Raw genomic sequence first — 72,089 nt, forward strand, 5'->3', positions numbered from 1 at the left:
CTTCAGACCAACAGGACACTACTTTAGCAGCCTTGGATGATACTATCACATTGGAATCAATGTGCATTCAGTCCGATTCTAACAGAAATGAAGATTTACACTCCCTGCCCTCTTGCTTGTGGACAGCTCATGATAATGATGTAGGATTTTTGACTTCAGCTATCCCTGTAAAAATAACTCTAAATCCTGGAGCAAAATTGCCGCGAGTACCACAATACTCTCTGATGGCTGAGGCTATTTCTGGTATAGCCCCTGTTATTTCTGCACTAGCACAGCAAGGGATAACAGTACCCACCACAAGCCCGTGTAATACTCCAATATTACCAGTAAAGAAACCTGGTAAACAAGCTTACAGATTTGTGCAAGATCTATGGGAAGTTAACAAAGCAGTTATGCCTGTCTTCCCAATTGTGCCAAACCCTGCCACTATTTTAAGTTGTATTCCACCTACAGCCAAATGTTTTACAGTAATAGATATTTCATCAGCCTTTTTCTCTATCCCAGTACATTCTGATAGTCAATATTTGTTTGCTTTTACCTACAAAGGGCAACAGTATACTTGGACCCGATTGCCTCAAAGGTATGTAGAATCTCCGACTTTATTTTCAAGGGAAATGCATAGGCAATTACAAGATTTACAGCTGCCGTCACATTCAGTACTAGTCCAATATGTGGACGATATCCTTATAGCCTCCCCAGACAGTAAAGCCTGTAAGGAAGATTCTCTTTTAGTGTTAAAACTTCTAGCTGCACATGGATTTAAAGTAAATAAATCAAAATTACAATATTGTCAAGATAAAGTACAGTATTTAGGACACATAACTGAAATGGGTTCTATTCGGATACTCCCAAACCGTATCAGTTCTATTCAAACTGCACCTCGTCCTGTAACCCAGAGGCAACTTAGAGGGTTCCTTGGTCTAGCAGGATACTGCAGACAGTGGGTGTCTAATTTTTCAGAAATTACCGCCCCTCTGTTGCAACTCTTGAAAAAGGACATTACAGACCCTCTACCCTGGACGTCACAGCATGATGAGGCTTTTCAGGCAATTAAAACAGCCCTGGTAAATCCTCCTGCCTTAGGGTTACCAGACTATTCTAAACCTTTCATTTTCTTTTGTTGCGAACGAAATATGACTGCTCTGGGTCTCTTAACCCAGCAACGCACTGGAGAATACCGACCAATTGCTTACTATACCATTCAATTCGATCCGGTTGCTTCTGGTTATCCAGCTTGCTTACGGGCTGTGGCTGCTGCTGCCGTCTTGGTAGATATGGCAGCTCCACTAACCCTGGGACATGACACTGTACTAGCAGTCCCGCATGCTGTTCAAGCCTTACTTTTGAAAACTAAAACACAATATCTTTTAAATGCATGTCTTACTAAGTATTTAATAAGTTTAATGGGAAATCCTGCTTTACAAATTAAACGCTGCCCACCACTAAACCCTGCCTCTTTAATACCAACCTCAGACGAGGGCGAACCACATGATTGTGTGCTAGTGGTTAACTCTGTTCTTTCTCCTCAGTTGAATTTATTTGATACTACCAACCTCAGACGAGGGCGAACCACATGATTGTGTGTTAGTAGTTAACTCTGTTCTCTCTCCTAGGTTGAATTTATTTGATATTACCAACCTCAGACAAGGGCGAACCACATGATTGTGTGTTAGTGGTTAACTCTGTTCTCTCTCCTCGGTTGAATTTATTTGATACTACCAACCTCAGACGAGGGCGAACCACATGATTGTGTGTTAGTAGTTAACTCGGTTCTTTCTCCTAGGTTGAATTTATTTGATAATACCAACCTCAGACGAGGGCGAACCACATGATTGTGTGTTCATAGTTAACTCTGTTCTTTCTCCTAGGTTGAATTTATTTGATAATACCAACCTCAGACGAGGGCGAACCACGATCATGTGTTAGTAGTTAACTCTGTTCTTTCTCCCAGGTTGAATTTATTTGATATTACCAACCTCAGACAAGGCCGAACCACATGATTGTGTGTTAGTAGCTAACTCTGTTCTTTCTCCGAGGTTGAATTTATTTGATATTACCAACCTCAGACAAGGCCGAACCACATGATTGTGTGTTAGTAGCTAACTCTGTTTTTTCTCCGAGGTTGAATTTATTTGATATTACCAACCTCAGACAAGGCCGAACCACATGATTGTGTGTTAGTAGTTAACTCTGTTCTTTCTCCTAGGTTGAATTTATTTGATATTACCAACCTCAGACAAGGCCGAACCACATGATTATGTGCTAGTGGTTAACTCTGTTCTTTCTCCTAGGTTGAATTTATTTGATACTCCTTTGCAAAATCCTGATTTAGTTCTTTTCGTTGATGGATCCTGTTTAAGAACAAACTCTGGAAAATTCCAAGCTGCTTGGTCAGTCTGCACACCGACTGAAGTATTGCAATCAGCATGATTACCAACTGGCGCCTCCGTGCAGGCCACGGAATTAGTTCATAGGTTCATAGGTTCATACTAGGCTATCTGCCCTGGGGCAATTATAAGCCTAGCCCGATTCTGTATGGCTTACGCCACCCCTTGATTTGAGTATACTGTGCCCTTTTTAAGGTTTAGTTTACTGTGCTTCTGTCTAATAGTGACATGGGAGTAATCCCTGGGACAAACCTACGATCCCCCATCCACCTATTGAGATTCTTCTTGAAGAGATTCAGTGAGGTGCTCTGCCTCACATGAACTGGAATTCTATTCCAGAGAGAAGGAAGCCTCTGGGTTATGAACCTGTCCCTCCAGCAAGTTCTATTTATTTCTGTGCTGAGGTTCAAGTCCCTTGAGCGTGTGGCTCTAAGGGATTTAGATTTACTGAGGTGGAGCATGTCCATTAATTCTGGATTTGACATAGCTTTGTATGTCAGGCATAGATCGCCTCAAAGTAGGCGGTATGCAACTGAGTAGAGCTGGAGTTTTTTTAACCGAGCAGCATATGGCATCTGTTTGAGACCCTTGATCCTCTTGGTGAGATACTTTTGGGGTCTTTCTAATAGCTGCAGGTGTCGGGTAAGGTACATCCCAAAAGGGGCATTGTATTCTATGATGGGCCTGATGAGGGATGAACAAAGGGGCACGATTACCTCTCTTGATCTAGATGTGAAACCCTTCATGATGAGGTGGGCTATGTAGAAGGTCTTTCTAACCACTTTGGCAATGTGGTTTTCAAAGGAGAGATTGCTATCAACTTGGTTCCCCAGGTCCCTAATAACTTTCTCTGTACTTAATGGGTTTCCGCCTATGTGGTAATTTGTGGGCACATTGTTTTTGCCAAAGGGTATGACTATACATTTTTTGGCATTTAGCTTTAAACCATGGCGCTGGCACCAGTTATCTGTCTCTGTGAGACCTTTTTGAAGGATGTTTGTGTCAGCTGGAGAGTTGATTATGGCACCCAGTTTGCAGTCGTCTGCGAACTTGGTGAGCCATAGTCATCCCACATTTGCCTGTACCTCGGAAAAGTATATACCGAACAAGAGTAGTCCCAGGACAGAACCCTGTGGGATGCCACTTGTGACCGGTTTCGAGTCTGACATGGCTCCAGCAACTCTCACTCTGTGGGTTCTGTCTTTGAGCCAGTTTGCGACCCATCTTGTGACATAGGGGTTTATATTTAAGCTGGATAGCTTATCTATGATGCCCGAGTGGTGTATTGTGTCAAATGCCTTTGCAAGGTCCAGATAGGCTGTGTGGACTACCTTCCCTTCATCTATAGCTTTGGTGACTGTTTCGAAGAAGTCAACCAAGTTCAAAAGGCAGGATCTGCCCTTGACAAAGCCGAATTGGGTAGGATCTAGTGTCTGTAGGTCCCCAATGTCTTTGTTTATGAGCTCCATGATGATACTCTTCATAGCCTTGCAGACTAAGCTAGTCAGGCTTATGGGGCGATAGTTTTCAGGGTTCATTGAGGCTCCACCTTTGTGGAGTGGGACCACTGTTGCTGTACGCCATTCTGTGGGCACATATCCTGTAGTGAGGCTGAGATTGTATAGCTGTTTTATTTGAGGGATTAGTTCCTCTTGGAGTTCATGTAGGACGCAAGCTGGGATGCCATCTGGTCCCATGGAAGCAGTGCTTTTTGCTTTGGAGAGGGCAGCCTTCACCTGAGCATCAGAGATGTTTGGGAGCAGCCCTCTGCCAGGATAGATACTTGCTCTTTTGGGGGGGAGGGGGTGGAGAAGTTTGCACTGAACCTGTCTGCCAGGATATTGGCGATGTCTGTGGGTTCAGTGTATTTTTTGTCATTTTAGAATCAACTCAGAACAAGTCTGGGAGTTGCATCCCAGGTTTCTAACATAACTAAAAAAAGCCTTATGATTGTCTTTGGTGTCCTGTGCAATTTTTCTCTCGAAGCTGGCCTTGGAGGATTTTATGAGGGATCGTAATTCTTTGCTAGTACTAATCAGAGATGCCTTCCCTATTAGGGATTTTGCTCTATCATGTAGTAGCTTCCTCCTTCTGTTGTACAGTTTATTTATGGCAGGGGTCCACCAGACTGGATGCCTGCCTTTGGATGATTGGGTCTTGGTTTTGTTTGGGATAGCATGATCCATGCATTCCTGGAGATGTCCGTAGAATGCGTTTATATAGGATTCTGCAGTTTGGGCCATAGTTTCCACTGGCCCTGGGGCCTTGAAGGATTCCACTTTGGTTTTGAGAAGTGAGAAGTTCACTTTTGAGAAGTTTTTCACTGTGGTTTTCTGGGCTGGGGGTGGGGTCAGGATGTGGACATCCAGTGAAATTAATTTATGGTCTGATCTTACCAATGAGGGATATACTTTTGGTGTGGAGCATAGAGTCCCCATGTTGGTAATGATCAGGTCTAGTATGTTGTCCCCTCTTGTGGGAGTGGTGACTAGTTGTTCCATAGCATTTGAGTTTATAATTTCCGGGAACCTTTGGGCTAAGGTGCTGGGGCTTGAGTAGTGCTCCCAGTCAATGTTTGGGTAGTTGAAGTTGCCCATTATAATGGTGTTCGGAGAGATCTTCATGTTCTCCAATGTTTTCAGGAAAGCTGAGTGGGATTCCTGACTTTGAGAGGGTGGTCTGTAGGATGCTATAAACTGAAAAGCAGTATTGCCCACTGTTAGTTGCACATGGATGGTCTCCGATACTTCGTGCAATGCCACTAACCTGGAGGTGTGGATATCCTTGATAAATATGGAAACTCCCCTCCTTTTGTGGTTTGGTCCGGGTTTTGGGGCCGAAAAGCATGATATGAGGTATAGCCTGGTAGTGCTGGGGTGCTCTCTGGAGCCTTGAAACAGGTTTCTGTCACTGCACAGATATCGATGTTCTCCATACTGAGGAGAGCTTCGAGTGCATGCATCTTGAGGTTAAGACTTCTGGCGTTTAGCAGCATTACCCTTAGTTTCTTGTTCCTTGTGCTGTCTATGGGGGTGGGTTTGACTTTTGAGCCTTGCCTAAAAAAGGCACTATGGGGGTGGCAAGAGCCTTTGCAAATATCCGAAAGCCCAGTGGTGACAGGTGCAAGCCGTCCCTAGCGAAGCAACATGGCTTGTCGAGCATGTCATCCCAGGCTGACAGACACTGGATCCCCTTTGAATGACACCAAAACTTTAGCCAGTTGTTAAAATCGATCATTTTGTCTTTGTACTGTGGCATCATTCTAGGTGAGGGTAAGATACTGCTCAAGGTCAGGGTCATACCAGCCTGGGCTGCATGATCAGAGAGCTCCTCTATGTCTCTTTTCATGTAGTCCAGGGAGGTACGTCTCAGGTCATTCACACCAGCATGTACAATGACTGAGTCATATTTGTATTTGCTTTGGAGTGACCTGAGTGCTTACGTTATGTGGCGGATCCTAGCACCCGACAGGCAGCTCACCATGACCTTCTCTTTATTCAGCCTAGTGAGCAGGACATCAGTGTGGCTGACAATAGAGTCACCTATTACAAGAGTATCAGGTGTGTTATTCAGCCTTAAGGGCTGTGGCTGCTTGGCACACTGACTCTGTGGGCTATGTGTTGTGCGTGTTTTGTTTTGAGGTAGCGTTTGCTTGGATATCTGCTTTGGAGGACGCTGTTGCTTAGGTAGATTTTTATTTAGAGCCTCCGAGTATGTTTTTGTGTATTTATGTGTTTGGTTCATTGATGTGGTGGCACTATGTGATACTGGAATTGTGTTGTGTGAGGTTACCTTCTCCTCTTGACTGGTTACACCAGTTTTGAGATGAGAGAGCTCAGCGTCCAGTTTGGCTAAATAGTTGCATCTCTCACATATATTTGAACCTGTTTGGAGGAGGAGAGGGTTGTCCGTGTACATGAGACAGTTGTAACATTGCCTCAAAATTCCCAGCTTCACCAGCGGACTGGAGAGGAAACCATTGACTGACCTTTGGACATGCTAGAGTAATATAGGGAAACTGAATTTAAGATGGACCAATAGAGGACAGGGTAATCATAGAGAGTATAAGAGTAAGTAGTGCTTATAGTTTAATAGTGCTAACTTGTAGGATTACTTAATTGGACCATTGAAGGGCCTTAGAATGAGAAAATGGTGTTTAAATTGAGAGATAGAGCAGTTCTAAGGGAAAAAGTGAAGAGCAGACTTTGTGGAGACAGGAATAGTTTAAACCCAATTAGGCGGCGTTGCCCGCTGTTGCGCTATGCACAAAAACGCGCAAAACCGAGCAAAAGACGGTTTTAAGAGAGGAAGATGAAGGAGTTTTGGAATTGACCCAAAATGGCCAATAAAACTACAGTTTCAAGTCAGTAACCACTCCCACAGGGGCAGGCAGGCTGCTCAATGTTTTTCACTGCCACTGATCAACAGAGAGACTTCCCTTTAGCCCAAGCAAAAAATGGCCTCACAGAAACTTACAAACAGTTCAAGAACAGCAAGCCTGTAACTGAACTTTTTTAAATCTCAGAAAAGTGGGAAAAAAGCAAGATTTTTTTTTGTTTTTTTTTTGTTTTTTTTGTATGTAAACTAGCTAAAACCAAGTCTGTTACTATTTATACCGATTCCTGTTATGCCCATGGTGTTGTTCATGATTTTGGTATATTATGGAAAGAATGTGGTTTCTTAACATCTTCTGGAACACCCGTTAAAAACCATTTTTATATGAATAATTTATTACAAGACTTATTGTTACCTTCTGAAATTGCTGTTGTTAAGTGTGCAGCCCATCAATCCAATGACACTTTCGAGAGTAAAGGCAATCATTTTGCTGACTGGGCTGCTAAACAGGCTGCTTTGTTACAAAATATTCAGGGTCACATTTTGCAGCCATTACAACCTATGAAAACTTTTGATGATACAGTACTAAAAGCTTTACAGAAGAGGTCTCAGTGTCAGAAAGAAAAACATGCCTGGCTCAAAATTGTTTTCAATGATCTGATTTGATTTGGCAATATCCAGATGGCAGGTTGGTCTGCCCCCTATCCATGCTAAATTCCCTCATTAAAGCTTATCATTTGCCAGCCCATGTTGGGGTATGTCAGAAAAATATGTATTAATGTGTGTATGCATAATGCTAATTAGAAACTAAATAAGTTAACACGTTTTTCATTCTATTTTATATGCACTGTTTTATATATGGTTGAGTTTCATATGAGACTGAAAAGATGCTTTTTGAAACTGCAGTGTGCTTTCTGAAACTTGCAAAGATGCCCTCTGACCTAGTAATTGCTAGCACAGCAATATTCATGTTTATGCCTTTTGGAAATGTACTTGAGAAGCAGGTGGTTATCTGCTAGGTCAGGACAAAATGAATGAACAATGCTATATCCTGTAAATGTAATGATTTTAAACAATCAGCTCTGTTCGAAGTATGAGAACATGTGCAGCTGCAGAAGTTTAGAGATAGTGTAGACAAAGGATTATTAGAGAAATGAACTACCCGCTTTGTGCTCGAATTAACCATAGTACCTTGAATGGTAACATTGCATGTATCTAGCCGGTGGTAGCCAAGGCCACGTTGTTTTCCTTAGGAAGTTTCTCACAAAAATTGATAAATCAGCAGAATATTGTGAAAGTAATTATTACTAAACGATGATGACAAAACTTGTGATTCACTACGTCAGCTTGGTAGGCAATGTCTTATTAGAAAGTGTATAAAAATGTAAGCATTTCCTGTTTCTAGTTAGACAAACTCTGTATTAGCATGTTTTTGTCTCCTTGCTGCAAGATTAAAGTGCCTTAACCTGAACCTACCGTGTTTTGATCATTTTTAAAGTAGATTTTTCCTTTTACAGTTTGGTCCTTCGAGCCGGAAACTACCTCTCACACTAGGCCCAGATCAGAATTGGGCCCGGTGGCATGTACCTGTACAGAGAAGTGGCCACATCGGCTCTTCTGCTTTGAAAGACCTCCGACTGAATTGTCGTTCGAAAGAGGCCAGCCACTGTTTCTGATCTGGGATTGGAGGACGAGTCAACATTCCGGTGGATCAACTCACGAAGGGTCAGGTAAGGAGGACTTTACCTTTTTCTGTTTTAGATCAGGGACTTGTTACAGTATTATTGTTTTGTCAGGGAGATTTGCATGTGCAGATCAGGGACAAAAAGATTGCTGTCTTGTCATAGATCAGGGAAACAGAATAGGTAGGCAGTTATTCTTGATAAACTGTGGAAAGGTGTAAATTGTGGTACTACGTGATAAAAAAGGGTTACATAACAATTTCTAAGGCAACATGGGAAATCAGTGCACAAAAAGCTCCCGAGACCTGCCCCTAACTAAAGACGCGAAATATATGCAATTACAGCGTGCCGATAACGTTAGGTATTATACAAAATGGGTTAATAAATACAAATTTGATGGTAATTTAGATAAACATTCACTTATTAAACTTGTTAGACAACTTAAAACAGATGTGAAAGGTCAGCTAAAAAAACAACGACAATTAGGAGTCCCTCAGGCACACAAGTGGATTGAGGAAGCAAACCGCAGGGAACAAAAAATTAAAAATTCAAAAGCAATGTTTTTAGACAAAGAAGACTATAACTTGGTAATAGCAACAGCCTCTCCGCCCCCTCTGCTTCCCTTACCAGAATATGAAGCGAGTGGACAAGCTGATCCACCTCTACTATACCCAGCTGTTCCTGCAAAACCAAAACCGTTTGTCAGAGATCCTATCGAGACCAGGTCTCGAACACGGAACTTAAGAGGGGATATTGAATTGTATGAAATAAATAAAAATTCACAAGCTGTAAGTGAAGAAGAGATATGTCCACTCATAGAAGTACCAAATACATAGGCAGGGCAGGCAGGACAGGATCCGACCCTTCTAGTATATAGACCGTGGACACTGGAAGACATCCGGAAAGCCACAGAGGGAATTCTCCATCCAAAAGTTAATTTTAGAAAATTCTTAGAAGACTTACAGGGCATGAGGTTAAGTTATCATTTGAATGGAGAGGAAATAGAGAAAGTAGTCAGACAAATTGTGGATCCAGATTGGCACATGATCAGTGGCAACTGGAATCCCCGTGACGCAGAGCTTAGACCACTCCCACATAGTAATGCAGAACTGGACAACAGAGTGAAAGGTCTGACAGACCGAATCTCTGAAAAATGGAAGCCTAGGGCTGATTGGACTTGCAATAATCAATGCATGCAACAAGAAGGTGAAACTGTTGATAGATATTATGCCAGACTATTAGAATGTTTTAATAACCATTGTGGTATGCAGGTACCTGAAGACCAAACACATGATTCCCCATATGAGCAGCAGCTAAAGAATGCATTTTTGAAAGGCAGTATTGCACTCATTAGCAGCTTTATTACAAACCACATGGTAGATCATCACACAAGTAGATTACAGTCATTACTTGAATATGCAAGACATGCCAAAAGGTATTTTAATAGTAAAAAGAAAAAGAAAACCCAAGTATTTGCAGTAGAAGATGGATCAGACATTTTTGTAGTACAAACTGGGAAGAAGGGTAAGAAAAATACCCAGGGAAATAAACAGTCTGATAAATGATCAGAAGACTTTGAAGAAAGAAAGAATAGGGGTGAATGTTTCAAATGCGGGAAAAAGGGACATTTGGCAAGGGATTGCAGGCTAAATAAGAAGGTAACCATGGAAGATAAGGAGGGTGAGGAATGACTATATGATAGTCAGGAATCACTGGATAGGAATAAACAAGAAAAGACAAATGTAAATGTGGTAGAAAGAGTAGAGAATGTGACAGAAGGCATAGAGGAGGTACATGAAATCACAGATAATGAAGAAAATGAAATTTTGGACTTGGCATTATTGAGCTTCAAGCTCTACTTAGCAGACACAAAACTGGAAATTACACTTCTGGTAGAAGGGAGGGAAGTTAAATTCCTGTGTGACTCAGAGACTTCACGGACCCTGATACATCCTTCCAAACTACCAGAAAATTCAGAATCACTTGATTACATATTAGTGAAAGCAGCTAATGGACAGCTGTATCGGAAGCCACTCTCCCACAACATAGCGATAACTGACCCAGTTTCAGGGATGACCCAGAAAAGCAAAATTGATGTTTCTGCAAAATGCCCAGTGAATCTCTTGGGTAGAGACCTAATGCAGATATTTGGCATAGCCATAGTTCCAACTATGCAGGGTATGGAAGCACAGCAACAAATGGATACTTTTGTAGTACGACTAGAGGGTGAAACATTTTATTGGTACAGCCAGGACTTAGTTACTACTGGTCCAGGGGCAGTAACCGAAGAACTGATGAACGTAGCCATCAGTAAATCCCCCTCCCTTGACACTGATAAACAGCATTTGTTGCATTGCACTCTATATTACTTTAACAGACCAGGACCTGATAAAAAATACGAGCAAGAACTGCTTAAAAATCATGCTAACAGATTAGTATTGTAAAATTTGTACTGGGACACAGAAGGAAACAGTGTAGTAAGCTGTTCATTGCCTCAGGAATTCCTAGCACTTTACAAATCTAATCGATTGCCACATGTAAGTTTAACTAAAGATAGAAATGTGAAGTGGGTAGACCTAGGAGAAAAAGTCACAAGATGGGAAAAGCAGACAGAGTTATAACTTTCTGAACAGGGAGTACAAAAGCAAAAACTAAATTGGATAACGAGACACACCCAGCTGTACACTCACAGGCAAGTGAGGATAGCTGAGTAGCGCTCTTACTAGAGAAAGAGGAAAAAGCCTTACTAGACATACCAGAGACTCTCTGGTCAACAGTGAAATCAGATGTAGGACTTATTCGTACAGCAGGACCAGTCACTATCACGCCAAAATCAGCATTTAGACCTCAAAAGAGACAGTATCCCTTGAGAAAGGATGCAGAAATAGGAATCAAACCTATAATAGCAGTCTTACTTAAGGGAAGGAGTCTTGATAGAATCTCCTGATTCACCATGTAATACACTCTTATTTCCTGTTAGGAAAGCAAATGGAGAATGGCGTATGGTCCAAGATTTACAAGCTGTAAATGACGCAGTTATACCCAGGGCACCTACGGTGCCAGATCCACACACTTTATTGAATGATTTAAAACCTCAACAAAAGTATTTTTCTGTGGTAGATATTAGTAATGCATTTTTCTCAATACCGATACACCCTGACAGCCAACATTGGTTTGCATTTACATTTCAGGGGAAACGGTATACATATACGAGACTACCACAGGGATATTGTGAAAGTCCAACAATATTCACACAAGAAATGGCAAGTAACCTGCCGGGATTTATCCCACCGAAAGGCAGTCAGATTTTACTTTATGTAGACAACATTCTGCTGGCAGCCCCCACCCAGCAAGAATGCAGAGAGGATACCATAGCATTATTACAATTTTTAGCCACTCAAGGACACAAGGTAAACAAAAACAAACTGCAACTTTGGAAAAAACAGGTCAAATACCTGGGATATGTAATATCCAAAGAAGGCAAAATATTAGATGAAGACAGAAAAACAGCAATATTACAAGCACCTAAACCAACTACCAAGAAGGAAATGATGTCCTTCCTAGGTACTACTAATTTTTGTCGGAGTTGGATTCCAAACTATGCCTTGGAATCCACTCCACTGACCAACTTGATATTTAAAAAGCCGATGGCAGCACAAGATTTATTACAGTGGACACCAGAAGCAGAATCAGCTTTCTGTAAGCTAAAACAACTGATAGCTTCTTCCTTAGTTTTAGGATTACCAAACTATCATAAACGATTTTTCCAAACTGTAGATTGTAAGCAAGGTTATATGACATCAGTGTTAATGCAACAGCATGGGGACAAACAATGCCCCATAGCTTATTATTCATCACAGCTAGACCCAGTGGTGTGATCCCTGCCCCACTGTGTACAAGCAGTAGTCGCAGCTGCAATGGCAGTGCAGGCTTCAGCCTCAGTAGTGTTGTTCCACCCTCTCACACTGAGAGTGCCTCATGCAGTCGCGATTATTTTACTGCAAGAAAAAGTAGCATATCTTTCTCCTGCTAGACATCTTTCCTGTATGACTATACTGTTAAGCCAACCTCATATGACAATTGAATGATGCACAACTTTGAATCCGTCAACCTTGCTCCCAACCCCTGCAGATGGCAAACCACACTGCTGCCTGCAGGAGATTGAGCAAAAAACACTACCTAGAAAAGATCTTACAGATGTTCCCTTGGATGATGCCGAGGTGACATACTATGTGGACGGCTCGTGCAGGAGGGGTTCTACTGGTCAGAATCTAGTGGGGTATGCAGTAGTTTCTGATATTGAGATTTTAGAAGCAAAGTCTTTACCACACAACTTATCTGCACAAGAGCAGAATTGATTGCTTTGACAAGGGCATGTACCTTGGCAAAAGGAAAACGAGTGAACATTTTTACTGACAGCCAGTATGCTTTTTCTACTGTACATGATTTTGCACAGCAGTGGAAAAATAGAGGAATGATAACATCTACTGGTAAACCAATTAATCATGCGCAATTTATTTTAGACTTGTTAGACTCTATTCAGTTACCTCAGAAAGTAGCTATTTGCAAATGTGTAGCTCATACCAAGCAACAGGATAGAATTTCAAAAGGTAATGCGAGGGCTGATACAGCTGCAAAACAAGCAGCTTCAGCTTCAGAAGCATTCCTTTTGAGTGAGGAATTACAACCATCTGAGATTTTAGACTTAGAAATGTTGAAAACAATGCTGACACTTACTACAAATGTAGAAAAACAGAAGTGGATAAAATGAGGAGCAATCCTTGAGAAGGGACTGTACATCTCCAAAGAAAAGAAACCAATCTTACAATCTAACTTGTTTAGATATGCAGCCTTGTTGAGCCATGGGCAGTGCCATGTCTCAACAGGGGGGATGGTACAGTTAGTGAATCGAGTGTTTACGACATATGGGTTTACAAACTACACAAAAAATTTTTGTGCAGCATGCCATGTTTGTAACAAGCATCATGCACAAGGGGCATTGAAACCTAAGCAAGGGAGTTTCCCTATACCACTGTATCCTTTCCATACTATTTGTATGGATTTTATAGAACTGAACAAATGCGAAAATAAGAAGTACTGCCTTGTCATTATAGATATGTTTTCTAAACGGGTGGAAGCTTTTCCAACTAAAAATCCAGATGCAGCTACTGTTGCAAAAGTCCTTGTTAAAGAAATTATTCCTAGATTTGGCATACCGGAAAAGATTTATAGTGACAATGGCACACACTTTGTAAATCAAACTATACAACAACTTAGTCATTATTTTGGGATATCGCTGAAGAACCATTGTGCATACCACCCCCAATCTGCAGGATTAGTAGAGAGGCATAATGGGGTGTTGAAGAATAAACTTAGAAAATTGATTAGTGAGACACAAAAGAACTGGGTGCACTGTTTACCTCTGGCACTGTTGAGCATGAGAACTGTTCCAAATGCAAAAGGGTTAACTCCTTTTGAAGTTCTGTTTGGGAGGGCTTATTATATACCTCAATGGAAACCTCTCATGCCTGCAGAGCAGGAGGCTGACAGCTCACTTGCAGGGTATATGAGATGATTTTTGAATCACAAACTTTGGCAGTTAAACTCTGTTTCAGATAAAGAACAAATGAAACCATCGGAAGCAGCAGTAACCGCAGGCACCTGGGTCTGGGTGAAGATAGTGAAGAGAAAAAACTGGAGTTCTCCGAAGTGGGAAGGACCATACCAGGTACTACTGTCGACACCCACTGCAGTCAAGATCACGGAGCGAGTGTCCTGAATTCATTTGACACACTGTAAACTGGTTAAGAACTTTGAACTGGACAAAAACCTTGTTATTGTTGTACAACGAGAACAAAATGACCAAGTATAGAGCAAATAGAGACACTGAACGATCTCAGAAAACTTGCATGATTATTCTGGTAACTATACTGATAACATTGTTCTTTTTGTTGTGGCTTTTCCTTTTTCTTGCCACAAAAGTTGAACTGATTAAATGTGATGAGCCGAACATAGACTGGCACCCAAACGTTAACACTTATCAGGCAATTACATGGGTGTATGCTGAGACTTTTAATGTTTCGAACTGCTGGATTTGCACAGCCATACCAACAGCATACGGGGGGTTATTAATGACTGCAGTCCCCCTAGGGGTCAATGAGACCTGGGAAAATTTGGCCTATGACACAGTAGCTATTAAAGCATATGATAAGGTAGCACTGTATTTGCCTGTGACACAAAAGGGAATTGTATGTTTCTATAAGAATGACACGATCCAAGTGGGTTGGAGCAAGTGTAATGTGACTGTACATTATAAATGTTATACCAAACCAAACAAAATGGGTGGATCTTGTAGTTCAAACTATGACTCATTTTTTGAGTCCATGCATAAGACTATTGACCAAGTGCAACGTAATCCTGTACTTTTTAAACAACTATCTGTAATAGGAAAATGTTTCATGCGGGGCAGCCATTTCATAACAAAGTGACTACTAAGGTAGAGGATTGTTATTTTGTGTGTGGTAAAAAAGCATATAAATGGTTACCTGAGAATTGGTCCGGCAGTTGTTTTTTGGGGTACCTGGTCCCGGCCATACGACACACTGCAGTCTTGCCTCAGGGAAATATTCGAAATACCCGAGATGTGGCCAAGAAAGCTGTCAGGAAGCCTGAAATTCCAGTGGGACAGATCAAGGCAGGCTGGAAAGACCATTATACTGTGGGTACCAAACTGACACACATGGACTTGAGTGATGCTGTTATATCGTGGGCAGGCATATTACCTGCATATGGTGCAGTGAAATCGATTTGGGAGCTGCAAACACTGTCCAAACTTCTCGAAGTAATGAGTAATGCAACTTTTTCTGCTCTTGAACTAATAACTGATGAACTGAATGCTATGAGAACTGTAGTGCTTCAGAACCGAATGGCTCTTGACTTCACCCTAGTGGCGAGGGGGGGTACGTGTGCTTTAATCAAAGAAGAGTGCTGTGCGTACATACCAGATCATCAGCATGAGATAAATGATCACCTTGAGGTGATACAGCAAGTGTCGGCCATGACAGAGCCAGGCCTAAACCCTCTGACGGACTTTTTCCAGAATTTGTTTGGGGGGTGGGGTTCCATCCTAATGAACATCTTGATTGCCATTTGTGTGGGATTGCTTCTAATAGGAGCTTGTATTTGTTGTGGTATCCCCTGCATGAAAAAGTTGATCAAAGAATTTATAGACATATCAGTTTCTGAGACTATGTATCAAAGTACTGAATTTGAAGAATTGTTAGAATGTGAAACACTTTCATAAGTTTAAACTGAATGACTTTCTTAACTGCAAATCCTGAATGGAAAAGGTTAGGAAACGAAGCAAACTGTTTATTCTTTTGAAAATAGAATTAAAAAGTATTAACAAGGGGGAAATGTCAGAAAAAATATGTATTAATGTGTGTATGATTAATGCTAATTAGAAACTAAATTAGTTAACATGTTTTTCATTCTATTTTATATGCATTGTTTTATATATGGTTGAGTTTCATATGAGACTGAAAAGATGCTTTTTGAAACTGCAGTGTGCTTTCTGAAACTTGCAAAGATGCCCTCTGACCTAGTAATTGCTAGCACAGCAATATTCATGTTTATGCCTTTTGGAAATGTACTTGAGAAGCAAGTGGTTATCTGCTAGGTTAGGAGAAAATGAATGAACAATGCTATATCCTGTAAATGTAATGATTTTAAACAATCAGCTGTGTTCGAAGTATGAGAACATGTGCAGCTGCAGAAGTTTAGAGATAGTGTAGACAAAGGATTGTTAGAGAAATTAACTACCCGCTTTGTGCTCGAATTAACCATAGTACCTTGAATGGTAACATTGCATGTATCTAACCGGTGGTAGCCAAGGCCACTTTGTTTTCCTTAGGAAGTTTCTCACAAAAATTGATAAATCAGCAGAATATTGTGAAAGTAATTATTACTAAACAATGATGACAAAACTTGTGATTCACTACATTAGCTTGGTAGGCAATGTCTTATTAGAAAGTGCATAAAAATGTAAGCATTTCCTGTTTCTAGTTAGACAAACTCTGTATTAGCATGTTTTTGTCTCCTTGCTGCAAGATTAAAGTGCCTTAACCTGAACCTACCGTGTTTTGATCATTTGTAAAGTAGATTTTTCCTTTTACAGGGTACAAGCTTTAATAAAACAAATCCAAAAGGATTGGTTTGCCCCAAAGATTTCTGTTTCTGTACAGCACTTTGTGAGCAAATGCTCTATTTGTTTACAATACAATATTTCCAAAGGCACATTGGCTCCCGTACAACCCTTACCAAAACCATTGAGACCATTTTGTGCTTTGCAATGGGATTTTATTGAATTACCACTTTGTGCACATTTTAAATATGTTTTAACTGTTTTTGATGTTTTTACTGGATGGTTAGAAGCATACCATTGTGCAAAAAATGATGCTATCTCAGTTGCTAAGAAACTTTGTTATGACTTTATACATTGATCTGGTGTTCTTTGTTATATATATTCAGACCGTGGAACACATTTTACAGCTCAATTAATTGACTCACTGTGTACTATGTTGGGTATCACTCTAAAATTTCACTGTCCATATAGACCACAGGCATCTGGAATTATAGAACGCATGAATCAAACACTGAAAACTAGACTAGCAAAAATTACTACTGAAACAGGCCTCACTTGGGTACAGGCCTTACCACTAGCTTTGCTCTCTATGAGAGCACAAGTACATCCTACTAAAGGTCTTTCTCCTCATGAAATTCTAATGGGCCGACCTATGCGAATGCCCATGATTCCACCACCACCCTTTTCTGAGTACAATGCCTTTGATCAAGATGTTATTGTATACTGCACTTCTCTTGTTTCTTTCTTACAGTGTTATCACCGCCAAGTAGCAGCTGCACAACATAACCCTGATCCTTTTACATCTTCCGAACTACAACTAGGCGATTGGGTGTACATCAAGTCTTTTTCCAGAAAAACAGCACTGCAACCTCGTTGGAAAGGGCCTTACCTGGTTCTATTGACAACCTCTTCAGCAGTACGATTACAAGGCTCACCAACCTGGATTCATATATCACACATTAAGAAAGTTGTCCCTTCCGAAGATCAAACACCTCTACCTTTCACGGCTCCAGAATCTCCACCTATCGCTTCCCGTACTCGAAGCCATACTGTTCCTGCACCTAACAATGTCTGACATTTCTTCAATCAGAACACTTCTCCATTCTCATACTGTACCACCGAGACCACCATTTCCACTGAGGTACTGTGCAACAATCTTGGTGGTTATTTTTGTTGTTCTTATATTTTTACTGTGGCCATTCCTATTTTCTGCTACAGTAATACCTCATGCCAAAAGAACTGCATGGCATCCACCATTCAATACCTACCAAGCCATAAAATATACTTATGCATCATCCCTTAATGTTTCCAATTGCTGGATCTGCACTGCCATTCCTACGGTTTATGGGGGATTGATGCTAAATATAGTTCCCTTAGGGATTAAAGAGACATGGACGAATCTGATCTATGACACATCAAGAGTTATTTCGAAACATAAAGTAGCATTATAGTTGTCTGTCCGTCAAAATGGAACTGAGTGTTTCCAGAAACTGGATAAAATCAGAGTAGGGTGGAGCCATTGCAAGAAAACGGTGGTATATAACTGCACTGCATGGGGTTGTGTAGATAGATTTCTCACCTATATCAAGAATTGTGAAAAACTCTATAGCTAACTTTTCCCAGAAAATAGAAACTGCCTACTGGAAAATATTTGAAGGGTGGCAGAATGCTGAGAATCACTTTAAACCTATCAATATCACCATCAAAGTAAAGAACTGTTATTTTGTGTGTGAAAGAAAAGCATATAAATGGCTACCAGGAAACTGGTCTGGCAGCTGTTTCCTGGGATACCTAGTTCCAGCTATCCGACATGTATCTACATTACCTAAGGGAAAAATTCGGAATGTTCGATAAGTCAAGAAGCCTGCCAGTCCGTAGGTAAAGTTGATGCTTCATGGATCCATCATCATGACCTAGCTCATGCTAGTACCAAAGGACTGTCCCATATGGACTTGGGTGATGATGTAATATCATGGGCTGGTATAATCCAATCATACAGAGCAATGAAATCAATTTGGGAACTGAGAAAGTTATCTAAACTGCTCAAAATCTTGAGCAATCCTACATTTTCTGCCCTAGAATTAGTAACTGATGAACTGACTGCTATGAGGGCTGTAGTACTCCAAAACCGTATGGCCCTTGATTTCACCCTAGCGGCGAAAGGAGGAACTTGCACTTTAATCCAGGAGGAGTGCTGTACTTTTATTCCTGACAATCAGCACGAAATTGAGAGTCACCTTGAACTGACTCAGAGAATTTCCAAACTTTCAGAGGCCAAAGATGCTGATAGCACAACATGGGCTTGGTTAACCAACCTGTTCTCGGGTTGGGGTGGTGGACTGTTGAAGCTGATCTTGTTAATTGCAGTATTAGCAATTGTTGCTTTCATTGTCTTATTTCTAATCAAAGCACTGATCTTGAAATTGATATCTTCAAAAACTGTGAAAAAAGTGCCTAAATGTTATATGCCTGTATCTATGACTGTAGATAATGAAATGAAAATGTCTCTCAATGATGAAAAGATTAGTAGCATGGTTATGCTAGATCTGTGGCAAATGTATGACAGGTTAAATGATGATGCTTACACGGCATCAAATGGGGGATTGTAGAATATGAACAGCCAAAGCATGTGTTTCAAGGGAATTGAGTATGTGACAGTTTGTATAAACTGAGATGTATTGAGTACTGTTAACTCTGAACTGTGAACAATGGAAAAATACTGAACAAGCTAGATTCTGCCTGAAGGCAGGAAATGTGCCTTTTATAGAAGTATATCCGATTTCCTCTTTTGCCTAGAGATATGATGATGTGAATTGTCTTATGTTTACAGGTAAACCTTTGATTGGTTAATTGCCCTGTGTAATAATCTAATTGGTCCAGTTTTACATTTTTGCACTGTCAGCAATATCGCCAGTATATAAGCTTGTTTATTTCTTTGTTCTGGGAGTCTCCCTGGTACTTTCCATGAGGCTCCCGCACGTGTGTACTGTAGTTAATAAAAGCCACTGAAAGAGAGAAAGAAATGTATCTGTCTTCATTTTTAACATACTGTGAAATGTTACAATGTGCACACCTCCAGACTAGTAGCCCCACATAATGCAGCTGAGATACTTCAGGTATAACTAACATTGGGTAAGATGGCAATCCAGGTCATAGCCTGCTATAGGTCCCAAACCATGCCCCTAAACTCTCACTCCATGTTCCTAAGCACCCTGGAATCTATCAAGGTCCAACTCAACACTCTCATACTAGGAGACTTCTACTACCCCTCCATCAACTAGAAAAACTACTCAAGCACCAATACACTGGGCCAACACTTCCTGGAAATCATTAATTCAAATGGCCTGGATCAGCTCATTCTGACCCCCACTAGAGGAAGCAACATCCTTGACTTGGTTATTACTAACATGGTTCTACACCAGTAGTCAATCCCTCCCTGGTCAGATCTGACCATAAACTAATCACCATTGTAATCCACATCTCACCCACACCCCCACACCCCGCAAAGGAAACCATCTTGAAAAACTTCTTCAAAGCTGACTTTGGGCTCCTAAAAACAGAGATGGCTAACTTCACAGCACCCATACTAATGGAAAATAGCTGTATGACTGCCAAATCATAAACCAATGCACTGTACAAACCTGTGCATAAATGCATGGAACTAGCCATACCCAAAAGAACCAAGACACTCTCCTCCAATAAAAGGAAGCCAATCTCATGGTCCCCTGCCATTAATAAACTCTACAACAGAAGGAAGAAACTCTTGCAGAAAAAGGTGAAGTCCCAAAACTGGAAAAACTCCCTTATTAGCCTTACAAAAAGTTGAGATCCCTCATCAAATCCTCTAAAGCCAGCTATGAAGACAGAATAGCAGCACACACTAAAAACAATCACAAAGCCTTCTATAGTTATATCAAGAACTCCATGGCAATACCCAGATTTACTCTGAACTATTGCACAATGGTACCTTCTATACTGAGCCAACAGATATTACTGGCTGACAGATTCAGTGCCAACTTTACCCCCCCCCCAAAAGACCAATCAAAATACCGGAAGAATGCCAGGCACCCAGCATTGCTGCAGTACAGGTTAAAGCTGCAATGTCCAAGGCCAAGAATACAGCTTCCATGGTACCTGATAATATCCCTGACTGTGTTCTACATCAACTACAAAGCTAACTGGCACCACATCTGTGTGCCCTGTTCAGTCACAGCCTCACCTCAGGCTTTGTCCCTACCGAATGGCACACTGCTACAGTCATCCCTCTCCATAAAGGAGGAGGAACTACAGACGCTGGGAACTATTGCCCCATTAGCTTGATGAGTCTGATATGTAAAGCCATGGAGCACATCATCATGGACCTGATTAACAAAGATATAGGAAATCTCCAAACCCTAGACCCCATGCAATTTGGCTTTGCAAAAGGGAGATCATGCCTGATCAACCTGGTTGACTTCTTTGAATAAGCCACCAGGGCTGTGGACGAAGGTAAGGCAGTGCATACAGCCTACCTTGCTCTGGCCACGGCCTTTGATACCATTTCTCACTCAGGAATTATTGATAAACTCACCAAATTAGGCATCAACCCCTATATCACTAGGTGGGTTGCAAACTGGCTCACAGATAGAGCACACACTGTGAAAGTAGTCATCTCCAAGTCAGACTGTAGACCAGTCATGAGTGGAATCCCACAGGGATCAGTCCTGGGTCCTCTCCTGTTCAGCATCTACTTCTCATAGGTCCAGGCCAACACAAAGGGACTCTGGCTGACCAAGTTCACAGACCACTGCAAGCTGTGAGCCATTATTAACTCCCCAAGTGATGCAGACATCCTACAGAGTGGTCTCACTGAGACCAATGACTGGTGTTGAAACCATTGCCTTAAGCTTAATGCCAAAAAATGTGTTATCATTCCCTTTGGTAAAAACTCAGTTCCCACTAATTGCCACATTGATGGGAGCCCACTGAACACTGAAGGGATTATAAGAGATCTGGGGATGCAGGTTGACAGCAAACTCTCCTTTAACCATCACATTGCCACTGTGGTCAGAAAGTCCTTCTGTGTGGCACATCTCATTACCAAGGGTTTTGCATCCAGGAAGAAAGAGGTCATCATTTCTCACTACTCTTCCCTCATTAGACCAATCATTAAGTATAATGTCCCATTTGAGATGTACCTCACTAGACACCTGCAACAGCTAGAGAGGCCACAGAAGTACCTCACAAAAAGGATCCCAGGCATTAAACACTTGTCCTACATGGACAGACTCAGAAGACTCCAGCTATTCTCTGTCTCATATCAACTACTTAGAGGGGATCTTTCTTGACTTATAAAGCCATGTCTGACTCAACTCTGTAAGAAATGCTACATCTAAAGAAATCCCAATCCCTCCACACTACATGCTCCGAAGACCTCAACCTCATTATCACAATCAACAGAACATGCTGGAGGGACAGGTTCTTCACCCAAAGAGTGCCCATGCTCTGGAATAGACTTCTCATACATGTCAAGCAGAGCACCTCACTGTCCCTCATCAAGAGAAATCTTGATGAGTAGATGGGTAATAGAAAGTTCACCTTGGGGATCACTCCAGTGGCTATACTTGATAGAGGCACTGGGAACTAATGTCGGGCACTTCTATGGGCTAGGCTTGTAAAGGCTTTAGGGCCATTAGCCTAGTACACATATATGAACCTATGAACAACAATTTCTTGAATTAAACATAAATGAAGACACTTCGGAAATCTATGTATGGGATGCATTAAAACTTACATATATGGAAGAACATTAACTTGGTACAAAAACAAAAAGAAGCAATGGGACAAGTAATTAACTGAACTTCAGAAGGACATAGATATTATTAAACTTAATATACAAAAAGAACATAGTCATTTAACTAGTGATTTTGCAATGAAGAATAAATAATATACTGAAATATTACATCATAATATAATGACAGAATTAAAAAAAAAATCAAACATATTTCTTATTCAATGAATACGAAGAATCAAAAGAAAATAGCAAATAGAACTAAGAAAGTGTCATCATCCCCTTTGGTAAAAACTCAGTTCCCATTGATTACCACATTGATGGGAGTCCACTATACACTGAAGGGATTATAAGAAATCTGGGGACGCAGGTTGACAGCAACCTCTCCTTCAACCATCACATTGCCACTGAGGTCAGAAAGTCCTTCTGTGTGGCACATCTCATTACCAAGGGTTTTGCATCCAGGAAGAAAGAGGTCATCATCTCTCACTACTCTTCCCTCATTTGACCAATCATTAAGTATAATGTCCCATTTGGGATGTACCTCACTAGACACCTGCAACAGCTGGAGAGGCCACAGAAGTACCTCATGAAGAGGATCCCAGGCATTAAACACTTGTCCTATATGGACAGACTCAGAAGACTCCAGCTAGTCTCTGTCTCATATCAACTACTTAGAGGTGATCTCTCTTGACTTACAAAGCCATGTCTGACCCAACTCTGTAAGAAATGCTACATCTAAAGAAATCCAAATCCCTCCACACTACATGCTCCAGAGACCTCAGCCTCATTACCACAATCAACAGAACATGCTGGAGGGACAGGTTCTTCACCCAAAGAGTGCCCATGCTCTGGAATAGACTTCCCATACATGTCAAGCAGAGCACCTCGCTGTCCCTCTTTGAGAGAAATCTTGATGAGTAGATGGGTAATAGAAAGTTCACCCCGGGGATAGAGGCACTGGGAACTAATGTCGGGCACTTCTATGGGCTAGGCTTGTAAAGGCTTCAGGGCCATTAGCCTAGTACACACCTATGAACAACAATTTCTTGAATTAAACATAAATGAAGACACTTCAGAAATCTATGTATGGAATGCATTAAAAACATACATATATGGAAGAACATTAACTTGGTACAAAAATAAAAAGAAGCAACAGGACAAGTAATTAACTGAATTTCAGAAGGACATGATATTATTAAACTTAATATACAAAAAGAACATAGTCAATTAACTATAGATTTTGCAATGAAGAATAAAGAATATACTGAAATATTACATCATAATATAATGACAGAATTAAAAAAATCAAACTTATTTCTTATTCAATGAATATGAAGAATCAAAAGAAAATAGCAAATAGAACTAAGAAATTTATTAAAATGAATCAAATAAAAGAAATATATAATTCCAACATTAATAACAAAGTCTCAGACTTAAACAGCATACTAAAAACACTTTAGACATTTTTTCAGGCATAACAGAACACTTATGCAAGTATTATATTGCAAAACTGTGTCATTTAGAGAGTTTAAGATGACAGCATGCAAGAGATTTTATGCTCTAGCAAATCCAAACCTTTTTCAGACATATAAGGAGTAGAGATGATAACATTAGGCTCATAATAAAACTTACTAAAATAAGAATGCATTATGCTCAAAAGGTCAGGTTTTCCACTGCCTACCTCTAGTAAATGACTGATAAGCATTTGGAAAATGGGAGTCACTTTTGCTTGGGGGATATGATTCTGCCACATGCAGGAGACTAGCTGTAAACAATACTAGTGAAGGGAGTGGGTTACAAAGCATAGGGGATAAGGGGAAGTTCCACAGAGAGAAGAACCATCTTAGAAGAATTAACCTGCTATCCAGTATATGACTCTTATTTTGTAATACATATCCACATTGTGGGAAATATCTTCAGTTTCCCGTAGAAAATAAATAGATTAGCCACAACATGTACAACACTACCTTTGGTCATAACATTAGGCAAGTCTTTAATACTTCAAAGGATTTAATTGTAGTTGAAATACTGAACATTGCAATGGAGATAAAATTATTGGAGGTGAGTTCTTTAGAAAAGTGAAGGAGCAAATTACATATAAATAAATGGAATTTGTGGGAACAGTATATATAGAATAGTTTTTGGAAGGAGGCTTCAGTTTTAAGTAAAGGCAGAAATTGAATAATTTATGTAATGGAGTGAATGATACCTGTCAAAAAGAAGGAAAACACAGTTGCAATGTATACTACATTAAAATAAAATAAGTTTTTTTTCCTTGCTATTAATGTATATATCTGTTTTTAAGGGATAATTTAATAAACTTGCTTAACAGATATTACATCAAAGGACTCTGTGGCAGTGTAAAAATCAGTGGGGCCAGTGGACAGTATAGTTTTACTCCTTTTAAGACAGTCAGTGGCTTCGAGAGAGATAAGAACTTACTCTATAAACAGCAGACGTTTTGATAAAGGTGTCATAAGGCTGGGACTAGGGAGGTCAGTAAAGTGAAACATTCACTGGCCCAAAACAAGTAAGGCCATCTAGCACAAAAGACTTCTCTGCATTCATAGACAAAAGGGCAAAGATCACCGGGATTTCTAGCTACCATCTAGCCAACGGGCTACCTTGTAATTATTATACCAGACTGTTCTCCATTTAATAAAATATACATTGCAAAAGATGCAAGCTTTTTATATACTTCTAGGCAGGCAGTCTTTCCTTGGGGCCTTGTTACATATATATCAATTTTTACTTCTAAAGTTATGGACAAAGCAAAATAAATTAGGAAAGAATTCCTAAATTAGGGGCATTTCTTAAATACTTGCACTGTAAACATGAAACTTCTCAAAATAATTTCCAGTTCTAAGAAGGATGGAGCAAAGTGTGAGAAAAACTATGTAACCTAACAGTCTAGACAGTTCAGTGGTATGCTTTGGTGTTCTTTAATCTATCAAAAAGGCAAACAATTCATCATCTTGAATAAGTGAATCTAAGATATGTTTCTTCTCCTCCAAAATATTAAACATATTAGCCTGGTTCCCTGAATGCAAAATCAAGATGTCAGCTAGGTTATGTTTTTCTGATTAACATAACTGTTGATATTGTTTTATACATATTTCTGAAATACTTTGACAATACCCATTTCCACTCAGAGTGAAAAGTGCAAGGGGAAGAAATGCCTCCCTTTAACTCTGCAATTCTTAGCTATCCTGGAACAGACATGAGGGATATCTCATCATATAGTAGACAGAGCCTGCCCAGAGTGATGTGAGTCCTTATCTTGGTAATAGTTTAAATTTTGGTTTTAATTTGTTGAACTTGCAGAGAAAAGGAAGGAGTCTTCTGAAAAAGAATGGTTGGAATTCAGGTTCCTATATTCATCATAGATTTGCACAAAGTTTAGTATTTCATTTTTTTCCAAGAATCAGTGTCAACTTAAGTGTATTTCAAGCCCAGAGTTGTTTACAATCCACGATCCTCCACACACATATTTTTAGGACCATGTATAAATGCACATGTTCTTTTGGATTCAGTTTTCTGACTGTTTTAGATGTATACTTTTCTAACTGATTTTTTTTTAATTATACTTGGCTGTTTTAAATATGTTCTTGAATATATTGCTTTGAATTGCATACATTGTTTAATAAAGCAAGATGTCTTTCAGTCTGTTTTTAATTTTTAGTCTTGAACAAGTTTCCAGCAAGACGTGAAATACAATTTACTAATCAGTAATAACAAAATAACCAATTTCAGAACATTTCAACTATAAAACACTATTTAAAGTACTTATAAAATGCCAATAGTCTCTAATCTTCAGTTACAGGCACTTTACTAACTCTGGCCACCTAACATTTCTGATTGTGATAAAAAGTGATGAGAAAACATATTTCAACTTGTTTTTCAGTAAATGTACTTCAGTCCTAGAAAACAACCTAATGACTAACTTGACTGAAGAAATCAGTTTCATCTATGGACAGCCCCTATACTCAACAATTTTAGCAATATTATTGAATATGTGTGCATGTCATAGGTCTGATTATGATAAAAATAATAACAATAGTAATTGCCACTATAACATATTTCAAGTTTGCTTAAGAAACACAAACACACAGCTTCTAAGGTAAAGTATGTTGGGGTACTTTACTATGGCAGCTGTATAATTGTGTTGGCTTAACAGAAGCACACAGCTGTCATAGTAAAGTATTCCAACATGCTCCACATAAGTGCACACTACTGAATGATAATAGAGTAAGTTATTTTCATTCACAGACAAAACTGTCACCCCCAACCATCAGTTACAGCTACTTTGCTAAGAAAATACACCTCAAGTGTCTGATTGTGATAAAATAATACGCACAATAATATATTTCAAGTTTATTTCATGCAAGTACAAAAGTCATAGCAAAGTAGTCCAACTTAACAACACATAAATGCATATCACACCTAGAGCATTATACCAAAATAAGTAGGTGATAAGACCATATGGTAATTTCATCCACAGACAACATCCGTATCAAAACCAGCAGTTATAGCCACTTTGTTAACTATGTAGACATCTTACTGTTATGAAGAAATAAATTACATGTGCTTCACTGGTAGCTTTTGATGAACTGCATGCAATTCTGTAAAAACAACCAGAATCATACCATAAGATTCAGCCATGTGCAATACAGGTTAAACAGAAGAGTATTCTTGATGAAGACCTAAGAGGAAATGTTAAGCACCAGACAATACATACAAAGTCAATAGCAGACAGTTTCTGCAGATGTTAAAGTCATCAGAATAGACAAAATAACACTAATGCAGAAGCTGCTGTTTGCAGATAAATCACTGCTTCATCCACAAATGCAGTACATGCTGCTTTTGAAGAGTAAATATATTGGCTTCATTAAAATAATTGATGACCTGATAATATTGCCATGACATTTCCTGAAGTAAATTGGCTATGGATCAGGGGAATGTCTGGCAAAATCCACTCACAGAATACCAAGCATTTACCTAAATGCAGAAGGCTTTCAGAATCTAGTCTTGTAGACGAGACTTGTTTATACAATATACAGTTGTTTTTCTTTTGGCTTTTCCCAGTTAGCAGCGGAACTCCGGTCTGCTAATGATTGGCAGTAGATTTTTTTGCAGGTGCCGAGGTGTCAGCTCGACGCCTACTCCCATTGTACACATGTCTTTTGAACGCCATTCGACCACGGGGAGGACATGCAGACTTCACACAGAAGGCACGCCAGCTGAAAATCGAACGGGAGAACCTGTTGCTATGAGGCGACAACGCTTCCACTGTACCACCGCAACTTTTATCATACAATATACAGTGATGACTGCATAATAGAGTCTGAATATCAAGCAGTTTTGAATACTTCAAATAACACAGACTACACTGATTTCAAAAAATATCAACCCCCTTTACAGTTACTAAATTCTGAATATCAAGCAGTTTTGAATACTTCAAATAACACAGACTGCACTGATCTGAAAAATATCAACCCCCCTTCACAGTTACTGGAGGTTGTAAAGAAGGTCCTGGAAAATATATCACAAAATGCAATATAGTTAGGCTACATTGCTCAATTTAGACTTTACAAAAAATCATTAATTATTTGGTGCAATAAATAAAACTATATATATATATATATATAGGTTAAACAGGTTATATATATACAGGTTAAACTGCAAAATATAGGGTGCTCTCTTCAAGTACTATAGAGTCAAAAGTTAAAGTATCTTGCATCTGTACATGTGGAAGTCTGTGCTTTTAAATTAAAATGACAACCTTAGCACCAAACAGGGCAGTTGCAGAGCAACACACATCAGCATATGCAATGCTACAACATCACTAGCATATCCCCAAAGATCACCTTTGTCTATCAGAAAAATTCAACTGTAAAATCCAATAAAATCACAAAAGGAGGCAATTCTTTCAAAATAATGATAGACAGTTGTCATCAGAGCATATATGAATGTATACTGTTAACAAGGATTAATGAAGATAACAACCAATACTGACATTACAGGTAAACAATCGTACAATAAGAACATATAAACACACCAAAATCCAAGTAAACACATAACAAAAAATAAAAACTTCAGACTTAAGTATAGTCAAGTAGTAGACAATAAGTCTATTTTGGTTTCTGTTATCATCAAAAGTCTGCTTTATGCAATTAGAGCTGGCAGAAGGGGACTGCAGGTTAGTAGATTTACCTTACTCTACTTGGCACTTTCTTCAAGACCCAGGATCTGAAGGCTGTTGCACCTTCCAGTTTTTTGATCACCCTTTCAGAAGCACATGCAAGAGATCTATTATTTTGGGGGTTGTGGAATGCACAACTACTTTGGAATCAATAATGCAAGTCTTTACCCTATGGATTTCTGAATCTGGGTATCAAATCATTTTCTTGTTACATTATATTATATCTTCCAATTATTACATGGGTGAACAAAAAACTGGAGGGTGCAACAGCCTTCAGATCTTGGGTCTTCGAGAAAGTGCCAAACAGAGGGACATGTTTAGATTTCTTCTGGCTTGGATACCTATTACTGTAGGTCTTGATTGCTATCGAAAGCTAATGATAGAAAAGGATCATAGATTGCTTGTTTCCACTTCCATTATCTAGAGGTTATCAGCAAACAATAATTGTTTGTTTAATGTCTTCTGTGGTGTGGAATGAAACACTTCCTGCAGCCTACACACGTCTTTCATTCCAGAGCATTTTCTGAAAAATAAACTTAAAAAGACTAAGATAAACAAATGCAAATATTCTGAGAACAATAAACTATCAGAACAATACAAATAGCATTTTTTTTAAGTCAAAAGTGTTCTTTACTGCAATAATAGTCAGTGCATTCATAGAATTTCCATAACTATAATATATTATAATGCACACAGACCCAAAATTATAGTTTTTGCTAAACTTTCACAAACTATTGTATCTTGGAAACTGTGCAGTCTAGACATATATTGTTAGAACATTTTTGTTAACCAGACGTGATCTTTTTTATACTATTCAGAAATGACCACACTGATTGAACAGCCCAACCAGCATACCTGTTGAAAATTAAGCCTATACCAATAGAAAAAAAGGTTCAGCTACTGAGTTACCATTTTTGCAGCCAGACTTTCAATTGGTATATGCTGGGGACAGCAAAATATGACATAAATCAGATATGTTCTGTAAAAGAAAAGAAACAAACACACCTGATTTACCTTGTATTTCTTCACTGTTCCTCATAAAATCCTGAATTTTTAAACAATACAAAAAAAAAAAACAAAAAAAAAACAATGGAGATTCTCTTTTCTCCATTGCTTCTCCTGCACTGTACTTTGCAAGTGTGAAAACACAAGTCCTATACATATGCAATGCACGGTACGTCAGAAAACAAGGACACAGAAGGAGATTGAATTGCCATTATCCAAAGACATTATTTAAAAAAGGTAATTTCTTTCTTAAATAATGTTATTGTATAAAAGCAATAATCTACTCCTGTTTGTGGATATATCAGAATTTACCCATGGTTGGCTTTGTTTAATTACTCAAGCTTCACCCTCATGATCAAGCCACACCAACTGTGGGTAAATCTGGATGTACTCACACACAGTCATGTATTATTGCTTACATATGACAACAAGAAATTTCTCTGTGGGTGCATGTTTATTGAGATATTTACAGATTTATGAAAACATATGCTTAATTGTGTAATTAACAATATAAACAGCACTGAATATCTGTCAAGATGTAAAACTTACAGTGCAAATATCAAATGCGGTTGTCTTCAGCAACATGTATTCACCTGATGTCCTGTAACAGTTTGCAAGTCACTTGTTTTTCTGAAGTATTAAGTGTGTATGGAAATATTGTTTATTTTCATATTCACTAACAAACACGTAGTAATATCTCAGGTATAATTTGATACAAATAGACACTGACAATAAATTTTCCTTTTCTCAACTATGGCATATCACACCATACTTTTCAGTGATATGTAGGGCTCTCATTTATGAAATATGAATATAAATATGAAAATATGAATGATAGGTGATAAACAATATTCATTTCTCTACTGTAGGTCAGCATAGATTAACAATTTTAGTGTCATTTTGTTAATAACCATTGGCACTTTCTAACATTGCCTTTTATTAGTTGGTAAGTCATGTAGTTAAAGAAGCCAGACCCCAAAAATGGTGAGCACACTGTAAGGAGCTATGGGTATGAACTGTAAGTAAACAAAAAAGGTGCTATAGGCGTCAGTGAATTAAGAAGTACAGTAAAGAAGATACACAATATTGTCTGATAGCAACAGATTCTTGGTAATCATATCAATAAGGGGATATTAAGGAATACTCCAGAATGAACATTTAACAGTAAAGTTTTACTTTTCAGCTTATAATTTCAATTACTGATTAATGACAGCCATAAATGGGAGAAAGAGAAGTAAGACTACATCTAATTACACTTTACTTTTAAAACATCAAATCCTGCATAACTGTCTGACCAGAAAGCATTTCTAAGAGTAGTGAGTTATTGCTAAGTACAGAGCTGTCAGTTTTATGATACATATGACTCCACTAATGACATATAATTACTGATTGGAAGCAGCTAATTAGATCTATCAGATAAATCATGAAAGAACCCTTCTTTCTGATAACTCAAAATGTAGTTTTAGAAACTATCATGTGAAAACAGGGATGGGTCTGTAGCAAGATGACACATTCTAGGCATGCAGGAGTGCATGCGGGTGTGTGTGTGTGTGTGTGTGTGTGTGTGTGTGTGTGTGTGTGTGTGTGTGTGTGTGTGTGTGTGTGTGTGTGTGTGTGTGTGTGTGTGTGTGTGTGTGTGTGTGTGTGTGTGTGTGTGTGTGTGTGTGTGTGTGTGTGTGTGTGTGTGTGTGTATGTGTTCATACATGCATAATTCCCAGGGAAGGTTGTTAGAATTCTCTAATCCCCAACAGTTTCCCACCAGCTTTCATCCTGAGAAGGAAGAACTGTCACCACACTGGATATAGTTATGAACCAACCAGAGACAGATCCAACAGTAGGTAACCTAGGCAGTTGCCTAAGGCCCACTGGTATGTGATGCCCACTGCCACAAAACTTACATTTCTTCTTTAAGAATACACTGTGCATTCATGTTACATTTCTTGTTTAAGAATTACAGAGTGCTTTCTTTGTAGTGGATGTGCATATGTCATACTAAAGGCACACACATATTGTAGCAGAGCAAGGGATTATTATTATGAGCAGTTTGTTCAAAAGAGTGCCATGGAGAATAACATGCAAACACAGAGAACAGGTTACAGAGGTATGTGTGTGTGTGTGTGTGTGTGTGTGTGTGTGTGTGTGTGTGTGTGTGTGTGTGTGTGTGTGTGTGTGTGTGTGTGTGTAATACTCCAGTTAGGGATGTCAGGTAGGTTAATGTATTTAGGCTCAAACTCTGCACTTTGATTACAGGAGACTAGAGCCTGAATCCTGTATACTGACTACTAAATGCCATCAGGTACTGTTGAGTTTCAGTACATTTTCTAAGAATAGGTTCCAGTACATTTTCATGGACTTTTGGGTTCCAGTCCATTTTCAAGGACTGTTGAGTTTCTGTACATTTCAAATAATGTTGAGTCACTGTGCATTTTCAAAGAATGCTGAGTTTCTGTGCATTTTCAAGGAATGTTGAGTTTCTGTGCATTGTCAAGGAATGTTGAGTTTGAAGGAAGGAAAAGTTTACAGTTACTTATTCCAAGTCTGTTTTTAATGAACATCTATTTCTTTAAGCATATGGCCATCATCAGTATTTGTGCTATAAAATTTGAAAACAATGTTAGTTATAGATCTCATTAATGTGGAATTATTCAGATGACTTTTACTTCTGTAGAGATTGTATAAAATGACTGATATTGGTGGACTGTAATGACAGAAGTCTGATTGGCATGTTGTGGTTAAAACGTTCTGCAGTGAGTAGTTTTGTTATTACTGATTCATACATTTTGTTTCATTGCTTACTGGAAAAATGTTCAGACCTTCAAATTTAAAACACACTCAAGTGGTGTATTATTAACCAAACAATAAAACAACACTGAACCCTTCATCAGGCATGGAACAGCAATAGATGGAACCAAAAAGTTAAAAAAGTGTAATTTAATAACCAGACATTTCAAATAATAAACACATAAAGGCATCTATGAAAAAGTTAAGCACTTTCATTGCAAACACAATTGGAACTTCATCAGAACCAAATGCATTAATTATGATGTCCTTTTATAGAAAATATTACTTCCAAAACCATCTCACTTAAGGTACATGCACATCAATTTGTCAACATACAATGGCAAAGTGAATATTAAAAGCATTTTTATTTTTTTTTTAAAAGAGCAACAATTATTAAACAATAATACTTACTGTAAATTATAACTTTTCTCTAACAAATGTGTTCTACAATCCATTCTAGATTCTAAAACAACATACATAAAACCACACACATAAAAATCTTTTTTTATCAAACAGCATAATTTACAAATGGAATATGCTCATTTTATGGAAAGTATGAGGTTGTGGATAGTTCTGCAGGTGTTTTTTTAGTTTTAAATTTCCTAATGGCATAGAATTTAACTCTCTGTTTTATAATGAACTTTGTGACATATTTGATAGACATGGACTCAAATTAATTCAAGCATTGATAAAACATAATGATCATAATATTGGTTTAATTTTGACAGAAGTTAATATGATAAAGATAACATGCAAATGAATTTATTGTTTTCCATCTATGAGTATAAGTACAACATTATTTTTGACAAAATAGATACGTTGTGTGATTTTAAACAAGCAAAGGAAGATTAAAAAGACTGAGATGGACCTTAATAGTTTAAAAAGGCTTATCCTATTCCCCATTTAGATATCTCAGAGGACCCCAGTAATGGGGAGTGAGGACTCTCAGTCATTACTGGTACAACGGATAATCAGCAGTACAATGGTTCAGGTAATGACTTAAATGATATTTCAGTGTGTATAGGTGGGAATGGACATGTAGTTATGGGAGGGGGATAAACTGTTTCCCCCAGCCCTTTAGAGTTTCCCCTTCATGGAGATCCAAAATAATGGCAAATCAGAGGCTAGGGTATAGTTATTATAGGCCCAAGCAGGACCAACACAGGTGCAACCCACAGACATCAGTATGGACAAAAGTAAATTCAAAAAGTGAAGACAAAAGGACAAGAAAGGCAAGCATCAAGGACTTCCATTGTCAAAGAGGAAGGGATAGGTGATAGTGCTTTAATGTAAGTCATTATGGGATTTTAATTAGGCACAATTGGTTTAACATTTTCAGTTATAGTAGCCTGTCTGTCACACACCAGCATTTTTCCCTTTATTAAAAAGAGTTTTCATATGTTTCAACTAGAAGTTTCTGATCCAGTGGATAGTATACTGTAAGGAATGTTATTTAATAGGAAATTGAACTCGGCTGTGGTGTTCCAAGATTCTGTTTATGTCTGCCAAGCAAACACAAATATCAGGAAGAAAAGTATTTGTAATTCAGTTTTACATCCTGGAATTCAACCCTCTGAGAATGCTTGTCCTCACAATATTTATCAAATACATAGGAAATATAATAGATTTACCAAGTTCAATCTCAAAACTAAGAGACACAACTTCTGAATAAGACCAGAGTGACAAGCATTTAAGAATTATAAAACTTGACAGGGGTGGGGGATTGTAATTTTTGATAGTATTGATTAAACTAGTTATATGTTTACTACTGCAAGATGAGGAATTGCATTCACCATGTTCAAGAAATGAGGTAAATATTGCTTTTAACAAAACAGTTTTTTTAAGATAGTTTATTGCAAGGCAACATCAACCCTGTTTTATATCATTTCATTTCAAATTAAAGGCCATTAATTCCTTCTATTATTGTGATCCACAATGTTCACAAAAATATTGTGCACCCGACATTTAGATCCACTGTTGCAGCTAAGAATTCTAAGGTGTACCTCCTAGCAGCTTAAATAGATAGAATCCTGAAACCTATTTTAGAAAGACTACATATATTATGAATGATTCCTTGGATTTTCTTACTAGAATCAAGGGTGAATTACGGGAGAATAATTTGTATTTTTGACCATAGATGTGGTTGATTTATTTTCCCTGTATCCAACAATGACAAGGTAAAACATTTTTTCATGAAAAACTTTCTGGTTGAAACTTTTAAATTGCATCAGACATTAGCTTGATAAACAGATTGTGTTAATAAAGTCCTACAGAACAATTTTACATATTTTGAAGGAGAAATTTACCACCAATTAAGGGAGTGGAAATTAGGGCAGTTTGTGGTCCTGTGTTTGCCAACCTGGTTTTGTGGAGTTGAGAGAAGAATTTTGTTTTTATATTTGAACTTTACAAGTACCACAAAGTTCATTACAGATATTTGTATGATATCTTTGATTTATGGAATGGTCTACCAGTGGATATTGAGAGGTTTGCCTGATACTTCAATTAAACCACTGAGTTCCTATGTTTACTAGAGAAGGTATTAATTATTTGGATATTTACATTTCTAGTACTAAGGGGGGCTTTAGGTCTAACATTTATAAAACATCACTTTCAGTAACTCTTACTTATATCATAACAGTTCACATCCCTTTGCAATGAAGAAATGGCTAGTTAACCGGCAATTCAGAACTGTTCTGATGAAGTCTACAGTCTTGTAGATGAAAGCGCTTAACCTGGTTTTGGATGAATAAAGTATTTTATCGCTGAGTGAAGAATTCTGAGACCTGACACTATTTTCACCTGTGAAACTATTTTGTTGTTGATTTGTGTTTGGAACAGTTGGGTTTCACTGGTTTTATTTTTGGTATAGCTACATTATAAGACATTTTAGTAAGTGGCATAGCATCTAACATATATTTTTATCTGTGTGGTTTTATGTGTGTTGTTTTAAAATCTAGAATGGATTGTTGAACATATTTGTAGAGGAAAGTTATAATTTATAGAAAGTATTATTGTTTAATAATTGTTCTATTTTAAAAAAAACTAATTTTTAAAAATGTCTTAATATTCTCTTTGACTTTATATGTTGACAAATTGATGTGCATGTACATTTAAGTGGGATAGTTTTGGAAGAAATATTTTCTATAAAAGGACATCATAATTAATTTTGTTCTGATGTCATTCTTGCCTATTCTTGGACCTCTCAAAAGCTTTCAACACTGTCTCATACTCTCTTCTGCTGCACAATCTACATAACCTCAACTTCTCCTCTGGTACTGTTGCATGGTTCTCCAGCTACTTCACTGATAGATCTTAATCAGTGAGATGGCACTCTGCACTTTTCCCTCCTCTCCCTATGAAAATATGTATACCTCAAAGGTCTATCATAGGGCCTTTACTTTTTGATTTCTTTACTAATCAGCTCTATACCTCCTGTCATCAATCATCTTTAGTGCAATATGCAGATGACACTACAGTTATCACCACAGCCAACTCTCCCTCTAAGCTCTTCTCAGCTACTCAGGCATCTTTTAACTTAGTTGAAACATGGCTCTCCAGCAACTAGCTCATCCTTAACCCTAAAAAAACAAAGCTGTTACTCTTTCTACCTAAAACGTTCATAAATATTAGACCCTCCTTCTCCATACAGTCACTTAATAACACTCCCATTCAGGTAGAATTCAGTACTAATCTCTTAGGCATAACCATCGATGATCAGCTTAAATTTGACTTGCATGTTAATAACTGTATCAAAAAGACACATTCAAAACTAGGGCTCCTTTACCATAACAAGATATCCTTACCTCTGAAGCCAAGATTACTCTCTCTATCTCTCTCTCTTACCTACCTTCTACCCAGTTTAATCTACAATTCTCAAATTCTCACAAATCTTAACTCAGCACTCCTGACCAAACTCGAATTTACCTACAACAAGGTAGCTAGATTTGCTGCCCAACAAACCTACAAATCCCATCACTGTGTCTCTCTAAAACACCTAAACTAGCTTGAATTACCCCACCGGCTTCTTCTTTCTCAACTCCAGATCATCCATTCTATCTTATACCAGCCTTCCAACTGAGCTGAAGAGCCCTTTTTCAGCAGAGGCCCGGGGAAATAGCCAAGTAATTGGACACTAGAAGGGCTAGGGGAAATAGTTATGCCAGTTCTATCCACTCTCATCTCCCATTATTCTCCCTCCAGACATCTCCGAAGTTCTAACCAAGAACTACTACAAATCTACAAACCCAAGTCTAAATTTGGATTCAACATGTACAGCTATCACCCCACTATTGCCTGGAACAGGCTCACACTAGAAATCAGGACCCTTACACATCCTAAACAATTTAAGACAGCCACCAAAGAGCATTTTAATAGTCACTGGTCCTGCTACTGCACTTTCTCTTTAAACATCCCCTACTTCTCATAACTTAATCTACTTTCTGCCCTTAACTCACTCTTCTCACTAGCTCTCTCTAATCTTCCCTGACTACTCTTTTTACTGTCTTCTAAAATCTATTAAGCAAATTGCCTCAGGGAAACATTATATTGTAATTGTCTTTTCATCATGCAACTACATCATGATAAAACTGAGTTTTTTTAACCACTTACCCCAAAAACTATACTCATCTTGCTAACATATTTCTTTTTATACATCTTGAAATAGTTATGCTATAGTCCTGATTATTGACACTGTATAACATTGTATTGCTACTTAATACCTTGTAATAATCCTGTAACGTTGCTGTTTAATGCTAATTTATAATGAAAATCGTATAATATGTTGGAGCTTTTCTCCCCGGGCCTCTGCTGAAAAAGGGCTCTTCAGCTCAGTTGGACAATCCCGGTCAACAAATGTAAAATAAATAAATAAATAAATAATTCCAGCTGTGTATGGAACAAAAATGCTTAACTCTTTTGTGGATACTTTCATGTGTTTTTTATTTGGAATGTCTGGCTATTAAGTTACACATGTTTTACTTTTCAGCTCCCTCTATTGCTGTTCTATCTGATGAATGGTTGAGTGCTGTTTTTTTTTTTTTTTTTGGTTATTAGCAGTTGCAGCACACATGCATGTTTTCTAAGCTGGTGCTGTGTTATACAAATAATATAATTTAATGCAATCAGGATGGTGCATTAAAGAACACATAAATGTGCATATGGTCCTAAAAACTTGTGCAAGGGGCCTATAGTTTGAAAACAGTCTAAACATAAACTTAATCCACCACTGGCCAGATGCATTTTCAATCAATTTGAATTTCAAGGACACAGAAGCTAACTATTCATGTTAAGTCTGTTTTAATTATAAGACTATATTGTTTTTTTTAGCAAATGGCTATCAGTGTTTGTGCTATAAAATTTGAAATAAACGTTTTAAATATCTCTAATCATTGAAAAAGTAAAGATGAAAATAGTATGAACACTAACTTTGAACAGTGTTTATGGTAACTAGAAAGAAATAGCCAAGTAATCGGACACTAGAAGGGCTAGGGGTGCTTATGGTGGGCTTATATCAGCTAGGCAATGCTCTATTACCCTGCTTAGTCCCCATTTGACCATGATCTGAATCTGGAACCAACACATCAGTTTCCTGTGCCATGCCTAGACATGCGGGAAGGCTTAGGAAGCTTAGGTGGCCTTATGACCTTATGGTCTGGGCAAGGACAATCTTAGGTTATTATGCATTGCACACAGTAGCTTTAACGAAGAAACACCAACAAATAAAGGGGGCAAGATCATATATAGTCAAGCCAACAATCTTTGCTTTCAACAATGGCAGATATAAAGCCTATTCCTCTCCTGTTGAATACAAACATTTATTTATTCATTCATTCATTCATGCATTCATTTATTAGCATTTGTTTACTAGTCTGACTAGCCAGGAATAAAAGCTCGACAGATACTAACAATATAGTATAAATCCATAATGAATGACATTAAATGCATAGTTTCAATGTACAGAAACTGAATAGAATTAAGACATTGTATACTTACAAGTCATAAAAATAACAAAAAAATCATCTTTGGCAGTATGTGGAGGCAGGCAATCTAGCATGGGAAAGTTAAATACCCAGGCAAACCTGCAGAAACTTTCTGCAGTACTGCAGGGGTTCTGAGTCTAGAAAGCCACCCTGCCACAGAAGCAAATCAACCTAGCAAATTAGTGATCCAATGCAAAAGAGACCTTTTAGTGTAATATGTAATGCTTTTAAAGACTGTCTTTAAATATGTATACACAGGTTTATCATCACTACAAATTCAGTTTCTTTAGTTTGTTTGATAAAGTAATTGGCCAACAGTTGGATATGTTTACTAAACTATTGGCTGTAAACTCTGATAAATACATTAATATATGGAAGAATCTAGGATTAGAGAGAGTAAGAGCCCAATGTGAATTAAGTAAGTGTATACATATATACATACCTGGAGTATACACAAATGTTTTCATCCAAGAAATAAGAAGATAAAATCACAAATAGCCTAATAGTATCAATACAGATGTCCAATATACCATTACATGTCTTAGAGATGAGTCTCATTTAACCCATGAGACATAGGATGATGCTTTATATTTGTTTTAGTATTACTTTAGTAACCTAGTAAATAGCTCTTGGGTTAAGGTAGTGAATATCAAATTACTAGTTAATATGTACATCTACAAAATCATAGTACCTTAGCATTTTCCTAACTCAGTTTAAAAGAAATTATATAAATATTAAGTTAATGAAAAGGAGAAAAATCAACCCATCACAATGGTCAAATTTATATTATAAAACTGAAATCCAGATAAAAGTTAATGGAATTTTATCAGTGGGTATTGAAATTATGACAAGAGTAAGGCTACCCAATTTCTTCGTCTTTGTTTGTATTAGTTGTGAATCTGTCACTACTATTTCTTAACCAAGAACTTTCTGACAACTGTTATGCATTAAACAATATTATGAATTACATATGCAGACAGCATTATTTTATGTGCATCTCCTTGCAGGTAAGGAGAAGATAACATAAACAGATCTTTGCAGTAGTTCAAAATTTACCATGACTAAGGATGAACAATCAAAATCTTACCCCCGGATACACGAAACCTCCGAGTAAGACTTAATATGTCTTACTCGGAGGCTGCAGTTGAATGGTATGACGTCAGCGGGCCATGAATATTCATGAGGGAATGCTGACTCATCCGTAACTCTTACACAGACTGAGTAAGCAAGCAGAGGGCGTGTCAGATTGCCGAGCAGTCTAAAAGGCCATGCCCTGCGAGGTTTTAAAAAGCATAATGTCAACAGACAAGAGCGAGTTCGCTGAAATGTACTTGCACCCAACACCACACTCCCTGACACTGTAAACCCCCATCACAGTTATAAAACGTAAAATATTAATTTTATTTTATTAAAATCCACGATATAGCTGCCCGTATTTGTGCTTGTTTGCACGGGTGTGCCCATTGCTTAACCACATTTAGCAATTGTGACATTGAAGAGCATATAAGTACTACTTATGCAAATTAATCCAAATAGTAATAGCGTAGTGGTATGCACAAAGAGAAAGCATTCACGGTTCGAGTCCTACCACTCCCCTTCTTATTTATGTTTTAAAATCAGTATTTGAAATAATACCAGACAAATATGATTAAAATTTTATTAAAAGCAGTGACATGGCCAATGTATCAGTGAACAAAATATATATTTTTAAAGGACCCAGATATATAATTGCCTGCTGTTAAGCAACGTTTTACACAGCTAAACACAGGTACCCATAGTTTAATAATGCTTTACCCATCTAAACAGAGGTGCCCATAGTTTAATAGCGCTTTACCCAGCTAAACAGAGTTGCCCATAGTATAATAGCGCTTTACCCAGCACAATAGAGCTGCCCAAAGTTTAAAAGCACTTTACCCAGTGCAATGTATTTGCAAGGACATGCGTGCCGTGCCAACCAGGGCACCGGGGATCAACGTAGAACTAAGTTTCTTAAATGCAGCCACACCCCCTAGCCTGTCTAGACAGTATTAAAATAAAAGAATGACATGGCTCGAACCCAAGACCCTTTGCATCATAATCAAAGTACAGAACCCCTAAGCCATGACAACATAGGGGAAGCAGCCACTATTAACATTCATAAACTTATGAATGGTAGCTTAACCATTACTAAGCAGGTCTGCAGTCAGCCGAGAATTTTACAAAATGGCCAATCACAAAAAAGTGTGGGAAATGCGGCATATTTAAGCCCCATAGGCAGGAATACTCGCCATAACTGATTGTAGCTCACATTTGCAGTCAGAATGGCAGGTGCAGGAGAGGGTTCACGCTTCTGAGCGCAACGTTGGGGCATCGAGGAGTCCAAATACATGGTTTGGCTCCTTGTCCACCGTCACGAGACAAGACTCCTGCAGGGCCAGTTCCAAGGGATGGAGTACAAGGCAGAGGCTTGGAACTGGTTAGCTCATTCACCAGTGCCACAGGCATTCCTCGGACTGGTGAGCAGGTCCGTCACCACCATGCAGACCTGAAGAGACGAAAGCAGGACTGCCTGAACCAGTGGATACAGGTGGCCCGTAGGATGCAGAATGCCCCACAACTGAGTATGTAGCCATGGAATGCAGTATGTAAGAATTGATAATGGAGTATGTATAATGGATAGGTTTGTCTCAATATCCCTTCATTTACTTTACAGCTGCAGGTGACCATGCTGCGAATCAGCAAGCCTATTTTGATAGGCTGCTAAGGCTGCATCACCAGGCAGGTTAGTGATTATTCTGCATGTATTGTTATATAAAATATGGGAGAGAGCATGAAAGAAAGTGTTGTAGTCCAATAAAACAGCCATAGAATTGCCTGAATAAGTCAATTAACCTAATCACAGAATGTATGGGAAGGCCGGACCCAGTGGACCCACCTGTCCCTCCTCAGTTGGCGAGTGCACCTGGCACCAGCAGCTCCAGTGCCCAGCCCGGGCTCCCCTCCTCTGTTTGTCCTGTGCCACCTTTGGGTGGAAGCGCTGCAGGGGATGGGGCTCATCCCCCCCCGTGCAAGCGTGGGTGGAGAAGGGCCACCTGTCACCCTTCGAAGGGTCCAGGCTGGGGTGCATAGGGAGATCCAGCGTTCATTCGCTGATCCCCTACACCAGCTTGAGGCGAGAGTGGCACGTCTCTCAGGTGAGCCTGCCCGTCCTACTCAGCCCCCAGCACAGCCACCCTCGAGGCTGTGAAGGTGCAGTGGTGACTGCCTATGGGTGGGGATCTCAGTTCCACTGTTACCATTTGTGGGCTCATGGGCTTGCGATTTCCAAACAACCTTCCCCATCAATTGTGTTCACCCACCCCATGTGTCAAACTCCGCCCCTGTATGCGTCTTGTTTGTCTTGTCTGTTTACCTCCCCAACCTACCTTCCCAAATATACCTACATCCTCTACCTCACATTCCACTCTCACCTGAAAAAAAAAAAAAAGGGCAATCTGTTCCCACAAAAAAATTATGTCCCATACATAGCTGCCCAATTCGCACATATGTCCGCTGGACATGTAAACTGATAATTCTAATTTGCAGTACAACATATTTTGTTGTCCTCATCCCTCTCTCAGGGGTGGAAGGTTTCCAATTTCACACCAAATCTCATACATATGCATAGCTGTTGCTGGTAAAGAAATGGGCAGCTATGGACCTTCCCTACACCCATCCTGCACATCCCGAGCTGGTTTCCCTACTGTCTTTCCCTCTTTGTGCCCCCTTTTTCACCACTTTCCTATCTCCCCATTTTCTTTTCTTTAAAAGACATTAGCGCGGGGGTTAGCGGGAGTAAGCACTTTTAAGCAGTAGTTAGTGGGGGTGCACGGGTATGAGCTTGTGTGCGCTTAGCTAAGCATTGCTAAGCATCGCACAAACCCATGCAAACCCGCTTACAACTGCTTAAAAGTGCCTTAGTCACTCTGTATGACAAGGCCCTTGTACTGCTCAGCAGCAAAATAAAACACCCTTGTCAGTCTCGAACCCGGGACCTTGGATTCACCAGTCTGCATGAAGTACCACTACACTACAGCAGATATACAATAACTTAGTGCTGAAAGCAATATATCATGCATTACCATCAGTGAATGTAAAGGGAAAATAGGAATGGCATAACACAAATCTTGTTCTGTGGGCCTTAACCAGCAGGTGTTGGTGAATTGCATGACTTGACTGTGAAAAGAGAATCAACCATGCTAGTAGGGAATAAGGTTGCAGTAGCAGCTTACAAACCCCAAACAGTATCAGAGAAGGATAAACACTGGCATATTTGTATAGGTCACAGGCCAGACCTCCCAACAGTGGCTGCTCTACAGTGATGACCCTGATTTGTAAACAAATGTTAGCTGTGCCCCTCTGACTCCCTGTGAAATGTACTAACAGTAGGCAGAAAGGTGTTGAATCTCACTTAATGACAAATGCCAATAAGTGAGAGTAGACACCGCTTGCACATCAGAAAAGGTGTAGTAATAGATATGCTCTGAATCCCCCAAAGTCTGAACTGCAAAATGTCTGAACTATATCACAGATGTATCCTAGTTATATGTACCTTTCCCTGAGGCTGTTCAAATATATACATGAAAGTATCTGAGGCCTGGAAGAGTCAGAAACACACAGGCATATCAGCTTGCTTGCTGTTACACACTCTGCAAATAGCTGTAGAATGAATCCCACAAGCATGCCCTTATGTAGAAGTACAACACAGAAATATCAAAGGATGTAGCCATGTACTGCTAGCAACCACCTGTTACAATGCCATTGTTCAGGTGCTGAAAAGACTGCTGTGGTTCACAGTCAAAGAATACTAGGCTGACCTTTGTCTACCATCTGGATATGTAAACAGGTGGGAGCTACTCAGACAGACTACAAGCCTTCATAGACTTATAGGTACACAGCAACTCTGCATGTTCATTAAGATAAACATCACATGATAATAAATAATGCACTCTGCAGTTCTGCACCCCTACCCAAAGGTACTATATACCCGTGTAGTCAGGCACAACCAATGGTGTAGGTAGGCATACACAGTAATGAAATATGTCCAGTTGTCCTAAGCTGACTAGGCTAATGTCAACACAAACAAACCACAAACTGTTCAGAAGTGAGTAACGTACTAATGACAGTATAGCAGTTCACAAACAATGCATGTGCCTGATATTCATAATTGGTAGTACAACATACTTAGTTGTCCTCACCCCTCTCTCAGGGGTGGAAGGTTTCAAATATCCCACCTAATGTATTGCATATGCACAGCTGTTGCTGATAAAGAAATGGGCAGCTATGGACCTTCTCCACACCCATCGTGTACATCCCCAGCTGGTTTCCCTACTGTCTTCCCCTCTTTGTGCACCCTTTATCACCACATTCCTATCTCCCATTTACTTTTCTGTCAAAGAAATGAGTGCGGGGGTTAGCGGGAGTGAGCACTTGTAAAGAGTAGTAAGTGTGTTTGCACCAGTGTGCGCATGTGTGCGCTTAACTTAGCATTGCTAAGATATGATAAGCTATGCCAAGCTTAGCTTAGTATTGCTAACATAACATAAGCTAAGCTAAGCTTAGCTTAGCATTGCTAAGTGTCGCGCAAACCCGCTTACAACTGCTTAAAAGTGCCTTAGTCACTCTGTATGACAAGGCCCTTGTACTGCTCAGCAGCAAAATAAAATACCCTTGCCAGTCTCAAACCCCACACCTTGGACTCATCAGCCTGCATGATGTACCACTAAGCCACAGCAGATATACAATAATACGGTGCTGAAAGAAATATAACATGCATTACAAGGAGTGAATGTAAAGGGAAAATAGGAAGCCTTCGGAATACATTGCAATAAAGAAATATAACATGCATTACAAGGAGTGAATGTAAAGGGAAAATAGAAACACCATAGGAATACATTGCAATAACTACTGTTGTATGCCAGTTAATTCCCTAATTCCAAAAGAAAGTACATACTCCCATATATCCAGTGTTAGCATTAGGAGGTGAAAGTAAAGTTACACACTGAGAAGAGTGTACTGGAAGAAGCAACAATCAGGTTTCAGTACAACATGCATTTCACTGGCTACAACCTAGCTTAAGATATGAGACATATACCAACCTTCTGACTGACACAACAGTGTCCACAGCAAACAACCATGGTCCCCACCTTGCAAAACTGAAAGACCTATGCCTACCTAACCTATCATTTTATAGCAGTGTCCTGAAATCACAGTGAGAACTGCAATTACCACACAGTAGGCTGCATGCAATTGCTAAATGGTGGGCACCAACTGGTGCAGAGGCAATCACATGCACATGTGCAGATACCTACAAAAGCAGCCTGTACTTGCTGTCCACACATGCAATCATATCATTGCAGCAACTGAAGAGAGAGAGAGAGAGCAAGAGAGACAGACAGACAGACAGACAAACAGACACCAAATCAAAAAAAAAAAAAAAAAAAAAAAACACGTCAACAGGTACAACAGACAGAGATGAGAAATACAAAGGTAAGGTATGTAACAGAGATGTATTTGCTGGCATCGGAATGATGTGTTTGAAGGGTACTCTACATACTGTGAACCCTCCATATGTGGCAGCAGTCCGTATCTATATGTATATGCAGATGTGCATAGGGCAAGGGACATACTGCAACTGTTAGTGAAGGCTGGACATATATATGTAGTTGAAGGTTGCTATGTGCACATATCTATGTAGGTTGTAGTGTGTGGCATTGAAAACAGCAAGCAGTGCAGGTATATGTCATGTGGTGGTTAAATGCGTGGGACTGAGTTACAGCCAGTGAGGTCTGCCACAGCTATACAGCCTGATGACAGCGAAATGCATTCTGCACAACACTGTGCAATATTATTACATAATTGTATGTCTCACAACTGTTTCATAACTGATATTCCCACCATAAAAGGTGGGCAGTATATGTGCCTATATGTGCATTTATATGTACAGCAATGGATGTTTACAAGTATGTGTATATATATATATATATATATATATATATATATATATATATACATATATATATATATATATATATATATATATATATATATATATATATATATATATATATATATATATATATATATATATATATATATATATATATATATATATATATATATATATATATATATATATATATATATATATACATATATGGATATATACAGATGTATAGATATGTAGATATATAGATATATACATATGTAGATATATATAGATATATAGATATATACATATATAGATATATAGAGAGATATATAGATATATATGTATATATATATATATATATATATATATATATATATATATATATATATATATATATATATATATAGATATATAGATATATATATATATATATATATATATATAGATACATATCTATATATCTATATATATATATATATATATATATATATATATATATATATATATTTATCTATAGTGAGAGAGGGAGACACGGGGTCAGACGTATTGAGACAGGTGCCTGGTGACCAAGGCATGGACTGAACATCAGTGTTGATACTGCAGTGCCATACCCCATTCCAAAACACTTTACCCAGTAACTACCAGATAGGTGGTTGCCTGCCTAACAATGAAGGTGTCAGAAGGGAACATGGGACACAGGTGGACAGTAGCCTCCCCTTTGATATTCACAGTGCCGCACTAGTCTTGTAATCTGTCTACGTGATACGTGTCATCAGAAACGTTGTGTCATGTACGGAAATATAGGTCAGTGTTCCCCTGTACTCATCACAATGCCCCATGTGATATGTACCTCACATGACAACTACAGCAAGTGGAAAGGCCACAGACATACCTCACAAAGAGTAATACTGCCCTCAAACACATACCCTATGCAGACTGACTGACATAACCACAGCTACAGTGCGTTGCATAACGGCCACCCAGAGGTTACCTCTGCCGAACATACAGAGGTATGTCACACCCATAGCAGTCAGACAACCACCATGTCAACACCTCACAATCCCACTGGGCTACACGGCCTAGGTCCCTAATCCCCGCCACTTCACTAAACAGCACATGCTGGAGGGATAGGCTCCTATTGTCAAATATGCCATACTCTGGAGTAAACCACCCAGCATTAACAAACAAGGCTCCTCAGTAGCAGATGTCATACATACCCCTGATGATTGTCTGTGGGATAGGTAACACACTCTGGGAATCACCTCTGTGTATCCGGTTGACAGGAGCAAGTGAAATCAAATTACATGTGTGCCAAAGGCCAGGGTAGCATATGGCTAGGCTGCTGTAGGCCCTAGGGCCAATAGCATATGACCTACCTATGACAAAATGCACACACATGTACTCAGTGCAATACCTATGTGAGTTGGAATGAGTGTGACAGTGAATGTGTGCAAGGTCTGTAATGGTGTGATAGCTTAGTGTGAGGTTGTTTCTGTCATGGTTATTTGTGTCTGAGGTGTGAGGCCAGAGAAAGATGTGTCAGTTATTGGGATGCAGACATAGTAGGATGGCATATGTTGTGATGTAGTTCCTTGTGTATGACTGTGGTGTCCCATCGTAGGCTGAAGCAATACACGTATGCTCAGTAAGTGGTACTGCTGGTGAATCCAGCTGACATTTGAACTGTTGTACTACCTGAAGCTGTAGGCCTAAACAGCACAGTATGGTGTATGTTCACATTCCCTGGTAACACTGTCTTGTGTGTTTCCTGTTGTCTGCACAGATTACTTACCTCAGGCATAGGTATCTGTAAGTAGGGACACACAGTACTCTAAGGTACACAGGAAATGCTCATCTGTGTCAGCATACATTTGTGTGTTGTATGAATGTCTGATGTGTGTGTAATGATGCCTGTACCATGTCCGTAATCACATGTGTGTTGCAGGGTTTGTGTGTGTACCTAGCAACATGTATACTCTGTTACAGCAGTATGCCAGCTATATTAACAACTGTGCACATATGTTAGATAGGGGTATGGCATCAACGACTAGGGTGGGTTACTGGTTATAATGTAACTGTACTTCACATTCATTGCAATGGATGACATATTTCTTTATGCATTAGCTTGATATGTACCCCCATGGCGAGGCTGTGCATTGGATCCCAAACAGTGTGCTGAGTACTGGTGCATACTGGTTTGTTATATGGAGTGTGGCAGGCACTCTCAGCCAGTTGTGAGCTGAGCACTGATATGTGGTATTCAATGTGTGTATCCTCTGACAGACAAACAGATGCTATATATGGCAGTTAACTGATATCTGCACTGTATAATATTAAGTGTGCCACATGACTTGCTCACACATATCATTTACTTGTCTTCCACGCTTATGGCTCATCAAAGGAATCCCTCCTACACAGCCGCAGAAGAACAGGAAATCCACCACAGCCTGGTTTAGCACTATACCCTGCTGTTTTCCAGGGCCAGCCAGCACCAGCATGAGCGTACTGCACTGTGTCAAGATCTTGTTCATCGGGTAAATGACATAGGCATGCATAAACGGACATATGAGCAGGTATGCCATCACTGCAGTGATTTAATTAGACATGTCCGGCGGTGTGCATCTGATAACCATAGAAAAACAGCTTGCCACAAGTGGTGGGGTGGCCATACATCCCCCCCTCACCAGAGTGGAGGAACTGCTCCTAAGTGTGGTGGCTCCTGGCCTACAGCAGCAACAACATTACACATGTGTCATCATGGAGGCCGGAGCCACCCAGCATGGTGACATGGAGCATGCAGGTAACATGCCCTAGCTGTAGATTACTGTTACCTGTATTGTTAGATTATGCATATGTGAGATGTGTACTGTGTTTAGCAGTTGTGCTGCCTATTTTGTGCAATACTGATATTTTGAATAGCATCCGTACACCTATGCGTGTTGTTCTACTGTAGTTTAGCACACTCACAGTAGCAATGCCACAGTTGTGGCCACTGACAAACTGTGACATATTCTTGTAGGTCCCTTTGGTGTGACAGCAGGGCAGACGATACATGCTGGTGAGTGTGTTAACACTTTAAAATTGGTATTGAAATGTGCATGTCATAGGTGAGGTGTAGGCCATGTACACATAACACACCTATGCATAAGGCATGCTGTGCATGTTTGCTGTGAGACATTAAACATCTCAGTAAAGTCAGTAGCTGCCTCAATCACATGCAGTGCATAGAGCACCAGACACAAATGTGGCAACACTGTACTACACATTGGATAGGCATAGTTGACACACATGTACACAACATAACATGTTTGTCATACGCAGTACACCTCAACATGCTACACATAGTGTAACTGGACACCCACTGCCAGGTCACACTTCAGTATCCCACATGTCATCCACACACCACACATAATATACCTGAGGGGTAGGGGCCTAGCATGGGGCTGTGCAACACTCTTCAACACATAACACAGTCATGTTAGGCAATGCTCCCTATTGGGCACCTCACACACCCTTGCGCAATGTGGCTGTGTAATTGTGAACTTAGTCACGGCACTGCGGTTCAGGTACAGCATGCTAGGCGGTGGTCTAGCACACTTTAGTAGCCTTGAGTGACTACATGATGCATGATGATGATGGCTAATGGTACTACACCCCATACAGTTACAGTGACCACAGTACTACACATAGCTGTCATTGCTTTGCACCTCCATGTTGTGTGTGTGCACACATATGCACCTATACACATTATGCATAGCATGTTGTGTGTGTGCAAATATATGCAACTATACACAATATGCATAGCAGTCACATTCTGTACAAAGTGACACATATTTGTCCTGGAATGATATTGAGTATATAGGTCACATGACACACACATTGGGTATGTGTGATGTTTAATGTTGCAGTCATGTACCATGCAATGTCATGGCTGGCACTGGCATATCTGGAATATGACCCACACTCACCATAACCACTGTACAATGGCCATGTCCAGGATTGGTATTCCATCATGTATACATGCACCACTCATCCCGTGTGTGTACATAGCATGCATGTGCTACACCTGTGTCCACAATTATCTGCTACAGACACAGACACTGCATTCATACATGAAAATCCATGTAACACACAGGTAACACATGCAGCCGTGGTATGTATAGCTGTGAGTGATGGTAAACAGGACATTGCAGAGCTTATAATACTTGCACAGAAATGTCGTGTCCTTGTACACATTGTGTTCCAGGGTGTAGGCAATCACTGAACATGTACACACATGCCCCACAGCCATGTACACTGTCATTAACTGTGGCTGTCTACACTCACACTGCATAGACTTGATCAACACATATTCTGCATGCTGACACATGTAACGTCACTTTTTGCCTTGTGATACCGTCACCTACCTTCAACCACTATTGAGTATGTTTTGAATTGCTGTTGTGTGTGTGTTTCTGCTGTAGTGAGGAGTGTGCATGTGTGCATGTGTGCATGTGTTCATGTGTGCATGTGTGCATGTGTGCATGTGTTCATGTGTGCATGTGTGCATGTGTCCATGTGTGCATGTGCAGACCGTAAAGTGTGTTTCCTGTCTTCCTCTCACAGGTGCTGAGTTAGGGGTTGGCGAAAGCAGCAGGTGACCTGAAACCACTGCCACGAATAGTGGTGATGATGACACATGTATTTTGGCACAGGAAGATTTGACAGGGTCTGTCATTGGTCCACCAATCGACAGTACACAGCGTTCAACCCCATCTATGCACACACTCATACTGTCAATACATCCCTCATCACCAATGGCCATAGGCGAGGGACAGCATACAGTTGGCATTGACCAGGAGAGTGTGGTACCCATGGCACTTGCATCCCCTCACAGCAGCCATAGCCATAGACCTGGAATGGTACCACATAGGCGGAGGTCCAGGGGTTCTCGAGGGAGCACCACTGGTCGTATTGCCCCTGGAAGGTGTGCCCTCACAGGTCTTATGATGACCAGTATGTTTCAGGCTGTAATGCAGGCTCAGGCACGTATGGAACAGTACACCAGGCAGGGACTTAGGGCATAGAGGGCACATTACACCACTATCAATGACAGCATCCGTGACCTTGCCGGTGCCATCCGGACTTACACCGAGGTCATTGATAGACGTTGGGGGGAGACATTAGATGCCCTCCACAACATGTCTTCCATGAGCCAGGACCATGCAGGATGGTTGCAATGTCGACGCGGATGCATGCGAGCAACAGCAACAGCTGGCAGTGGTCGCGGACGCCCCACAGTTCACAGCTGCTCCTGTAGTGGCAGTACCAGTCCCAGACCCAGCAATGCTGGGGCTGGCCTGTCCATTGACCATCCCAGTAGACCACGTGCACGTGGCTCTGGCCAGTCCCAGCAGGGACATGGGTCCATTCATCATACCTCTGCCTCTGATGACAGTACCCAGTCAGGGTTGGTACCCGATACTGTCTGTAGCACCCCTGCCAGGCACAGGTACTGTGTCCGTGGCCAGAGACAGTGATCTGTACAGCCTAGCAGGTACAGTCTGTGGCTGTCTCACAAACTACCGTATATGGCAGCCACATGTTGGAGCTGTGTGCATGCAGACACACACACATTAAGCAAACAACTAGGGCTCACACATACACACACACATTACATCAACATTGGCCCATGCTGTACTGTTGTCCCTCACACACAACACACACACACACACACACACACACACACACACACACACACACACACACACACACACACACACACACACAGACATGTTGATTGGATGGGTCAATGTCAGGCTCTGGCAAACAACAAAACACCCTGTGCCTATGATGATACCTGTGCCACCTCCTGTCATCTGCATTATTGATGGAGGGACAGGCTAACAAGGTGCTGATGCACAGGGTGACACTATAGCAGTATAGCAATAATAGCAAATTGTCAACAAGGAAGTGTAACTTCATCCTTGTAGGTATATCGGAGCAGACATTATGCATCAAAGCTCTGATTGTCAATGTAGCATTGTTTACACCACTGTTAGGTCTGAGTATGTATTATCCATCCATGTGCCACTTGGCTGAAGTGTAATGTGTTGACATCATGTGTTAGTGAGTGGACAGTACGTGTGTGATGTGTGCAGTACAGATTAGCAAGTGTACATCTGTGAACATGGTGGGTGCACACTGTCTGGATGTACGTGCATAGTGGACACATGAGACGTGTGTCATACCCTGTTGTACACATTGTTAACATCTCATAGCATCTTTCAACGGCCAGTATGCATTCTACTACAGTTATGTACTAACATGGGTAGACAGGTTTATGACATGGGTTGACACTATGCTGTGGGTGATACCATTAATATCTGTCAATAATTTGCGGTCTGGTAGTATACACAACCTCAACAACATGAATATAAGCAATCCTTGGATGATGTCCTGACAAATGACACACAGTAGTAGGGAATCCAGTATCAATTGGATCCTTCCGGTGCTACACTATAACACTAACCAGTGGTAATGACCACCACCCATTACTGTGACCACACCTGTTTGTTATATAGCCCCCTTAGGTACATGCAGACACACTAGGGATGTGTCCATCCAAATCTGGAAATGCATGGATTGGCCTACAATGCATTCCCTGGATGGGATGCATATCCTACACAAGGGTATCATATAGACAGATACCTGTTGTCTGATACATGCTGTATAGCAGTAAGCCGACTATGGCATAGTCATCCTCATGTACTATACATACTATCCCGTCAGTACCACACAGGTGGTAGCCCTCAACATGTATGTTGAGTACCAATGTGTACATACAGACTCATGTTATGTCATGTGTCCCTTGGTATCCACATATCCATAGGTATTGTGGAGTCCCAAGGTGTATCACATAAGACATTAGAGGCATGAATGCATATCCACAAGGCAGTCGTACACCTATAAAGACTGTCCATTCTTGGCAGACTTTATTGTGCATGACCATGTCTGACATATACCCCAGGCATATATCCTCACTCACACTACCCTTAAGTAACTGTCATGGGTGTGTGTGCCACAGAACACGACAGTGGACGGCCTTGTCACATACATACATACATATGTGACCTACAATCTGAGAAGCAGCGGCACAACCTGTCAGTGGAAACAAATGTATTCATGTAGTATGCAGGCTTCACACCTATGTACTGATTGAGGGGACATGTACACATATATATTTGCCATGCAGATACCTGATGTGTGCAATGCACTTACTGTTGTAATCATACTATGTCATACCATAGTAAAAGCAAAATCCACACCGCAGTGACCAACACACAGTCAGCGTTTGCAGGATTCAAACCCCTACCTAACTATGTTACGATACTAGAGAGAGACGCATTAATACAGCTCGCTATTTGCTTTATTGGCTGGTTTCCCTTCTCCGGCTGTATTTGTAGGATGGTGACATCATCAGTCTTTCCAAAGAGGAATGTACCTCTTTTATTGAGTTTTCCCAGTCTCCAAACAGGGGACACCTCTCAAAGGAAACTGCACACATACACACACACACACACACACACACACACACACACACACACACACACACACACACACACACACACACACTGTTTGTAGGATTCAAACCCCTACCTAACTATGTTATGATACTAGCGACAGATGCATTAACACGGCGCGCTATTTGCTTTACTGGTTGGTTTCCCTTCTCCTGTTGTATTTATAGGATGGTGACATCATCAGACTGGACATGGTGATGTGTGTACACTTTGTTTTATGCCATTCCAGGAATGGTCCATGTGGGTCAGCAGGTGTCAACAGCTTGAACAAGACCTCAGAATCCTTACCTTGTGTGATCTATCTGTGGAAACATTGACATTCCATCATATGTCAACACATATTTATTCACAGCTTGTTGGTTTTGTGGATAGTACATGTGTCTGGGATGTTGATAAAGGGCTATTCAAAGTCTATGTGACACATGTGTAGATGTGTTCATTGATGTATGTCCTGGGTCGCTGCCTTGCAAACAGTCTAACATCTTTGGGAACAATGATCCGCACATGAACATACCACAGTTGGTAGGGTTGTGTGTATGTCAGCTTCCAGTAGCTCTGTTTATGACTGCAACCATGATGGACTCCATGACCTTGCAGATCAGACTTCATAGGCGTACTGGACTTGACTTCCCATGGTATGTTGTGCACCAACACTTGTGGGAAGTGCCATATGTAGCTGTGACACATTCAACGGTTCCACATCCTGTGTAGGGGTGAGGCTCAGCTGACTGTTCAGGTGCATGATATGTTTGTTCTGTAGTCTGTGCATGACACATATTGGGAATCAATGTATTCCACTTGCTGCCATGCTTTTGGCAGTGGGGGTAGCTGCTCATCCATTCTACATGTGATATCTCCTGGTATGATGATGTGGACTATTGTCAGTGGGAGATGGGTATGTACATATGGGCCTGTCTGCAATGATGTCGGCATTGTCACTCAGGTACAGTTGGCCCTGACACAGGACATATATGGGTGTACATTGCTATTTATGACATAGCTGAAGGAGGTGTCATGATTCAGCCTGGACTCCTCAGCTACTCTTTACAAAACACCAATGAACATGAGCACTAATCCCTGTTATACACTTTTACACGCTTAACACCCTACTGATCCTTTGTGATCAGGCTACTGAGTATGTCATGATAATATCCTGGCATGTCCAGGGGTCGGTTTTGTGTGTACTCTTCAGTCCAGCTGGTGGATATTGTGATATTGACACAATGTCACATCTGTCTCATGTACACAGACAACCCTCTCCTCCTCCCGACAAACTAAGATATATGTGTGAGATGCACCTATATAGACATACAGGGTGCTGAACTCTCTCGAACCATGACTTCCACAGTCTATCAGGTGGTGAAGGTAACCACACATACCACATATCAGTCTCACATATCCTCTAGCAACAGCACTCAAACCACATTATCACACATAGACATACTCGGATGCTGTAAATGTACTCTACCTAAACAGCAGAGACCTCCAAAGCAGACACACACACACCTACTACCCCACTACAATACCCACATATCACAAAGTTCACAATGTCAGTGTGCCACACAGTCACTGCCCTTTGGGCTAAACAACACACCTAACACACTTGTAATAGGCAACACTTATTGTCAGACACACTGATGTACCACTCACCAGCCCTAACAAGGGAATAGTCACTTTGGGCTGTCTGTTGGGTGCTGAGATCTGCCCCATAATACAGGCAGTCAGGTCACTCCAAAGCAAGTACAGGACTGGTACCATCATTGTCCATGCTGGTGTGTATAACCTTAGACGTTACTCCCTGGACCACATGACATGATACATGGAGGAACACTCTGATCATGTAGCCTAGGCCAGTATGACCCTGACCTTGTCTAGCATCTTACACCCACCAATTATGAAGTCACAGTATACGGACACACATATCACATTTAACAGTTGCCTAACAAACTTGTTTAATTCATAAGGGATACAGTGTCTGTCAGTCTATGGTGACATGCTCAACATGCCACGTAGCTTCACTATGGACAGCTTGCACCTGTCACCCTTGGACTTTGGAATGCTGGCTAAGGCTCTTGCTACCACCATAGTGCCTTTTTTAAACAGGGCTCAGAAGACAAACACACCTCCATAGACATTACAGGTTAAATGAAACTAAGGGTAATGCTGCTCAACAACAGTTGTGTTAACCTCATATTGCGGCCACTGAGGACTCTCATCAGTATGGAGGATAGCGATATCTGTGCACTGACAGACACCTGGTTCAGGCTCGCTTATGCACAGCAGCACTACCAGGTTATGTTTCATACCATGCTGTCTGACAACAAGACTTGGAACAGACAACACAACTAGGGGGAGTATCCATATACATCACAGATACACACACCTACGGGTTAGTAGCACTGCACAAAGCATCACAGACCATACATATACAGCTACCATTGTGCAATACTGCCTTTCAGTTTGTTGCCTGCTACAGGACACACTCCCAAACTCAGGAACCACACTCGGCTTTCGTGGGAACTATGGAGAATATGAAGGTCTCCACAAACACCATTATATTGTGTCTCTTCATATACATTAATATTGACTGGGGATGCTACTCAAGCCCCAACACCCTCACCCAACAGTCGCTACAATTTGTAGACTCATATGCTATGGCACAACCAGTCAGCACAGCCACAAGGGGAATACTTGACCTGATCATTACCAACATGGGGACTCTATGTTCCACACCAGCGATATACCCCTCATTGGTAAGGTCAGAACATACATGTATCTCGCTGGACATACATATACCCTCCACACACCCATCCTGGGTAATCTTGGTGAACTTCTCATGAGCCAACGTCTCACGTCACTGAAGCAAGGTGGTATCCTTCAGAGACCCTGAGACAGTGGCAAATATGGCTCACACTGCTGCATCCTTTACATACACATTCTATGGACATCTAGTGGACTGCATGGATTGTGCTATCCCAAATAACAACAGGACTCACTACTCCAATGGCAGGGGACCTGTGTGGTAGACCCCAGCCATTAATAAGCTGTACAACATCAGGAGGAAGCTACTACATGATAGAGCACAATCCCAGACTGAGAAGTCATCTGTGATCTGTACTAGCAGACAGCTACGATCACTCATGAACTTTTCTAAGGGCCTCTTCTGCCAGACAATTGCAACAGATATGTAGGACTATCACACGGCCTTCTTCAGTTATGTCAGGAACCTGGGTGGATACTCACTGATATGCTGTGAGTTACTGCATACTGACTAAACCTACCCTGAACCCACTGGCATTGCCAACATCCTGGCAAACAGGTTCAGTGCAGATGTCTCCCACACATCCCCCTAAGGAGCAAATATCCATCCCAACAGAGTATAACCTCCCTGACATCACACAGTAACAGGTGAGTGCTGCCCTCCCCAAAGCATACATCACAGTATCAATATGACCAGACGGTGTCCCAGCCTGCATCTTACACGAGCATCATGACAGACGCAACCCTCACATTACATCACTGTTCAGTATCGGAGTTACCACAGGATATGTACCCAAGGAATGGCATACAGCGACAGTGGTCCCGCTCCACACAGTTGGTTCCACAATGAACCACAGACAATATTGCCCTATAAGCCTAAGTAGCCTGTTCTGCACAGCTATGGAGCGTATTGTCATGGGACTCATACACATAGACATCGGGAACCTACAGACACGGTGTCCTACACATTTCAGCATTGTTGTGGCCAGATCTTGCCTCTTGAACCTGTTTGTATTCTTTAAATGGCTAACAGGTCCATTGGCATAGGGACGGCTGTCCACACAGCCTACCTGAACCCTGCAAAACCCTTCAACACAATAACCCACTGGGCCATTATGCATAGGCTCACCAGAGTCAATATGGACACATATCTCACATGATGGATTGATACCTAGATCAGGGATAGCACCCACATGGTCAGAATTGCAGTTGCCATGTCTGACTATACACCAGTTACATGTGGCATCCCACACGGCTCGGTCCTGGAACCTCTCTTGTTCAGTATATATTTGTCTGACGTACATGCTACCACAGGGGGAATATGGCTGAACATGGTTGCACCTGACTGCAAACTGGCTGCCATGATCAGCTCTCCAGCTGCCACATGCATACTCAAACAGGGTCTTACAGAGATGGATGACTGGTGCTTGAGCCATGGCCTACAGCTAAATGCCATTAGTTGCATAGTTATCCCCTTTGGGAATAACAACATGCCCACACATTACCACATAGGTAGTACTCCATTACATACGGTAGGAGTTGTTAGGGGTTTGGGGACATGACTTGTTCATACTATCACCTTTGACATTCACGTTGCCAAAGTGGTTGGACACACCTTCTATGTGGGCCACCTTATCCCATATGGTTTCACATCTAGATCGAGTGAGGTCATTGTGCCCCTATACTCATCATATCCATGCTTGGTTACAATGCCACATTTGGGGTGTACCTTACCCGACACCTGCAGCAACTGTACTGGCCATGGAAGTTCCTCACCAAGTAGATCTAGGGACTCACACAGATGCCTTGTACAGTTCAGATGCAGTAACTCCAGCTCTACTCAGTTGCTTACCACCTACTCAGATATGATGTGTGCCTGTTGTTTACAGATATATCCAACCGAGAATTACTGGACATGCTCCACCTCAGGATATCCAACTCCCTTGGAGCTACACATTCCAGGGACGTATACCTCAGCACAGATGTTAATAGGACATTGCAGAGGGACAGATTCTTATCCCAGAGGCTCCACTCACTCCAGAATATAATCCCAGTTACACATAGGCAGAGCCACCCACTGACCATCTACTGGAGATATCTTGATGACTGTATGGGTGATCGTATGTTTACCCCTGGGATATCTTCTGTGTCCCTGATAGACAGAGGCACACTAGCCTAAACGTACATGGGCTATCTTGTGTGACCTACTACTCACACACACAGTGTAGTAATCTGACAGGGTTGCGAATGCCAAATACACTCTGACTAGGCTTGTACATGCCCTAGGGCAGATAGCCTAGTATCGACCTCTGAACCTATGCTAATGTTCAAGATGCACAATGTTTATTGCTGATACTGTTTGCAGGTCTTTATCATCTTTGCTTTACCAGTTTCTATGAACAACTTCGATATCTGCCGAACGTATTTGATTATGACAGGGTTCCACTATATTATAGATGTGTCTGTTGTCATATGACTGTGTGCACAGGGCAGATTGCTGTATAGTGACAGGTTCCTGGGTTAACACATGCAACTTCCAGATATGCATGGCCCACTGCTGTACTCAGACATGGCCTAAGTGTGTGAACATGCCCAGTTCTGCCATTCCGTGTTTTGTTGCCTGACATTTGTCTCATTTATTCAAGTGCGTGAAAATGCCCAGTGTGAGCTTTCAGTATGTTGCTATCTGAGGGCCACTACATTGGTTGATGTGTGCGAACATGACCGATATTAACATTTATACTATGTGTGTTGGAAGTCAGGTTCTGTTCTCACTGCAGGACTCACATTTGTGTCATAACTCGACAAGGATTATGCTGTGCCTGCAGGGTTTCCATGAAATACTTTGCATAGACTTATCAACATTCCTTCATACAAGCTGACCACTGCAATACTGTCATGGTTTAGTGGTTCAGTACTTTGGCTATAGTGCACTGTATCCTGGGTTTGAGGCCTATCACTGCTTTATATTTACATACTGAGCAGACCAGACTGCTTAAGGGCCTGTTAAGCAAATATGAGCATGTTGGCTTTTGTTCAGCTATGCCCTACTTAGACCACGCTTGTCTGACATTGCTCAATATTCACCAACATTGCTGGACGTTGCCCAATATTACTGAACATTGACCACAGTTGTGCTAGTTGGTGTGTGCGATTTTGTTTGCATATACTACATGGTGGTAAATGCTGTTTAGCACTGCTTTATATTGCTTAACACATGGCAATCATGCCTTAGGTGGTGCTGCAGGGCTGCCTATGTCGGATGCACATACTACACTCCCTGTACATGTTTGAAAGCAGGTAGTGTCAACTTAGGCATCCCTTTTACTATATGTGCGAGTTGGAGAGAGATATCATTTCCAGAGTTCCTACTGAGCTAATGTATGTGCTATGCGTTGCCTCTTTGCCAAGGCCAAAACATACTGGGCATGCCTCCTTCTGCCTATTGGGGCAGGCTCAGGTTGTTCCTCCTCCGAGTCACACTCTGCCTGTGATGGCCTTGGCAATGGTGGAAGGCTGTTTGGCCCTGGCCTATGCTGGTCCTGCTGCAGCTGTTTTCACAGGATCATATTATGTAGCATAGCACATACCATGACAATTTGGGTACATGTAGTTGGTGAGTACTGCAAGGCTCCACCAGATGTGTCTAGGCACCAGAACCGTGACTTGAGCAGCCCAAACACACGCTCTATTACATTATGTCTTTGTGCGTGTGCCTCATTATGGCATTCCTGTTCAGGTTTGTGTGTGTTTCTGATGGGTGTCATCAGCCACGGCTCCAGTGCATAGCCAGCATCCCCCACTAGGTGACCATGTGAGATGTCCCCATTGGCAAATGTCTGGTACAGCTGCGTCAGATGCCAGATATGGGAATCATGGTAGCTTTGAGGGCAGCCTGCACACACATTCAGTATTATGCCCTGGGCATCACACACAACCTGGCAGTTGATGGAAACCCTTGCCGTTGAAGTAGACCCTACCCCGCTCGCTGGCTGGTGCTTTGATGCATATGTGCGTGCAGTCTATTGCACCCACTACTTCAGTGTATTCCGCTATTTGCTGGAAGAGATGCATATTGCTGGCCAATACCTCATGGGAATTGGGGAAATATACATGATCACCGACATGTGCTGACATGGCATCCAGGATCTGGTGTAGTACCCTGGATGCTGATGCCTGTGATATCCCCATCATATCACCAGTTGGTCTCTGGAAGGTACCTGCTGCTAATATTCTTAGGCCAACACATACCTTGGTTTCCACTGGGATGGGTTACCCTCTGTTGGTTCTGTGTGTGAGGCGTGGCCTGCACAGCTCAACAATTTGCTGCAGGAGGTCTCTGTCCACCCTATAGTGCTCCATCTCCAGCTCATGTAGCCCCTGGTAGGTTACCCTGGGCCTGTACACTCTTCTCCGTCTCCTCACTGTGGGTTGTCAGCAGCATTTCCATTGTCACCACCCTCAGCATGTTGCATATGTCGCTTTATATCAGCAATGGCAGCCCCTAACATTTCTTTGTCTCAGTAAAGCTTTTTCAGTTTTCACTTCTATTAGCTTACTGCAGTGTCTGTTGTGAGTAACATACTGGACTGTTGTTTGCAGAGTTTTAAGTGCTAGGCTGGGCTGGGCTAGTGTACTACCTATGTAATTGCCTGATTCTGATTTTTTTCACCTGCTAGATCTGCTAGTACTCCCTGGTAGCTTCCTACTATTTGTTGTGCTTCCTTTTTCCTTTCTGTTTCCTCAGGGGGGGAGCACCGCGCACACAAGCGCAAACACGCGCATAGCAGCTAACATGCACGCACACATGCTTACATGGACTAAAACTTGCTTATTTGGGTTACAACGCGTGCGCACCAGCACAAACGCACTTACAACTCTTTAAACAGCCTTATACATGCTTACTCCGGCTTAAATGCATGCACTCACACTTACACGCGCGCACTCTCTCTTACTCGGGTTTACACGCACGCACACGCATGCATACCCGTTCAGCAAAAAACTTTGGTGTTATCCACGGCATACACCTTCCATTTCTTGGCTTTCCCTAGCCTACCTGTTGACACACCTTTTTCCATGATGTATAAATGACAGCTGACACATGCCACTCTGCTCCAATGAGCTTCACTTCTTTCATACATACCCCCCTCGTGATGTCACCTATCCTCTACTCTGTTACTCCCCATATCCTACTCCTACACTCCACTGACTGTGCTCATTTGCTATGTAAACTTGTGATTCACTATCCTAGCACTCATTTACATAGGATTGCCTACTGATGCTTGGTTACATCTCTTAGACTGAGCTTCCCCCCTTAGCAACCTCTACTCGGTGGCCATGTTGTCTTCAGCCTGCCATTCCCTTGCATTGTACATTAACAATTTCAATAAAATCCACATTTGTGGGTTTTAATTTTTAGTATTCTGGGTTTTAGAGCACAGCTTGTTTGCGTGGCACTGCGCTACGCTTAAACATCGAAAATCGGCGAAAAAAATTATTTTTATTTTCATATTGCATCAGGAAGCATTTCCAATGGCCATATATTTGGCCATTGGCATGCTTCCTGCACTGGATGCAACCTTTATTTGGAGCTGTCATGGCTCCGTTTTGCTATTTGCAGAACGGTACTCAGTTGTCAAACTGAGTACATTTCTGCAAATAACACTGCTCTTACTCGGACAGGTTTGGGTTTCCTGAATCGCAAATCTACCTCATTTGCATGCCTTTCACCTGCAATTGAGTTAATTTGCATATCCCAGCCCTGTCCATGTAAGAGCCATTTTAGGAACTCTCTTACACGCCCCTACAGGCGGTTCCTGGATTGCTCGTCGGACATGATGGCTGCATAGAATCTTACTCTACTCTAAGACTCCGTGCAAGCCTTCGTGAATCTGGCCCTTAATGTTTAACCTTGAGTGAACTAACTCAAGATCTCAATGAGCAACTCATTCCTAATCCCTAATAGTGTAGTATTTACATATGCATCTTCTTTCTTAATTCTAAATAAGTTAAATAAAACTCTTTGCAGAATATTCAACTTTATTAGCTTTGATGAATCTTATTAAAATGTTCTGCTTACCACAAATGGTCTTCCCAAAAGTGTACCAATCACTTGAAATGAATATTTACAGTATTTTTATGGAAGTGAGGGTCATTTTGCATTTCATAGAAGGCTATGGTTGTTCTTCTTGTGTGCAATTTTATCACAGACACATATATATATATATATATATATATATATATATATATATATATATATGTATATATATATATATCAGCACAATCCCCTTTGAATTCACTGACAGTAAAGCAAAATTCAAAATTAGTTTTAAGATATGTAAAATTGTTTTAGTGTTATATCAAAGTTCAGTGAAATAGTAAATGTTCGCTCAGAATAACAGTTGCATTAATCCAGCATATGTTTTGATATATTTCTAGGATAGCGGCAGCAATATCACCCTTTTCAAGCACCATTGTTTGAATGTAAATTTCATCATCTCTGTCCTTTTCTAGGATTTTTATCATACAAGGGAAACAACACTGAGCTTAGGGACATGGCGAGTTTGTATATTTCTTTCCTTAGAAATATTATAAAAGCAGTTGCACTCTTTCTGTATGTAATTTTAATTGAGAACTTTGGCAAGCAGTAAATAAAAAAATAATAAGTAATATATATATGTGTGTGTGTGTGTGTGTGTGTGTGTGTGTGTGTATATGTGTGTGTGTGTGTGTGTGTGTTTGTGTGTGTGTGTGTGTGTGTGTGTGTTGTTTTAATACTGAATGTCCTGAAAATCAGAAGTGATAAAAGAAAATAAGAGACAGACTTGTTTCTATGAATGCTTTGCAGTATTCAGACATATTTGTGTAAATCTTATCTTAGTAGACAATTCTTCTAACTAATTAAAATACTCTCTGCTATATGTTTTTCTCCTTCAAGACTGCATTTACTAGAATAATAGTGTAGCAGTTTATGTTGGCATTGTAGATATTGCCCAGCAATTTTGTATCACTGCAAGCAGAAATGTGCACAAGCATTTTTTTTCATTGTAGAAAAACAGTTAATTTATTCAAAACTAGTATGTAACATTGACATTCCTTGCTTACCACTTATATTATAACTTTGTATGACAGAGTTGGTCACCTTATTCGGAACAGAAATATAATGACATCTATGATAATCACTGGTGCATCTTATTACATATGAAATCCTTTCCACATATTTTATTTTCTTTAATTAACTGGTGGCATTATCACTTGACATATCTACTGTCATTTGAAATGAATGAAAAATATTATTAGCTGGCATAAAACTTTAGTATTCCTTATTAGCTTCCAGTCATCTTTTCTTATCTCTTTAGCCTTTGTCAGATATCGCTCTCTTAAATCATAGTTCTTTTCTTTTCTTTTATTATATAATGGGGTTATATCATTTAGGGAATCGTTTTATATTGCAAAAATGGGGAAAAAAAAAGAAAACAGAAAAAAGTGAAGGTTTCCTATTTTCTTGGAGGCTTGAAGCAGGGTGAGATGTACTAAGAGCTGGTTTTATCAAATGTTTCATAGTATTACAGTAGGAAAGCTGAAAAGAAGGCAGTTATGGAACCCAACAACAATCCTGCTGACCATCTGATTTAATTAGGCTGCAAGTTTTTAAGACTTTGCTGCAGTAGGCTCTGCGGGCGAGCTTCTGTTTCTAAACCACTCACTACAATAGTATCTGCTACCCTTGTAACAGTAAGCTTCTGTAGCATGTCTACAGGCACCTTATCCATTAATTTAAACAGTGCATGTTTAATGCTTAGTACTACTACTACTAATAATAATAATAATTCTGATAGACAAAGACTTGTACTTTTCTTTTCTCAGTTTAAGCAAAGAAAAGAAGGGATAATTTCTGGCAAGTTTACTTCAGAAGTGCCTGCATCATTTGTTTGCATTCTGCGTGGCCATGTATTTATCATTGCATGTTTTCAACTGCTGACTCTTAATCATTCAGTACCCCAGTCTGATGATATACATTATCACCATAAAAATATTTTTCTTGCATATTTACAACTATAGGTGTTTCTTTCCTTTCTGGTGTGAAGGAATGGGTGTGGTGTAACCTCACACTATAACATCTGGCACACTCTCAAATCTGAACAAGTAACACTACCTTACATGGGTGGTCCCTATTCCACAACTTCTCATGCATCCGGTCTTTTAATTCTCAGATCTCAAAGTCTCAGGTTCTTTCTAATTGGTTGACATACAGTGAATCGGTGTGGTGGCTTGTGTATTAGCAAGACAACACAGTTAAAAGGCAGCTACAAGAAAAGTGCAAGGTTTGGAAACTACTGTAATGGTCACATTGTTTTGAAGTAGTTTTTCAAAAGGTAAAGTGTGGTAGCCACAACTACTCCTTCCCAAAGGTGCAGTCTGTGACAAAAGTAATTATAATACCCAGAAAACATTCACAGTGCTTGCATAAAGTGAAGCTCTCATTTCATAAAGAAAAATCATTAATTACATGTCATTTAATGCAACATATCTGTCTTTTTGACTGTTTTCACCTAGTTGAGGAATTTTATATTTTATGTTCTAGAAGTAATGTAAAACAAGATTGATTTATATATGTCCATGCAAGTACTGTGATGAAACTCTGTGGGGAAATTAACTCTAAAGCATGTTTTTTCTCCATCAAGCAATTAGTAATACAATATAAGAAGAGTCATGAGCATAGCTAAATTGGCAGAAATATCTTTTACTTAATACAGAAGGAACCAAAAGAAGATAGTATTTCCTTCAGCAAATGGAATTAAAATAAATGATGTTCCTCAATCTGACATAAACAACAATCTTTGGTTGGTCAAAACAGTCTGCCTTTCATGCCTTTAGAACAAAAGAAAAATGTAAACATATCCTTATTTTGTTTGCCAGTCACTCTATATGTTTTATTTTCTATTAATGTATGTGTGCCTACGTCTTAACTGATAATAAAGGTGTTGTAACTTTTCCTGCATTAACCAGCCTTAGGCTCCACACCTTTCAAGTAGTACTTTCTTACAAGTATAAGTCAGTGGTAGCTGGTGACTTTAAATGAAGGGGGCTACAGGAAACAACTTAATACATGAAGCTAACTGGCAGGGGAGGGGCTATAGTGCAACAGGTCAATGGCTATTTACCTGAAGTGAAACAACAGCTGAGGTCAATCACTTTTAACCACAGAATGCCTTAACATTCACTCATGTTCCACATTATTAACTCTTTGCACCTCATCTGTCTGTCTGTGACTAATGGATCATCCTTAGCTGAAATGGAGATATGAAAAAAGGACTACATGATGTCCCATTCCATATCAGTCCCCCTAACTCCCAAGTTTCTCTCTTATTTTCCCCACCATGGCCCCACATCTTTCAGACAGATTACTTCTTACTTGTGTTATCCCACTTTGTCTTAGACTTCAGCTTTTTCCTCCACCCCTTCAGCACATCCTAATGGGACAAAACTGCACTATTATAACTGTGCAGGAAGTAGTTGAATTAAGCTGGAGTTATGGAGGCCAATAGGCCCTCAGACATCATGGGATTCTAGATAATGAAGGTAAATGTTAGAGCTTTTCTAAACTTTTGATCTTAATGTGTCATGAACAGAAAACATGAGCAAAGAATAAATTAAATTTTCTATTTTTAAAAGAAGAAATAATTTGTATTCAAAGCTTAATGTTCAATGCTGAAAAAACATTAGTTCCCAATAAACTGAGAAGACAAATACTTTTGGTAGAATATATAAATCATGTCTGGGAAGAGGGCATACCTACTTACCTAAACTCACAAAAAATAGATAGTCAGCTTGTTTGGTACCCTCTGGTGTTAGAGTAAGATGGTGGTGAAAGAACAAATCTCTGCAAACATATTTCTCATACGCAGTATATGCCTCCTAACCATTATCCCCAGAAATGACAACCATCCTTTCTGTACCACTCTGTTGTAAACTGAAATGAAAATAAAATAAATGGAAAAAGTAATCCATTTCACCTACAAGTTGTCATACACATAGACACACACACATACACACACACACACACACACACACACACACACACACACACACATAAACATCATGACCTCTTAATCCCTATCCACAAATGATAGCTTCTTATATTTGTGTTGGATGTTTGACTGAGAGGCAAGTAAAAAAAAATAATGATCACAGTAATGTATTCCAACTTGTTAATAATAGATAGTACATTTCGCCTAGCTAAGCTGTGGTGTCTGGGATGGGACAGGTTCAGGAAATGTGACTTAAAGTTGTTAATTGTTTATTTCCTACTAGCGATACATTTGGTCTGTAAAATGTGTATAATATTGTGAACTATTCTCTTGCAAATGTAAAAGCATAGGTAAGGAAGGGATATGTATAAATGTTTGAACTATAAAATGTAACCTCATAACTTCTGTCCTAGCAAAGGTCATAAAATGCAATTATTATCTATTTCAGATAAGCAGATGGCTAGAAGTATGAAAAGAAATCAGACATTAAAATACAGACAGTTATGAGATGTCTATAAGATCCTGTGTAATTTTACTTTCTATTGTTTGTGGGTGATATAATTAAGTTCTTGCTTGTTTTAAGTTGGGAGGGTGGCCTAATGGTTAAGGTGTTTACCTTACAAACACAAGGTGCAGTGTTTGAGTCTCACAAGGGATAATTGGCTAGGCTTAAAATGGCTCGCAAGGGCAGTTAGCTTAGTACTAACCTATAGAAAGAAAGAACTGGCATATTCACTTTTGCTGTAGGAAAGCAAACAATTAAGATAAGTTGATGTAAATGTTTTGTGGTATAAAGGAAATGATGTAAGGCGCTTTGGAAAAAATGAGGAACAGGGCTGTATATATTTGAGGTCTGTCCTAGTTTGTAGTTTGAATGTTGTTGAAGCTATTACCTTGGAAGATTGATGTCTACAATTTCTGCCTGTTATATTTGGGACACATATAACAACATAGGTTCAGCAGTCTTTAAACTGGGTTTACTTAGATTTGTGTATCTAGCTAAGGTAGAGGTTTTTTTTAGAAGTGTCTAAACGTGCAGCTGTGAGTTTGACATTCATTCTACTTTCTCTGCATATTTAATCCTTAACTACACTATTTTTTGTTTAAGTAATGTTTATATTTATTGACTTTTATACTCGTGTGGATGGTCTTTTATTATATATGCTCTATTGCTATTTTTTATCTGATAAATAGATTATCATTTATCACTGTAGGCTAACAAGCTGCAGCTCCTATCACCTCTTTGGTAATTGCTTGGATGTACTAAGACTGAAAATATTCATGAGTATAATTTTATGTTTGCCTTAATCAAGAACAAACTGGTAGCCTGTGATCCCTAGCCATATCCAGAAAGATGTCAGTACTAAGATGCCAGTAAGAAAGCTGAGGGAAATTGTATTCTGCTAGCTTTTTATAGGAATTGTGTGTGTGTGTGTGTGTGTGTGTGTGTGTGTGTGTGTGTGTGTGTGTGTGTGTGTGTGTGTGTGTGTGTGTGTGTGTGTGTGTGTGTGTGTGAAGGGGGGGGCACAGAAAGAGTGGCAAGAAAGGATCTTGCAGTACTAAGCCAAGGAACTCAGTTCTGTAAGTGGTTTGTAGACAATCAAGGCTGGTTATAGATGCTAGAAGTCCATATGTTCTGGGCCAGATTGCATTTTGATAACTACTTTGTCTGCACTTTTTTTTACCTGCTGGTTACTAGTGGTATGACTCAGTACACTATGCCTCTCATGCTGGGTTGGAAATTTTTTTGCAACTGACTAAAAGTGGTAAGAATCAAACACCGTCTGTTCCAGCTGTCCTTCACATTGGTGGTGGGTGTAGATCAGAGTCATGTACCTTTAAGAAGCATTCCAGTCAGTCAGCATGTGCATATAAGTACTGAGCATGTGCAAACAAGACAGCCATTTTGGAGTGAGCAGCCAGAGTCAAAGCATGTATGAGTGTAGTAGTCAGTCAGTTAGTTCATTTAAGTTTAATGTTCCTGCTATCCATCCTGATGTGTTTGTGTGCAACAAACTACTTAAATGAACGCATTTATTTTATGCTGTCGAAATTTCAAACTGTTGACAACATAATAATCGACATGAAAATGTCGAAACCCCCAAACATTGAACACACACAAAAAAAAAACACCCAAACACAGCACAAATTGCTCTATGCAGGGGGGGCAAGCCCCCCTGCACCCCCACACCCCCGCTACTTAAATATACCAACTCTGAGATCTCACTACATTGCAGTAAATGGAAATCTCCCCTTACGGAGATTTCCGTTTACACTCGCGATGACTTTCGCTTTCCACATTTTGGTGCTGACAATATCAGCTTCAATGTTGTCGGCCTTCAACAGGGTGAAGTAGACCCAAATGAACACCCAAGCCTCATCATCTTATTCAGATACACAAGACGAGTGACATGGTGTCAGAATGGGATCCAGAGGGAAAACCATGAGGCACACAGTTATAAATGGAGGAATATACAGGAGTGGATCATCCAAGCTCAAACGTCTAGCAAACAAGAAATGAATTCCAGGTACTAAAAACCTTACTTAAATGATTTTTTTCTCAATGAATATAAAACAATATGTTCAGAATGCTCAAAATGAATTTCTAATTAAACAAAATGCTTGAAACTTTGACATAATGATAAAAAAATATTCAAAATAATTACAATATCTAAATTGCATAAAATGTATAAAAAAGAGAAAGAACCATTTTTTTCTCTATGTCCTACTTTTTCACATTAACTAAAGGTATTTGAAGTATCTGAAGTATGCAATGTGTTGGCAAGCATGTGCAGTGCTACAGTGTATTTATTGTTTGCAAAGTACAGTCATTTCAAAGAGAATTTCCCAGTGTGCAGTCATTCAAAGAGATTATTGTGCATTTGAATATTATTACAAGTATCTGGTGTGTGTGCATTTTCATACATTATTACAAGGGCCAAGACGGCATTGTGTTTAAACTATAATTTGTTGGCATGGCATAAGGCTTTTGCAATCCAAATCCTCTTGGGTTTGATGACAATATTGCAGAAAATTGGAGAGTGTTTGAACAAGAGTATGATATTTTCATATGGGCTGCTTTCTCTGACAAAGATGTATGCACAAAGGCATTTATTCTGCTTAATTTAGCTGGTTCAGAAGCCATTGAAAGAGACAGTTCATTTGTGTATGCATCTGCTGTGTTTGCAGGGGAGGGAGAAACCACCACCATATTGTGGTACCGGCTGAAATGTGGGATGACCCTGAGTGCTTAAAATTGTAAATTTAGAGAAATGTGCAACCCCCAGACAAATATTACAATGGATAGGCACTTATTTTACACTAGCAATCAAAAGCCTGTTGAAACTTTTGCAGCATATATAACCAACTTAAGAAACAAGACTAAAATTTGCAGATGTGATGATCTGAGAGATGAGTTGATAGAAGACAGGCTTGTGTTGGGTATTAATAATGCTACAGTGAGAAAGATTTTGCTATGAGACAGTGATTTAAATTTAAACAAGGCTATAGAGATTTGTCAGATATATGAGTTTACAGAAAAGCCCACAAATATGCTTACAAATGAGAAAAAAACACATGGTTTATTCTAGTGCCAATGTAGACAGTATACAGCATGAGTCTGAAAGATACAGACCTAAGGGTGTGGTTCCTCTGAAACCCAGAGGAGCTTCAGTAAGGCCCAGGATACAGGCAGCAAAGTCCAAGGGTGACACAGCAAAACTTGTAGCCAGCCTCATAGTCAACTGTCGTAATTGCAGTGGTAACCATGAGCCCAAACAAGAAAAGTCCTTAGCTTTTGCTCAGCAGTGCCATTCTTGTAAAAAGTGGAATTAGAAGCATTTACTAACAGTGTCCGATATTCTTAGTGTGACTTATCCAATGTTCCTGTTCCAGAGGACATTACATTAGCTATCCCTATTCCTAAGAATATCCCTGAAAGTCCTGAAGCAGAACATTCCCCAATGACTGTCCCTATTGCTAAACCCAGTCCTAACTATTACATTACAAGATCAAGTTGCATTTCCAGACCTAGTTCCAGATGTATGTCAACCTGGACATGAATGTTGTTTGTTTATTGTATAATCTGCATGGATATTCAAATGTTATTGTCATTACGAGATAGCTTAGTAAAGAGGAAGGATGTAGATCAGAGTGTATGATGTACCTTTAAGAAACATTCCTGTAAGTGGGCACTTACATATAAGTACTGAGCACATGCAAGCAAAAGTGCCATTTTGGAGTGAGAAGCCAGAGTGAAAGCATCTATGCATGTAGAAGGCAGTCAGTTAGTTAGTTCATTTGTTTGATGTTCCTGTCATCCATACTGATGTGTTTGTGTTTAATAACTACTTAAAAGAACACCCAAGCCTCATCGTCTTATTCAGATATACAAGATGAGTGACAGTGGGGGTGCCATCATTCACTCACGTGTTGTTGGGGGTATTAGAATTAAACATACTGAGTCTAAATTAGCTTTGTTATCTAAGCTGTGTGCGTACCCCCTCAGACACAAGTTAAAATAGTTGCTTGATTGTACACACCAATTGTTTTATTTTTCAGTCAGTTTAGTTTAGGAAAACTGGGATACAATGAGCTCTTCTGATAACTATGCTAAAATGTCAGTGCCACAGCTGACAAAGGAATACAAAGCAAAAGAAATCCAACATGTTATTATGTCCAAGTAGAAAGAAGATGAGGCCAACTTTGTGTGCATCTGGAACACAGCCTAGACACAGCCTATCAGGTGTGGTTGGTATATGGAAAGAGGAGAACAAGGACAACCTGTTTTATACAGGTGGACATCAAAACCCAATTTTCATTATAGTGATTTACATTTGAAATGAGATTTATAAATGTTACATCAATTGGTGGCAAAAGAAATAGATCAGTAGTACCAGCAGGGGGAAGAGATGGTTATCCTTCATCACAGACACACGAGTCAAGGGTAGGAGAAAACCTAACTCTAGATACCCAAGTTAGTGCAAAATCTTCTCCCCAGTCTAAGGGGGGAAGGATTTCATTTTGTAAAGGCATTTGAAAGGGCTTGTAATTAGTACTAAACTAACCAAGGGCAGGCAGTGATGTTTTTAACTTCTTTGCTCACAGGTAAATAAATGCATTCAGTTGCTAAACTTAGTGATGCTGATTGTTTAAATTATGTGAAAATTAAGGAATGCTTGCTTGCATTTTTCATGTTAACTCCTGAAATATATAGAAAGACATTTTGAGAACACAGAAAAAAAGCAGATTACAATGTTACTAAATGTATTGCAGAAATCAGCACTTATTTTCACAGATAGTTGAGTGAGTGTAATGTCACTACATTTGAAGTGCTTGCAGATCTTTTGCTCATGGACCCCCTACTCCCAGTACTTTGCCCAAGGGCATGATGATTTGTTTAGCAGCTTGTTAGCCTAACACTACTGAAGAGATAGGAAAGAATGAGAACCTCAAGCATGCTGCCTCTACATAACAGGGAACACCCAAACTGCACGTGGGCATAAAGAAATCAAAGGGGGGCAGGCGGTGCCATTTCAATAGGTTAAATAGAAAATAGAGAAAGGCATGGCTTCTCATAAATATCCAGGGTCTGAGGCTTAATATTTCATATGTACCTAACTGGGATATACATGGTCTCATTCTGAATGATGCAGGAGGAGAACAAAGTTTCTCAGGAATCATCAAGTCATCCAGAACCATGACAGTGGGAGTTGTCTAGGGAAAACAACTTTACCTACATATCACAAAAGTCTGTATTCTATTCTGGTAGAGGACATGAAAGACATTGTTAAAGGGACACAACCTTAGACATAAACATAGTCAAGCCTGCAGTAAACAACAAGGGTCACTGTTTGACTAGATAGGCCATTCTGGTTAGGTCCTTGGATGTGAAACCTTTTTCTGTACCTTTGGCCAGACTTATCTGGGTTGGGAAGGGGACAAGGGAGTCAGGATGTGGCTGTGTTTGAATTGAATGTGACAATATCCTAATAAGAATTTACTTTGACAAAACAACACCTTCTGTGCAAGCTGTTACATGTCACTAGCATTTTAGGCAATCATGTAGGGAAAGCAGTACAGAGGAGACCCAGAAAGGACCTATGCCACCATCCAGGGTTGGTAATGGGGTTACATCATGGGAGAGTGCATCAGTAGCAGAAAACATGGGACTGAGCCACAGCAGTTGAAATTTGCTGGGCCCCCATTAGAAAGTGATACCATAGGAGAAGAGATATGTTTTAGTAGTAAGAACTTGCAACATCACTGATAAATAGTACTGCACTTCATTTAGAAGGAGACCTGCATAGGGTCAACAAGGAGGAATTGAGATAGGTTCATTTCAAAGCCTCTACATTTACAAGTCTTGAGGGAGATAGCCAAGGAGACTCCTAATACTCAAGGTCAATGGGAGACCATATACTGGAACAAAGGATCATTGTACAGGAAATGGGAAAAGAGTAATAGATGGAAGAATGATACAGTAAGGTAGTATACAG

This window comes from Protopterus annectens, chromosome 1.part0 (assembly GCF_019279795.1).
Source record: "Protopterus annectens isolate FY-2018-M chromosome 1.part0, PAN1.0, whole genome shotgun sequence".
Classification (NCBI taxonomy): Eukaryota; Metazoa; Chordata; order Ceratodontiformes; family Protopteridae; genus Protopterus; species Protopterus annectens.